Genomic DNA, 72,089 nt, shown 5'->3' with positions numbered 1-72,089 from the left:
TCTTCTTGATATATGCAGGGGTGAACCACCGGGTGCATCCCCAAGCTTAGAGCTTTCACTCTCCTTGATCATGTTGCATCATACTCCTCTCTTGATCCTTGAAAACTTCCTCCACACCAAACTCGAAACAACTCATTAGAGGGTTAGTGCACATTATAAATTGACATATTCAGAGGTGACACAATCATTCTTAACACTTCTGGACATTGCATAATGCTACTGGACATTAGTGGATCAAAGAAATTCATCCAACATAGCGAAAGAGGCAATGCGAAATAAAAGGCAGAATCTGTCAAAACAGAACAGTTCGTATTGACGAATTTTAAAATGGCACCAGACTTGCTCAAATGAAAATGCTCAAATTGAATGAAAGTTGCGTACATATCTGAGGATCATGCACGTAAATTGGCTTAATTTTCTGAGTTACCTACAGGGAGGTGGACCCAGATTCGTGACAGCAAAGAAATCTGGAACTGTGCAGTAATCCAAATCTAGTACTTACTTTTCTATCAACGGCTTAACTTGGCACAACAAAACACAAAACTAAGATAAGGAGAGGTTGCTACAGTAGTAAACAACTTCCAAGACACAAAAAAAAATAAAAACAAAGTACTGTAGCAAAATAAACACATGGGTTATCTCCCAAGAAGTTCTTTCTTTATAGCCATTAAGATGGGCTCAGCAGTTTTAATGATGCACTCGCAAGAAATAGTATTTGAAGCAAAAGAGAGCATCAAGAGGCAAATTCAAAACACATTTAAGTCTAAAATGCTTCCTATGCATAGGAATCTTGTAAATAAACAAGTTCATGAAGAGCAAAGTAACAAGCACAGGAAGATAAAACAAGTGTAGCTTCAAAAATTTCAGCACATAGAGAGGTGTTTTAGTAACATGAAAATTTCTACAACCATATTTTCCTCTCTCATAATAATTTTCAGTAGCATCATGAGCAAACTCAACAATGTAACTATCACATAAAGCATTCTTATCATGGGTCTCATGCATAAAATTATTACTCTCCACATAAGCATAATCAATTTTATTAGTTGTAGTGGGAGCAAATTCAACAAAGTGGCTATCATCATATATAGGAGGCATATTGTAATCATAAAAGAAAATTTTCTCCTCAATGCTTGGGGGACTAAAAAGATCATGCTCATCAGAGCCAGCCTCCCCAAGCTTAGAATTTTCCATAGCATTAGCAACAATGGTGTTCAAAGCATTCATAGTAATAACATTCCCATTAGCATGCATATAAAGTTCCATGGGTTTTTTAATTCTCTCTTCAAACACATCATGTCCTAATTCAAGATAAAGTTCATAAAGATCTCTCATATTTTTGTTGTTTTCCATTATGCTTAACTAGTGAAATAAAAACATGCATGATATTAAGTAAAGTAAAACAAGTAACTAATTTTTTTGTGTTTTCGATATAGCAAACAAGATAGCAAGTAAAGTAAAACTAGCAACTAATTTTTTTGTATTTTGATTTAGTGCAGCAAACAAAGTAGTAAATAAAACTAAGCAAGACAAAAACAAAGTAAAGAGATTGAGAAGTGGAGACTCCCCTTGCAGCGTGTCTTGATCTCCCCGGCAACGGCGCCAGAAAATATGCTTGATGGCGTGTATTTCACACGTTCGTTGGGCAACCCCAAGAGGAAGGTATGATGCGCACAGCAGCAAGTTTTCCCTCAGAAAGAAACCAAGGTTTATCGAACCAGGAGGAGCCAAGAAGCACGTTGAAGGTTGATGGCGGCGGGATGTAGTGCGGCGCAACACCAGAGATTCCGGCGCCAACGTGGAACCTGCACAACACAACCAAAGTACTTTGCCCCAACGAAACAGTGAGGTTGTCAATCTCACCGGCTTGCTGTAACAAAGGATTAACCGTATTGTGTGGAAGATGATTGTTTGCGTAAAACAGTAGAACAAGATTGCGAGAGATTGTATTTCAGTAAAGAGAATTGGACCGGGGTCCACAGTTCACTAGAGGTGTCTCTCCCATAAGACGAACAGCATGTTGGGTGAACAAATTACAGTTGGGCAATTGACAAATAAAGAGAGCATGACCATGCACATACATATCATGATGAGTATAGTGAGATTTAATTGGGCATTACGACAAAGTACATAGACCGTCATCCAACTGCATCTATGCCTAAAAAGTCCACCTTCAAAGTTATCATCCGAACCCCCTCCGTATTAAGTTGCTAACAACGAGACAATTGCATTAAGTATTGCGCGTAATGTAACTAGTGACTACATCCTTGAACATAGCACTAATGTTTTATCCCTAGTGGCAACAGCACATCCATAACCTTAGTGGTTCTTGTCACTCCTCCGTATTCACGTAGGCATGAACCCACTATCGAGCATAAATACTCCCTCTTGGAGTTACTAGCATCAACTTGGCCAGAGCATCTACTAATAACGGAGAGCATGCAAGATCATAAACAACACATAAGCATAGCTTTGATAATCAACATAACAAGTATTCTCTATTCATCGGATCCCAACAAACGCAACATATAGAATTACAGATAGATGATCTTGATCATGTTAGGCAGCTCACAAGATCCGACAATGATAGCACAATGGGGAGAAGACAACCATCTAGCTACTGCTATGGACCCATAGTCCAGGGGTAGACTACTCACACATCACACCGGAGGCGACCATGGCGGCGTAGAGTCCTCCGGGAGATGATTCCCCTCTCCGGCAGGGTGCCGGAGGCGATCTCCTGGATCCCCCGAGATGGGATCGGCGGCGGCGGCGTCTCTGGAAGGTTTTCCGTATCGTGGTTCTCGGTACTGGGGTTTTCGTCACGGAGACTTTTTATAGGCGAAAGGGCAGGTCAAGAGGCGGCACGGGGGCCCCACACCACAGGGCCGCGCGGCCAAGGGGGGCCGCGCCGCCTAGGGTGTGGCCCCTCCGTGGCCCCTCTTCGTCTCTCCTTCGGACTTACGGAAGCTTCGTGAGAAAATAGGCCCCCTGGGCTTTGATTTCGTCCAATTCCGAGAATATTTCCTTACTAGGATTTCTGAAACCAAAACAGCAGAAACAAGAATCGGCACTTCGGCATCTTGTTAATAGGTTAGTTCCAGAAAATGCACGAATATGACATAAAGTGTGCATAAAACATGTAGATAACATCAATAATGTGGCATGGAACATAAGAAATTATCGATACGTCGGAGACGTATCACCGGTCCCATTATTCCCATATATTTCAGGGTGGACCCCGACCACGACGTCAATGCAGGGCTCTACCATACATTCCTACGCCGGCAGTTGCAACCCATCATACACCTCATTACCGTTGGGACTTCTACGGGTTCCCACCCCTGCATCATGTCTCGCAAGATCATGTGCACCCAGTAATGAGCATCCGTTGATGAACGAGAGGTGGAAACACTTTTGACTACTCCGTCCCACTGCGGATCTTATGGTTAACACGGGTATTACGGCACAAGAATCACTGGACGACATTTGTTGTTTAATCCTAGATGGATATAACACTTGCAATGGAACCTCCACCATATCAACACAATCCATGGTTCCATTGCCCACCACATAGTCATATTCATAGTTATGAAAATAGTGGTTTTGGTTTTTTTTATGCAATAGTGATAAACATAGTACTTTGCAAGTAATTTGATAAAGATACTCAAATGGTATGAGCAAGCGATGAACTTGCCTTTCTTGACTGCAGGATTATGCAGGCAAGGTCTTCGATACGCAATAACTCCAAATTCTGAAATAGCATCATCATCCGGTAAGGACGATGTTTAAAAGATTGGCAAGGATGCAATACTGCATAAGTATGAGATGCAATCGCTCTAAGCGTGACCTAACCCCGACGATTTAGGATCAATGAGTTGTAATGATTGGTTCAGGTTGTGTTGCACTTTTAGAGTGATTCACAAACAAGGTTCTTATTCAGGTTTGTGTTGTATTAGAATTATAAGCAGGTGGCAAAATGAATAGTAACAATCATACACAATCAGGAATAGTAGTTGTATAATAAGTAAAGAGCAGTTGTCAATTTTATGTCCTATAATGCATGGTTGATGATTACTTATTATATAATTCAAAAGAATAACTTTTGAAGAATGATACGTCTCCGACGTATCGATAATTTCTTATGTTCCATGCCACATTATTGATGATATCTACATGTTTTATGCACACTTTATGCCATTTTTATGCGTTTTCCGGAACTAACCTATTGACGAGATGCCGAAGGGCCAGTTCCTATTTTGTGCTGTTTTTGGTTTCAGAAATCCTAGTAAGGAAATATTCTCGGAATCGGACGAAATCAACGCCAAAGATCTTAGAATCCCCGGAAGCATCCAGAACACCCGAGAGTCGCCAGAGGGGGGCCACAGGGGCCCCGGATGATAGGCCGGCGCGGCCCAGGCCCTGGCCACGCCGCCTTATGGTGTCGTCGCCTCGTTGACCTTCTGACGCCGCCTCTTCGCCTATTTAAGCCCCCTCGACCTAAAACCTCGATACGAAAAAGCCACGGTACGAGAAACCTTCCAGAGCCGCCGCCATCGCGAAGCCAAGATCTGGGGGACAGGAGTCTCTATTCCGGCATGCCGCCGGGACGGGGAAGTGCCCCCGGAAGGCTCCTCCATCGACACCACCGCCATCTTCATCACCGCTGCTGTCTCCCATGAGGAGGGAGTAGTTCTCCATCGAGGCTCGGGGCTGTACCGGTAGCTATGTGGTTCATCTCTCTCCTATGTACTTCAATACAATAATCTCATGAGTTGCCTTACATGATTGAGATTCATATGATGATGCTTGTAATCTAGATGTCATTATGCTAGTCAAGTGAATTTTACTTATGTGATCTCCGGAGACTCCTTGTCCCACGTGTGTAAAGGTGACAGTGTGTGCACCGTGTGGGTCTCTTAGGCTATATTTCACAGAATACTTATTCACTGTTATGAATGGCATAGTGAAGTGCTTATTTATATCTCTTTATGATTGCAATGTGTTTTGTATCACAATTTATCTGTGTGCTACTCTAGTGATGTTATTAAAGTAGTTTATTCCTCCTGCACGGTGTAATGGTGACAGTGTGTGCATCCGTGTTAGTACTTGGCGTAGACTATGATTATGATCTCTTGTAGATTATGAAGTTAACTATTGCTATGATGGTATTGATGTGATCTATTCCTCCTACATAGTGTGAAGGTGACAGTGTGCATGCTATGTTAGTACTTGGTTTAGTCGTGTTGATCTTTCATGCACTCTAAGGTTATTTAAATATGAACATTGAATTGTGGAGCTTGTTAACTCCGGCATTGAGGGTTCGTGTAATCCTACGCAATGGTGTTCATCATCCAACAAGAGAGTGTAGAGTATGCATTTATCTATTCTGTTATGTGATCAAAGTTGAGAGTGTCCACTAGTGAAAGTCTAATCCCTAGCCTTGTTCCTAAATACTGCTATCGCTGCTTGTTTACTGTTTTACTGCGTTACTACTGCTGCGTTACTACTGCTTGTTTACTGTCCTGGGCAAAGCACTTTTCTGGTGCCGTTGCTACTGCTTATATATATATTCATACCACCTGTATTTCACTATCTCTTCGCCGAACTAGTGCACCTATTAGGTGTGTTGGGGACACAAGAGACTTCTTGCTTTGTGGTTGCAGGGTTGCATGAGAGGGATATCTTTGACCTCTTCCTCCCTGAGTTCGATAAACCTTGGGTGATCCACTTAAGGGAAACTTGCTGCTGTTCTACAAACCTCTGCTCTTGGAGGCACAACACTGTCTACAGGAAAAGGAGGGGGCGTAGACATCAAGCTATTTTCTGGCGCCGTTGCCGGGGAGGAAAGGTAAAAGGCACTCATACTCCGGTTCCAGGTAACAGTACTTCTGGTGCCATTGTGTTTGTGCTCGAAGCTATTTCCTTTAGATCCTGCAATTGTATCTTTTTGTTTCTTGTTTACACTAGTTAGGCGTAATGGAAAACAACAAAAATATGAGAGATCTTTATGAACTTTATCTCGAATTAGGACATGATGTGTTTGAAGAGAGAATTAAAAAACCCATGGAACTTTATATGCATGCTAATGGGAATGTTATTAATATGAATGCTTTGAACACTATTGTTGCTAATGCTATGGAAAATTCTAAACTTGGGGAAGCTGGCTTTGATGAGCATGATATTTTTAGTCCCCCGGGCAATGAGGAGGAAATTTACTTTGATGATACTTTGCCTCCTACTTATGATGATTATAATGATAGTAGTCTTTTGGTACCACCTGTTATGGAGGATAAATTTGATTATGATTACAATATGCCTCCTATATTTGATGATGAGAATAATAATGATAGCTACTTTGTTGAATTTGCTCCCACTACTACCAATAAAATTGACTATGCTTATGTTGGGAGTAGTAATAATTTTATGCATGAGACTCATGATAAGAATGTTTCATTTGATAGTTATATTGTTGAATTTGCTCATGATGCTACTGAAAGTTATTATGAGAGAGGAAAATATGGTTGTAAAATTTTTCATGTTACTAAAATGCCTCTCTATGTGCTGAAATTTTTGAAGCTATACTTATTTTATCTTCCTATGCTTGTCACTTTGCTATTCATGAATTCGTTTATTTACAAGATTCCTTTTCATAGGAAGCATGTTAGACTTAAATGTGTTTTGAATTTGCTTCTTGATGCTCTCTTTTGCTTCAAATACTATTTCTTGCGAGTGCATCATTAAAACTGCTGAGCCCATCTTAATGGCTATAAAGAAAGAACTTCTTGGGAGATAACCCATGTGTTTATTTTGCTACAGTAACTTTGTTCTATATTTGAGTCTTGGAAGTTGTTACTACTGTAGCAACCTCTCCTTATCTTAGTTTTGTGTTTTGTTGTGCCAAGTAAAGTCGTTGATAGTAAGGTTCATACTAGATTTGGATTACTGCGCAGAAACAGATTTCTTTGCTGTCACGAATCTGGGCAAAAATCTCTGTAGGTAACTCATAAAATTATGCCAATTTACGTGAGTGATCCTCAGATATGTACGCAACTTTCATTCAATTTGAGCATTTTCATTTGAGCAAGTCTGGTGCCTCAATAAAATTCTTCTTTACGAACTGTTCTGTTTTGACAGATTCTGCCTTTTATTTCGCATTGCCTGTTTTGATATGTTCGATGGATATTTCGATTCCGTTGACTTTCAGTAGCTTTGAGCAATGTCCAGAAGTGTTAAGAATGATTGTGTCACCTCTGAATATGTGAGTTTTTGATTATGCACTAACCCTCTAATGAGTTTGCTTTGAGTTTGGTGTGGAGGAAGTTTTCAAGGGTCAAGAGAGGAGGATGATACAATATGATCAAGGAGAGTGAAAGCTCTAAGCTTGGGGATGCCCCGGTGGTTCATCCCTGCATATTTCAAGAAGACTCAAGCATCTAAGCTTGGGGATGCCCAAGGCATCCCCTTCTTCATCGACAAATTATCAGGTTCCTTCTCTTGAAACTATATTTTTATTCGGTCACATCTTATGTACTTTACTTGGAGCGTCTGTGTGCTTTTGTTTTTGTTTTTGTTTGAATAAATGCTTGTGTGGGAGAGAGACACGCTCCGCTGGTTCATATGAACACATATGTTCTTAGCTTTTAATTTTCATGGCGAAGGTTGAAACTGCTTCGTTAAACTGTTATATGGTTGGAATTGGAAAATGATACATGTAGTAATTGCTATAATGTCTTGGATAATGTGATACTTGGCAATTGTTGTGCTCATGTTTAAGCTCTTGCATCATATACTTTGCACCTATTAATGAAGAAATACATAGAGCATGCTAAAAATTGGTTTGCATAATTGGTCTCTCTAAAGTCTAGATAATTTCTAGTATTGAGTTTGAAAAACAAGGAAGACGGTGTAGAGTCTTATAATGTTTACAATATGTCTTTTATGTGAGTTTTGCTGCACCACTTCATCCTTGTGTTTGTTTCAAATAGCCTTGCTAGCCTAAACCTTGTATCGAGAGGGAATACTTCTCATGCATCCAAAATACTTGAGCCACAAACTATGCCATTTGTGTCCACCATACCTACCTACTACATGGTATTTCTCCGCCATTCCAAAGTAAATTGCTTGAGTGCTACCTTTAAAATTTCCACTCTTTATCTTTGCAATATATAGCTCATGGGACAAATAGCCTAAAAACTATTGTGGTATTGAATATGTACTTATGCACTTTATCTCTTATTAAGTTGCTCGTTGTGCGATAACCATGTTCCTGGGGACGCCATCAACTACCCTTTGTTGAATATCATGTGAGTTGCTATGCATGTTCGTCTTGTCTGAAGTAAGGGCGATTTACCACCTTATGGTTAGAGCGTGCATATTGTTAGAGAAGAACATTGGGCCGCTAACTAAAGCCATGATCCATGGTGGAAGTTTCAGTATTGGACATATATCCTCAATCTCATATGAGAAAATTAATTGTTGCTACATGCTTATGCATAAAAGAGGAGTCCATTATCTGTTGTCTATGTTGTCCCGGTATGGATGTCTAAGTTGAGAATAATCAATAGCGAGAAATCCAATGCGAGCTTTCTCCTTAGACCTTTGTACAGGCGGCATAGAGGTACCCCTTTGTGACACTTGGTTAAAACATGTGCATTGCGATAATCCCGGTAGTCCAAGCTAATTAGGACAAGGTGCGGGCACTATTAGTATACTATGCATGAGGCTTGCAACTTGTAAGATATAATTTACATGATACATATGCTTTATTACTACCGTTGACAAAATTGTTTCTTGTTTTCAAAATCAAAGCTCTAGCACAAATATAGCAATCGATGCTTTCCTCTTTGAAGGACCATTCTTTTACTTTTATTGTTGAGTCAGTTCACCTATTTCTCTCCACCTCAAGAAGCAAACACTTGTGTGAACTGTGCATTGATTCCTACATACTTGCATATTGCACTTGTTATATTGCTTTGCATTGACAACTATCCATGAGATATACATGTTATAAGTTGAAAGCAACCGCTGAAACTTAATCTTCCTTTGTGTTGCTTCAATACCTCTACTTTAAATTATTGCTTTATGAGTTAACTCTTATGCAAGACTTATTGATGTTTGTCTTGAAAGTACTATTCATGAAAAGTCTTTGCTTTATGATTCAGTTGTTTACTCATGTCATTACCATTGTTTTGGATTGCTGCATTCATTACATGTGTTTACAATATTATGATCAAGTTTATGATGGCATGTCACTCCAGAAATTATCTTTGTTATCGTTTACCTGCTCGGGACGAGCAGAAACTAAGCTTGGGGATGCTGATACGTCTCCGACGTATCGATAATTTCTTATGTTCCATGCCACATTATTGATGATATCTACATGTTTTATGCACACTTTATGCCATTTTTATGCGTTTTCCGGAACTAACCTATTGACGAGATGCCGAAGGGCCAGTTCCTGTTTTCTGCTGTTTTTGGTTTCAGAAATCCTAGTAAGGAAATATTCTCGGAATCGGACGAAATCAACGCCAAAGATCTTAGAATCCCCGGAAGCATCCAGAACACCCGAGAGTCGCCAGAGGGGGGCCACAGGGGCCCCAGATGATAGGCCGGCGCGGCCCAGGCCCTGGCCGCGCCGCCTTATGGTGTCGTCGCCTCGTTGACCTTCTGACGCCGCCTCTTCGCCTATTTAAGCCCCCTCGACCTAAAACCTCGACACGAAAAAGCCACGGTACGAGAAACCTTCCAGAGCCGCCGCCATCGCGAAGCCAAGATCTGGGGGACAGGAGTCTCTGTTCCGGCACGCCGCCGGGACGGGGAAGTGCCCCCGGAAGGCTCCTCCATCGACACCACCGCCATCTTCATCACCGCTGCTGTCTCCCATGAGGAGGGAGTAGTTCTCCATCGAGGCTCGGGGCTGTACCGGTAGCTATGTGGTTCATCTCTCTCCTATGTACTTCAATACAATAATCTCATGAGCTGCCTTACATGATTGAGATTCATATGATGATGCTTGTAATCTAGATGTCATTATGCTAGTCAAGTGAATTTTACTTATGTGATCTCCGGAGACTCCTTGTCCCACGTGTGTAAAGGTGACAGTGTGTGCACCGTGTGGGTCTCTTAGGCTATATTTCACAGAATACTTATTCACTGTTATGAATGGCATAGTGAAGTGCTTATTTATATCTCTTTATGATTGCAATGTGTTTTGTATCACAATTTATCTGTGTGCTACTCTAGTGATGTTATTAAAGTAGTTTATTCTTCCTGCACGGTGTAATGGTGATAGTGTGTGCATCCGTGTTAGTACTTGGCGTAGACTATGATTATGGTCTCTTGTAGATTATGAAGTTAACTATTGCTATGATGGTATTGATGTGATCTATTCCTCCTACATAGTGTGAAGGTGACAGTGTGCATGCTATGTTAGTACTTGGTTTAGTCGTGTTGATCTTTCTTGCACTCTAAGGTTATTTAAATATGAACATTGAATTGTGGAGCTTGTTAACTCCGGCATTGAGGGTTCGTGTAATCCTATGCAATGGTGTTCATCATCCAACAAGAGAGTGTAGAGTATGCATTTATCTATTCTGTTATGTGATCAAAGTTGAGAGTGTCCACTAGTGAAAGTCTAATCCCTAGGCCATGTTCCTAAATACTGCTATCATTTGCTTGTTTCTTGTTTTCTTTGCGTTACTACTTTGCTGCGTTACTACCGCTTGTTTCTTGTCACGGGCAAAGCACTTTTCTGGTGCCGTTGCTACTGCTTATATATATATTCATACCACCTGTATTTCACTATCTCTTCGCCGAACTAGTGCACCTATTAGGTGTGTTGGGGACACAAGAGACTTCTTGCTTTGTGGTTGCAGGGTTGCATGAGAGGGATATCTTTGACCTCTTCCTCCCTGAGTTCGATAAACCTTGGGTGATCCACTTAAGGGAAACTTGCTGCTGTTCTACAAACCTCTGCTCTTGGAGGCCCAACACTGTCTACAGGAAAAGGAGGGGGCGTAGACATCAAAGAACATGTTCTTTAATGAAGAACAAGTATGGTAATTAGGTTTGTGGGGTTCTATGGTTTTCTATGGTTCTAATTGGTTTCTGGAGTAAGTATTAAATGGATCACAACAATGTTGGATTCATCGACACCTAGGTTTTGTAAGGTTGAGTTAAGCCTAGGCATCCTAAGAAATTATTCATACAAGGTTGCTATCAAGGTTGGTTCATCTTATTGTTGATAGCTAGCTAGGGTTTATAGGTTCTTATAAGCAGGGTTGATGATGATTCTTTCTTTTCTTCAAAAGAATAACTTTTGAAGAACATACTTCTTAAATAATAAGAAGTATAACAATTAAGGTTGAGGTTGTCTTGTTTTAGCTATTGGATTTCTAAGTAGAGAATGGTTGGTTCCTAAATAGGATGGTTCATAAGTATCTCACACTAGTAGGGTTTAGTGGAACAGGGTTATGTAATGTGAAATAGTAGGTATGGTTGCTATTAGGGTTCATCACAATGGTGTGATGCTAAATAGGGATAAACAAGGATGATGGCTTTGGTAATAGGATCTAGGGTTTTCACTTGGTTGACCCCACTTGATTAGTTAGGTCTGATGAGGATGAACACATGGGATACCCATATATTAGTGATAGGTCTTCTACATTTTATGTGTACAAGACAAGTATTTAATTGCTACTATGGTTCTATGATTTGGAAAGAAGGTACCATGATCACATGTTCTAACCTAGGGTTTAGGTTAGAAGCAATTTAGGGTTCACATGTAATAATGGAACTAGGGTTCCTAATTAATTTAGGGTTTTAGGAGTCACATGAAATGATAGGGTTGTAATATCATTCCATGTGGAATTTAGGGTTTGCTATTTACAATTTAATTCTATGATTAATAACTTCATGTTAAAGTTGAAGTTATTAATAACTTTGAAATAAAATTAATATTGCATTTGATATCTTATTATTTTTTGAACAATTAATAATGAAGATAATTATTAATCAGGGTTTAATTCCTATTAATAAAGATTTAATAAGTTCCAAATAAAGAAGATTAGTTTTAATGTTTTCTAGATTTACTTTACTGGTTTTTATTTATTTTATACCTTTTTTCTAATTATAGGATTTTAATTGAATTTAGAATTAATAAATGGGGCTTAAATAACCAGTATTAAATAATTGAATTTTTATTAAAAATAAAATTTCATATTATATTTTTATTAGATAGAGTTTTCTATTCTAAGAATTTTAATATCTTATTTTAATTTTTTGAGTTAGTATGAATTTTATATGAATTTGCAAAGTTGCAGCAATTATGGAATTGAATTAAAACAGAAAATACTAAACACACCCGGGCTAGAAACTACCCAAGGACACTGACATGTGGGCCAGTGCCACGCTGGCTGCCATGGTGGCGTCGAGGTGGCAACCATGGCCACCACCGGCGACTAGCCGTGGACGACGCCGGCGCTAGGCTACTCCCGCGGGCGCGCGCGTGGGTTGGCTTGACGCAGGGTGATGCGCTGAGCCATATGGTGGCGGCGCCCCCTCGGAAAGGTCACCGGAGGAACTCCGGCGAGCTCCGATTGCAGCGGCGTACGACAGTAAACGACGCGGGAAGGCTGCAGAGGATGCTAAGCCAAGATAAGTGGCTCTAGAGAAGCATAAGCTCACCGTGATGCTCACAGAAGGCTCGACGGCTGTGATTATCGACGGTGGCGACGCCAATTTCCGATTTGCTGTGAGATACCGGCGGAAGGGAACGGCAGTTCGTCGGCGATTGAGAGCTCCCTGGCTCAATTCCTCTTGCACGGTGGGCTTGTCGACCATGGCGATGACGATGGCGTACTCGGCGGGGCCTGGGGAGGTCCCCATCGTCGGCGATGGTCGGAGGCAGGGCTGGTTAGGGTTTCGGGCATGGGGCAATTTTAGGGGCGGAGAAAGAATCTGACGCTCATTTTCGTTCTGGAGCTTTTATACTGCGTTGGAGGCTGCCTCGTCACGACGCCGATCACTGGGAGCTCGCCAGCGAGAGAAGAAGCTGGCCACGGCATCGAGGTGGCCTCCATGAGCGAGGAAGAGATGAGGACGACCTCCTCTCCAGATCTTTTGACGAAAGGGTACGGTGGGCTGGGCCAGGCTGCTATGGAGGTGATGCTGGGCCTGTTTGCTAGGCTGCTGCTGGGCTGCTACGTGGGTTGTCCGGCCAGGTGAGGCAGGTAAGCCTCCTCTTCTATATTTTTTTCTCTTTTCTTTTCTGTTTTATAATTCTATTTTATATTTATTATTTGGATTCATATTTGAATTCAATACTGTTTGTAAATAATTTGTAATGATGCTCATTCATTCAAGATTTAGTATACTGACTATTGTTTCCTTGTTCTATTTTGAATTCATATTTTATATTGAATTACTTGCATATTTGTGAATGTAATTAAAATAACATTTGGACCTAATCTTATATTTTTACTTTAATTCTCTTTTTATTATGCAATAAATTCTGTTTAGAATGATGAGAGTTGATACTTTCATCTCAAAGTATTTCAGAGATTGTTACTATGTATTGGTTTCCATTTGAGGAATTAGTCACTGGCATTTCATGTGAGCAACATTTTCTTAGGATTTTGTAGGTTTGATAATAACCCAAATTCAAGGTTAGTATTAGTACTATATTTTAAATATAACTTAAAATCCTAAAGTATGCATTACTCTCCTCAAGGTTGGGCTTTATTTACAGAGATAAGTGGTTGATCACCACCCATGGATTTAATTATGAGTTTAAGCACTAGATGTTTCTTAGGGTTAATTAGTGAAGCATAGAATTTAGCTAATGAGCAATTCTTAGGGTTATAATGATATTTACCTAATGTCAATTGGTTTGAATCTCAATTATGGCCTAGGTTCATATTATGATCACCATAGTGATGCATAAACTAGGGTTGAGATAAAATTCTAGTTTATAGAATTGGGATGACATCATATTGCATTTGCTAAGGTTTAATCTCCCCTAACCAAGGTAATATGGTTACTTGCTTAATTGTTGTTGTTCTCCTTTAATTACTAAGGACTTGAGAATTGGTTTTATATTTCACTAATAGATTTCTATTATATCCTTATTCTATTGTTAAAGTAACTAAAGTTGTTATAGTTCTTTTTATAGTTAACTTTGGTCATATGGATGGATGGTTTCTCACTATATTAAATATGGAGTTTAACTCTAAGGTTTTCTTAGGCTCTTTAGAATGAAATATAGATGTGATAGGATTCTACTTATGATCACCATGTGGTTCACAAGTAAAGGTTGGGATATAAGCCTAGGTTTTCATACTAGTTACCTCCCTATGTTTTCATGTGGTGAATGATATCTACTTATCCTATTAGGTTTTAACTTATCCTCACATAGCTCAAGGGCATGATCATGGATTAGGCATAATCAACTTGTTCTTAATCTCTCTACCTCAAGTTCTTAGGGTTTATGATCATCACTCAATTTATAATGATCAAGGTTTGGCTTCCTAAGGTATCTCTCATTAATTAGGTTTCTCAGTTCCATGATCAAGCATTGTCTTGATCAACTAGGGTATAGTACTTCTAATTTACCTTCTTGAATGGGACTACTATGATTGCCTCTAAAGTTTATATCCCAGGAGAATGCCTGAGATATTATGTTAGGGTTCTACTCAACAATGATGATATGATCATCTGGTTATAAGAATAGTTCTCTCCCTCAAATCCAGGTGTTGCCTCAACTATCTTGAGTGTAACACCAGATCTTGAGCTCTCTTATATAGGAATGGATTATTCTAGGGTTTATGGTGTACTCACAAGATCTCAACAGGTATTTAGTCTAAAACTCCACTTGGCTATCTTGGTTATCTCACCACTCCAAGATGAAATGGTTTACCTAATACTTTAGTTGAAAGTTTATCCTTGATTCTTAAATAGGTAAAGCTAGAATTAGCATGATTGGTCTCTCACATTTGGGAAGGTCTTTAATACTAACCTAGGGTTAGGCTCCATAGAGGTTGATGTAATCATCAATGTCTATGTTTAACACAAATGGTTTCTCTCTCTAAGGAATGTCTTGAATAATATTCTAAGGTTCCTCTTAAAGATGATGATTTGAATACTTGGATGTATATCCAAAATTTAGCTCAAGGTTTGGTATTGATTCTCTAATAATTATTATAGAACTCTCACCTCTCTAGGTTTGATGTATAATAATATGGAATGGAGAAGGACATATACTTCTTGAGTGGATCTCCTTGTTATAATTCCAATGTTGAAGTGGAATGAATACCATGAGGTTTCATGGTAGGATCATGGATTAGTTTTAAGACAAGGAGAAGATAGTCAAGAATGCTTTCTCCATTTTATTGTTACTTGATTTGCAATTGAATTGGTGTTCATATGTTATGACAAGGATTACTGATACGTCTCCAACGTATCTATAATTTCTGATGTTCCATGCTTGTTTTATGACAATACCGACATGTTTTGTTCACATTTTATGTCATATTTATGCGTTTTCCGGAACTAACCTATTGACGAGATGCCGAAAGGCCAGTTGCTGTTTTCTGCTGTTTTTGGTTTCAGAAATCCTAGTAAGGAAATATTTTCGGAATCGGACGAAATCAACACCGAAAGTCTTAGAATTCCCGGAAGCTTCCGGAACACCGAAGGAGAGTCGGAGGCGGGCAGCAGGGGGCCCACACCATAAGGCGGCGCGGGTGGCCCCCTGGCCACGCCAGCCTATGGTGTGGGGGCCCCAGCCGCCTCCTTGCGCCGCCCTATAGTGTCGGCGCCCCTTCGACCTTCTGACGCCGCCTCTCCGCCTATATATTCGTCCCTGACCTAAAAACATCGACCAGTTCGACGGAAACAGAGAAAACCATCCAGAGCCGCCGCCATCGCGAAAGTCCAATTCGGGGGACAGAAGTCGTTGTTCCGGCACCCTGCCGGGACGGGGAATTGCCCCCGGAGCCATCTCCACCGCCGTCTTCACCGCCATCTTCACCGCCATCGCTGCCTCCATGATGAGGAGGGAGTAATCCACCCCCGAGGTTGAGGGCTCCGCTGTAGCTATGTGGTTCATCTCTCTCCCATGTACCTCAATACAATAATCTCATGAGCTGCTTTACATGATTGAGATTCATATGAGTTTTGTATCACTATTCATCTATGTGCTACTCTAGTGATGTTATTAAAGTAGTTTTATTCCTCCTGCACGGTGTAATGGTGACAGTGTGTGCATCCGTGTTAGTACTTGGCGTAGGCTATGATTATGATCTCTTGTAGATTATGAAGTTAACTATTGCTATGATAGTATTGATATTATCTATGCCTCCTTTCTTAGCATGAAGGTGACAGTGTGCATGCTACGTTAGTACTTGGTTTAGTTGTGTTGATCTATCTTACACTCTAAGGTTATTTAAATATGAATATTGAATTGTGGAGCTTGTTAACTCCGGCATTGAGGGTTCATGTAATCCTACGCAATGTGTTCATCATCCAACAAGAGAGTGTAGAGTATGCATTTATCTATTCTGTTATGTGATCAATGTTGAGAATGTACACTAGTGAAAGTATGATCCCTAGGCCTTGTTCCTAAATACTTCTATCGCTGCTTGTTTACTGTTTTACTGTGTTACTACTGCTGCGTTACTACTGCTTGTTTACTGTCCTGGGCAAAGCACTTTTCTGGTGCCGTTGCTACTGCTCATACTTATTCATACCACCTGTATTTCACTATCTCTTCGCCGAACTAGTGCACCTATTAGGTGTGTTGGGGACACAAGAGACTTCTTGCTTTGTGGTTGCAGGGTTGCATGAGAGGGATATCTTTGACCTCTTCCTCCCTGAGTTCGATAAACCTTGGGTGATCCACTTAAGGGAAAACTTGCTGCTGTTCTACAAACCTCTGCTCTTGGAGGCCCAACACTGTCTACAGGAAAAGGAGGGGGCGTAGACATCAAGCTATTTTCTGGCGCCGTTGCCGGGGAACAAAAAGCTACAATACAGGGATTTCCTCCCTCGTCAACCACGCGCCAGTTGTAGGCAGTCAAGCTATTTTCTGGCGCCGTTGCCGGGGAGGAAAGGTAAAAGGTACTCACACTCCGGATCTCGGCTACTAAGCTATTTTCCGGCGCCGTAAGTACTCAAAGCTATTTCCTTTAGATCCTGCAATTGCATCTTTTTGTTTCTTGTTTACACTAGTTTGGCATAATGGACAAGAATGAGCTTCTTATTCTATTTCCTAATTTAAAACATGGATTGTTCGATGCGAAAATTAAAAAACCTATGGAATCTTATTTGCATGCTGGTAGTAATATTAGTATGAACGCTTTGAACACCATTGTTGATAATAATATAGAAAGTTCTAAGCTTGGGGAAGCTGGTTTTCATGATCTTTTTAGTCCCCCAAGCATTGAGGAGAAAATTTTCTTTGATGATACTTTGCCTCCTATTTATGATGATTATAATGATAGTGGTCTTTTGGTGCCACCTACTATGGAGAGGTAATTTTATTGTGATTATACTATGCCTCCAACACTTGATGAGAATAATAATGATAGCTACTTTGTTGAATTTGCACCCACTACAACTAATAAAATTGATTATGCTTATGTGGAGAGTAATAATTTTATGCATGAGACTCATGATAAGAATGCTTTATGTGATAGTTATATTGTTGAGTTTGCTCATGACACTACTGAAAGTTATTATGAGAGAGGAAAATATGGTTGTAGAAATTTTCATGTTACTAAAATGCCTCTCTATGTGCTAAAATTTTTGAAGCTACACTTGTTCTATCTTTCTATGCTTGTTGCATTATGCTTCTTGAATTCATTTGTGTACAAGATTCCTCTGCATAGGAAGCATGTTAGACTTAAATGTGTTTTGAATTTGCCTCTTGATGCTCTCTTTTGCTTCAACTACTATTTCTTGCGAGTGCATCATTAAAACTGCTGAGCCCATCTTAATGGCTATAAAGAAAGAACTTCTTGGGAGATAACCCATGTGTTTATTTTGCTACAGTACTTTGTTTTTATTTTGTGTCTTGGAAGTTGTTTACTACTGTAGCAACCTCTCCTTATCTTAGTTTTGTGTTTTGTTGTGCCAAGTGAAGCCTCTAATCGAAGGTTGATACTAGATTTGGATTTCTGCGCAGAAACAGATTTCTATCTGTCACGAATCTGGGCTGTTTTCTCTGTAGGTAACTCAGAAAAATACGCCAATTTACGTGCGCGTTCCTCAGATATGTACGCAACTTTCATTAGTTTGGAGTTTTCTGATCTGAGCAACGGAAGTATTTATTAAAAATTAGTCTTTACGGACTGTTCTGTTTTGACAGATTCTGCCTTTTATTTCGCATTGCTTCTTTCGCTGTGTTGGGTGGATTTCTTTGTTCCATTATCTTCCAGTAGCTTTGAGCAATGTCCAGAAGTGTTAAGAATAATTGTGTCACCTCTGAACATGTGAGTTTTTGATTATGTACTAACCCCTCTAATGAAGTTTATGAGAAGTTTGGTGTGAAGGAAGTTTTCAAGGGTCAAGAGAGGAGGATGATATACTACGATCAAGAAGAGTGAAAAGTCTAAGCTTGGGGATGCCCAAGGCATCCCCTTCTTCATCGACAACATTATCAGGTTCCTCCCCTGAAACTATATTTTTATTCCATCACATCTTATGTGCTTTACTTGGAGCGTCGGTTTGTTTTTGTTTTTGTTTGAATAAATGGATCCTAGCATTCATTGTGTGGGAGAGAGACACGCTCCGCTGTTGCATATGGACAAGTATGTCCTTAGGCTTTACTCATAGCATTCATGGCGAAGTTTCTTCTTCGTTAAATTGTTATATGGTTGGAATTGGAAAATGATACATGTAGTAATTGCTATAATGTCTTGGATAATGTGATACTTGGCAATTGTTGTGCTCATGTTTAAGCTCTTGCATCATGTACTTTGCACCTATTAATGAAGAAATACATAGAGCATGCTAAAATTTGGTTTGCATATTTGGTCTCTCTAAGGTCTAGATAATTTCTAGTATTGAGTTTAAACAACAAGGAAGACGGTGTAGAGTCTTATAATGTTTTCAATATGTCTTTTATGTGAGCTTTGCTGCACCGGTTCATCCTTGTGTTTGTTTCAAATAACCTTGCTAGCCTAAAACTTGTATCGAGAGGGAATACTTCTCATGCATCCAAAATACTTGAGCCAACCACTATGCCATTCGAGTCCACCATATCTACCTACTACATGGTATTTCTCCGCCATTCCAAAGTAAATTGCTTGAGGTGCTACCTTTAAATTTATATCCTCTACCTTTACAATATATAGCTCATGGGACAAATAGCTTAAAAACTATTGTGGTATTGAATATGTACTTATGCACTTTATCTCTTATTAAGTTGCTTGTTCTGCGATAACCATGTTCACTGGGGACGCCATCAACTACTCTTTGTTGAATATCATGTGAGTTGCTATGCATGTTCGTCTTGTCTGAAGTAAGAGCGATCTACCACCTTATGGTTAGAGCATGCATATTGTTAGAGAAGAACATTGGGCCGCTAACTAAAGCCATGATCCATGGTGGAAGTTTCAGTTTTGGACATATATCCTCAATCTCATATGAGAAAAATAATTGTTGCCACATGCTTATGCATAAAAGAGGAGTCCATTATCTGTTGTCTATGTTGTCCCGGTATGGATGTCTAAGTTGAGAATAATCAATAGCGAGAAATCCAATGCGAGCTTTCTCCTTAGACCTTTGTACAGGCGGCATAGAGGTACCCCATTGTGACACTTGGTTAAAACATGTGCATTGCGATGATCTGGTAGTCCAAGCTAATTAGGACAAGGTGCGGGCACTATTAGTATACTTTGCATGAGGCTTGCAACTTGTAAGATATAATTTACATGATACATATGCTTTATTACTACCGTTGACAAAATTGTTTCTTGTTTTCAAAATCAAAGCTCTAGCACAAATATAGCAATCGATGCTTTCCTCTTTGAAGGACCTTTCTTTTACTTTTATGTTGAGTCAGTTCACCTATTTCTCTCCATCTCAAGAAGCGAACACTTGTGTTAACTGTGCATTGATTCTTACATACTTGCTTATTGCACTTGTTATATTTCTTTGCATTGAAAACTATCCATAAGATATACATGTTACAAGTTGAAAGCAACCGCTGAAACTTAATCTTCCATTGTGTTGCTTCAATGTCTCTACTATGAATTTATTGCTTTATGAGTTAACCCTTATGCAAGACTTATTGATGCTTGTCTTGAAAGTACTATTCATGAAAAGTCTTGGCTATATGATTCAATTGTTTACTCATTGCATTTACATTGTTTCGAATCGCTGCATTCATCTCATATGCTTTACAATAGTATGATTAAGATTATGTTGGTAGCATGTCACCTCAGAAATTATCTTTTATCGTTTACCTACTCGAGGACGAGTAGGAACTAAGCTTGGGGATGCTGATACGTCTCCAACGTATCTATAATTTCTGATGTTCCATGCTTGTTTTATGACAATACCGACATGTTTTGTTCACATTTTATGTCATATTTATGCGTTTTCCGGAACTAACCTATTGACGAGATGCCGAAAGGCCAGTTGCTGTTTTCTGCTATTTTTGGTTTCAGAAATCCTAGTAAGGAAATATTTTCGGAATCGGACGAAATCAACACCGAAAGTCTTAGAATTCCCGGAAGCTTCCGGAACACCGAAGGAGAGTCGGAGGCGGGCAGCAGGGGGCCCACACCATAAGGCGGCGCGGGTGGCCCCCTGGCCGCGCCAGCCTATGGTGTGGGGGCCCCAGCCACCTCCTTGCGCTGCCCTATAGTGTCGGCGCCCCTTCGACCTTCTGACGCCGCCTCTCCGCCTATATATTCGTCCCTGACCTAAAAACATCGACCAGTTCGACGGAAACAGAGAAAACCATCCAGAGCCGCCGCCATCGCGAAAGTCCAATTCGGAGGACAGAAGTCGCTGTTCCGGCACCCTGCCGGGATGGGCAATTGCCCCCGGAGCCATCTCCACCGCCGTCTTCACCGCCATCTTCACCGCCATCGCTGCCTCCATGATGAGGAGGGAGTAATCCACCCCCGAGGTTGAGGGCTCCGCTGTAGCTATGTGGTTCATCTCTCTCCCATGTACCTCAATACAATAATCTCATGAGCTGCTTTACATGATTGAGATTCATATGAGTTTTGTATCACTATTCATCTATGTGCTACTCTAGTGATGTTATTAAAGTAGTTTTATTCCTCCTGCACGGTGTAATGGTGACAGTGTGTGCATCCGTGTTAGTACTTGGCGTAGGCTATGATTATGATCTCTTGTAGATTATGAAGTTAACTATTGCTATGATAGTATTGATATTATCTATGCCTCCTTTCTTAGCATGAAGGTGACAGTGTGCATGCTACGTTAGTACTTGGTTTAGTTGTGTTGATCTATCTTACACTCTAAGGTTATTTAAATATGAACATTGAATTGTGGAGCTTGTTAACTCCGGCATTGAGGGTTCATGTAATCCTACGCAATGTGTTCATCATCCAACAAGAGAGTGTAGAGTATGCATTTATCTATTCTGTTATGTGATCAATGTTGAGAATGTACACTAGTGAAAGTATGATCCCTAGGCCTTGTTCCTAAATACTGCTATCACTGCTTGTTTACTGTTTTACTGTGTTACTACTGCTGCGTTACTACTGCTTGTTTACTGTCCTGGGCAAAGCACTTTTCTGGTGCCGTTGCTACTGCTCATACTTATTCATACCACCTATATTTCACTATCTCTTCGCCGAACTAGTGCACCTATTAGGTGTGTTGGGGACACAAGAGACTTCTTGCTTTGTGGTTGTAGGGTTGCATGAGAGGGATATCTTTGACCTCTTCCTCCCTGAGTTCGATAAACCTTGGGTGATCCACTTAAGGGAAAACTTGCTGCTGTTCTACAAACCTCAGCTCTTGGAGGCCCAACACTGTCTACAGGAAAAGGAGGGGGCGTAGACATCAAGCTATTTTCTGGCGCCGTTGCCGGGGAACAAAAAGCTACAATACAGGGATTTCCTCCCTCGTCAACCACGCGCCAGTTGTAGGCAGTCAAGCTATTTTCTGGCGCCGTTGCCGGGGAGGAAAGGTAAAAGGTACTCACACTCCGGATCTCGGCTAATAAGCTATTTTCCGGCGCCGTAAGTACTCAAAGCTATTTCCTTTAGATCCTGCAATTGCATCTTTTTGTTTCTTGTTTACACTAGTTTGGCATAATGGACAAGAATGAGCTTCTTATTCTATTTCCTGATTTAAAACATGGATTGTTCGATGCGAAAATTAAAAAACCTATGGAATCTTATTTGCATGCTGGTAGTAATATTAGTATGAACGCTTTGAACACCATTGTTGATAATAATATAGAAAGTTCTATGCTTGGGGAAGCTGGTTTTCATGATCTTTTTAGTCCCCCAAGCATTGAGGAGAAAATTTTCTTTGATGATACTTTGCCTCCTATTTATGATGATTATAATGATAGTGGTCTTTTGGTGCCACCTACTATGGAGAGTAAATTTTGTTGTGATTATACTATGCCTCCAACACTTGATGAGAATAATAATGATAGCTACTTTGTTGAATTTGCACCCACTACAACTAATAAAATTGATTATGCTTATGTGGAGAGTAATAATTTTATGCATGAGACTCATGATAAGAATGCTTTATGTGATAGTTATATTGTTGAGTTTTCTCATGACACTACTGAAAGTTATTATGAGAGAGGAAAATATGGTTGTAGAAATTTTCATGTTACTAAAATGCCTCTCTATGTGCTGAAATTTTTGAAGCTACACTTGTTCTATCTTTCTATGCTTGTTGCATTATGCTTCTTGAATTCATTTGTGTACAAGATTCCTCTGCATAGGAAGCATGTTAGACTTAAATGTGTTTTGAATTTGCCTCTTGATGCTCTCTTTTGCTTCAACTACTATTTCTTGCGAGTGCATCATTAAAACTGCTGAGCCCATCTTAATGGCTATAAAGAAAGAACTTCTTGGGAGATAACCCATGTGTTTATTTTGCTACAGTACTTTGTTTTTATTTTGTGTCTTGGAAGTTGTTTACTACTGTAGCAACCTCTCCTTATCTTAGTTTTGTGTTTTGTTGTGCCAAGTGAAGCCTCTAATCGAAGGTTGATACTAGATTTGGATTTCTGCGCAGAAACAGATTTCTATCTGTCACGAATCTGCGCTGTTTTCTCTGTAGGTAACTCAGAAAAATACGCCAATTTACGTGCGCGTTCCTCAGATATGTACGCAACTTTCATTAGTTTGGAGTTTTCTGATCTGAGCAATGGAAGTATTTATTAAAAATTAGTCTTTACGGATTGTTCTATTTTGATAGATTCTGCCTTTTATTTCGCATTGCTTCTTTCGCTGTGTTGGGTGGATTTCTTTGTTCCATTATCTTCCAGTAGCTTTGAGCAATGTCCAGAAGTGTTAAGAATAATTGTGTCACCTCTGAACATGTGAGTTTTTGATTATGTACTAACCCCTCTAATGAAGTTTATGAGAAGTTTGGTGTGAAGGAAGTTTTCAAGGGTCAAGAGAGGAGGATGATATACTACGATCAAGAAGAGTGAAAAGTCTAAGCTTGGGGATGCCCAAGGCATCCCCTTCTTCATCGACAACATTATCAGGTTCCTCCCCTGAAACTATATTTTTATTCCATCACATCTTATGTGCTTTACTTGGAGCGTCGGTTTGTTTTTGTTTTTGTTTGAATAAATGGATCCTAGCATTCATTGTGTGGGAGAGAGACACGCTCCGCTGTTGCATATGGACAAGTATATCCTTAGGCTTTACTCATAGTATTCATGGCGAAGTTTCTTCTTCGTTAAATTGTTATATGGTTGGAATTGGAAAATGATACATGTAGTAATTGCTATAATGTCTTGGATAATGTGATACTTGGCAATTGTTGTGCTCATGTTTAAGCTCTTGCATCATGTACTTTGCACCTATTAATGAAGAAATACATAGAGCATGCTAAAATTTGGTTTGCATATTTGGTCTCTCTAAGGTCTAGATAATTTCTAGTATTGAGTTTGAACAACAAGGAAGACGGTGTAGAGTCTTATAATGTTTTCAATATGTCTTTTATGTGAGCTTTGCTGCACCGGTTCATCCTTGTGTTTGTTTCAAATAACCTTGCTAGCCTAAAACTTGTATCGAGAGGGAATACTTCTCATGCATCCAAAATACTTGAGCCAACCACTATGCCATTCGAGTCCACCATATCTACCTACTACATGGTATTTCTCCGCCATTCCAAAGTAAATTGCTTGAGGTGCTACCTTTAAATTTATATCCTCTACCTTTGCAATATATAGCTCATGGGACAAATAGCTTAAAAACTATTGTGGTATTGAATATGTACTTATGCACTTTATCTCTTATTAAGTTGCTTGTTCTGCGATAACCATGTTCACTGGGGACGCCATCAACTACTCTTTGTTGAATATCATGTGAGTTGCTATGCATGTTCGTCTTGTCTGAAGTAAGAGCGATCTACCACCTTATGGTTAGAGCATGCATATTGTTAGAGAAGAACATTGGGCCGCTAACTAAAGCCATGATCCATGGTGGAAGTTTCAGTTTTGGACATATATCCTCAATCTCATATGAGAAAAATAATTGTTGCCACATGCTTATGCATAAAAGAGGAGTCCATTATCTGTTGTCTATGTTGTCCCGGTATGGATGTCTAAGTTGAGAATAATCAATAGCGAGAAATCCAATGCGAGCTTTCTCCTTAGACCTTTGTACAGGCGGCATAGAGGTACCCCATTGTGACACTTGGTTAAAACATGTGCATTGCGATGATCCGGTAGTCCAAGCTAATTAGGACAAGGTGCGGGCACTATTAGTATACTTTGCATGAGGCTTGCAACTTGTAAGATATAATTTACATGATACATATGCTTTATTACTACCGTTGACAAAATTGTTTCTTGTTTTCAAAATCAAAGCTCTAGCACAAATATAGCAATCGATGCTTTCCTCTTTGAAGGACCTTTCTTTTACTTTTATGTTGAGTCAGTTCACCTATTTCTCTCCATCTCAAGAAGCGAACACTTGTGTTAACTGTGCATTGATTCTTACATACTTGCTTATTGCACTTGTTATATTTCTTTGCATTGACAACTATCCACAAGATATACATGTTACAAGTTGAAAGCAACCGCTGGAACTTAATCTTCCATTGTGTTGCTTCAATGTCTCTACTATGAATTTATTGCTTTATGAGTTAACCCTTATGCAAGACTTATTGATGCTTGTCTTGAAAGTACTATTCATGAAAAGTCTTTGATATATGATTCAATTGTTTACTCATTGCATTTACATTGTTTCGAATCGCTGCATTCATCTCATATGCTTTACAATAGTATGATTAAGATTATGTTGGTAGCATGTCACCTCAGAAATTATCTTTTATCGTTTACCTACTCGAGGACGAGTAGGAACTAAGCTTGGGGATGTTGATACGTCTCCAACGTATCTATAATTTCTGATGTTCCATGCTTGTTTTATGACAATACCGACATGTTTTGTTCACATTTTATGTCATATTTATGCATTTTCCGGAACTAACCTATTGACGAGATGCCGAAAGGCCGATTCTTTGTTTTTCTGCTGTTTTTGGTTTCAGAAATCCTAGTAAGGAAATATTTTCGGAATCGGACGAAATCAACACCGAAAGTCTTAGAATTCCCGGAAGCTTCCGGAACACCGAAGGAGAGTCGGAGGCGGGCAGCAGGGGGCCCACACCATAAGGCGGCGCGGGTGGCCCCCTGGCCGCGCCAGCCTATGGTGTGGGGGCCCCAGCCGCCTCCTTGCGCCGCCCTATAGTGTCGGCGCCCCTTCGACCTTCTGACGCCGCCTCTCCGCCTATATATTCGTCCCTGACCTAAAAACATCGACCAGTTCGACGGAAACAGAGAAAACCATCCAGAGCCGCCGCCATCGCGAAAGTCCAATTCGGGGACGAAGTCGCTGTTAAGGCACCCTGCCGGGACGGGGAATTGCCCCCGGAGCCATCTCCACCGCCGTCTTCACCGCCATCTTCACCGCCATCGCCGCCTCCATGATGAGGAGGGAGTAATCCACCCCCGAGGCTGAGGGCTCCGCTGTAGCTATGTGGTTCATCTCTCTCCCATGTACCTCAATACAATAATCTCATGAGCTGCTTTACATGATTGAGATTCATATGAGTTTTGTATCACTATTCATCTATGTGCTACTCTAGTGATGTTATTAAAGTAGTTTTATTCCTCCTGCACGGTGTAATGGTGACAGTGTGTGCATCCGTGTTAGTACTTGGCGTAGGCTATGATTATGATCTCTTGTAGATTATGAAGTTAACTATTGCTATGATAGTATTGATATTATCTATGCCTCCTTTCTTAGCATGAAGGTGACAGTGTGCATGCTACGTTAGTACTTGGTTTAGTTGTGTTGATCTATCTTACACTCTAAGGTTATTTAAATATGAACATTGAATTGTGGAGCTTGTTAACTCCGGCATTGAGGGTTCGTGTAATCCTACGCAATGTGTTCATCATCCAACAAGAGAGTGTAGAGTATGCATTTATCTATTCTGTTATGTGATCAATGTTGAGAATGTCCACTAGTGAAAGTATGATCCCTAGGCCTTGTTCCTAAATACTGCTATCGCTGCTTGTTTCTTTGTTTACCGTGTTACTACCGCTGCGTTACTACCGCTTGTTTCTTGTCCGGGCAAAGCACTTTTCTGGTGCCGTTGCTACTGCTCATACTTATTCATACCACCTGTATTTCACTATCTCTTCGCCGAACTAGTGCACCTATTAGGTGTGTTGGGGACACAAGAGACTTCTTGCTTTGTGGTTGCAGGGTTGCATGAGAGGGATATCTTTGACCTCTTCCTCCCTGAGTTCGATAAACCTTGGGTGATCCACTTAAGGGAAAACTTGCTGCTGTTCTACAAACCTCTGCTCTTGGAGGCCCAACACTGTCTACAGGAAAAGGAGGGGGCGTAGACATCAATTACCATATTATAATCTTTTATAAGATCAAGTAATTGATCATTGAGTAAAGTGTTGTTGTGTTGATTATTAGTTCCATTTGATCTAACCCCTTAGATCAAATCATCTCTACCCAAAACAAAGTTTTTGCAAAGTCACATTGAGGTTTATAGCGCTTGACTTGATGAGCTACTTCAATTCCACCAAGGTCAAGTGAAACTTCGATTCTTTGTGGACTTTTACTTTAAAGCGCGAAAATTCCCCAGATTTTCTATGCATGAATGCAATGCACACATTTGTTTCCTCTATTTTTGTAATCCCAATACCTAGGATATTACAGTCTCTACCCCTTAAACTAAACTTCGCCCTCGAAGTTTGAACTCTCTCACGTTTCCGGAGTGTGGATCTGACTTGTGCAGACTACGACTTTTCTCGATCTCCGTATTGATCTTACTGGATATAATTGAATATATCCCTTGTCCAGATTCTTCCTGGAATCCATTATGGTTTGTCTCTGAACATTAGTTTATTACTCCAGTTCTATGATTTTCTTCCTGGAATCTAATAATACATGTCTCTGAGCCATGGCTTCTAACTTTAATTATTTGATTTCTTTTAACTCTATAATCTTGTTTCCTTTCTCATTGAAGATTCAATGATTGAGACTTCTTCTGATGCTGCTAGTCTTAACTGAAGACTAATTTGATATCAGACTCCTAATTTGGTAAACAGGTCTTTGTTTTCCCTTTCTACCAAAAGTGCAATAATGGTACTTAGTAAGGTACTTACCATGGAAATGATTTTTACGGTTTCTTTTACTAAGAAGGTTAGACTCATTTAGCCTATCCAATCATGGTTTATAGTTGATATCTTTAACTATTTTGGTTCTTTTAGGTTCCATGAAAGGAATCTTTCAAATGGACTTTAGTTTTGGTATAGTCAATCTCCTTCGGACTTTGGCCTTCTTGAGCTTTATTTGGTCTCCTATATTTCCTTCTTCCAACTTCATTAAGCTTAACTTACTTGAGCTTTCGTACTTCTAAGTAAATATTTCTCCCTTTCTCAAGTTATAGTCCAATTCTTACTTCCTCGAGGTATAAACCTTGGCTTCTGGTCTGACATCCTTCTGAAAGTAGTGCTCGATAATCTTATGGAATATGATCGAACTTCCTCTTAGTTCAGACCTTCATCATCTATCTTGCTCACAATATTGAGTTTTTGTACTTCCAACTCAATCTTTACTCTACCCCTTAGAGTTTTCTTATGTTCTTCAACTCCTTTTCTTTCAACTATTGGACTTATGGTTAGAATATTGGTCTAGGTCTAGCACTAGTAGGAAAACCCTTATAGGCGGAGCTTAGTTCTGTGGCGCACCACTAAAAATGCGCCACAGAATATTATTTTTTGGCGCACCATTCTGGGTGCGCCACAGAAATAGCTTAATTTTGTGGCGCATGCTTCGATGGTGCGCCACAGAAACTATGTGGGGCCCACATCCTGCCACCACCAATTATTACTGTACGTATTTCTGTGGCGCACATGGCGTGCTGCGCCACAGAAATAACTCTTTCTGTGGCGCACGTGCTTCGGTGCGCCACAGAAGTAGTTGATTCTGTGGCGCACCTGCTCGGGTGCGCCACAGAATTAAGGTAACTTATATCATCTCGCCCGTGCCCTCCCCCGCCTGTTCACCTCTCCCCTCTCCCCTCTCCCCTCCCCTCTCCCCTCTCCCCTCTCCTCCGTCGCCGCGATTCTGTTCGCCTGGATCCACCGTGCGCCGCCATGGTCGTCGCCATCGCCGTCGCCGCCGCCTTCTTCCGCGAGGGGCGCATGCCGCCACGGTCCTCCATTCCTGCCACCTGCAGCACAAGCTGCCCCTACGGTGAGGAGGGGCCGCCGCGAGGAGGGGCCGCCGTCGCGGCAAGGTGGAGGAGCCGCCGCCTCCTCCTCCTCCTCCACCCCTGCCGTCATCTTCAACCTCCTCCTCCACCCCTGTCATCGGTGATCTCTCTCCCCTCCCCTCCTCTCCCTCTTAATTCCTCTCCCGCGCGCGCACAAGGTGTTCGACGAAATGGTGTTGTCGGTGTGTTGTGCTGCTGCTGTTGTTGTTGTTGCTCTGGATGCATTGCTATTGTTGCTCTGGATGCATTGCCCCTAATCGTTTTGCTTCATATGGTGTTCATATGAACACCAGCTACTAGCAGTGACATGCTATATTGGCTCTATCTGCTCCAAAGGTTCCATTTGGAGCCTGGATTGCTACTGGTTAGTATATTGTTATGCTGCTAATCCTTGTTGTTGCTTGTCTTAAGCAATAGAAATTGTCTATGCCTCTCTGTACTTGCTTACCATTAACTGGTGAGCTAGTGATGCTTATTGGAGTGTTCTATATCAGTGACACTTTTATGCTGCTACTACATATTGGTGTTGGTTATTGTCAACTTATATCACTTGCTATGCCTGTGTGGCTTACTGGATCATATGTACCTGTTGTTTGTGGAGGTTTACTGCCACTTGTTATTGATGAACCATGTGATGGTAATGATTCAATTTAATTCAATGATGTTAATTTGATTTCCATCCTTTGTTGGAAATAAATCCATGTCTGAACCTGTACAAGGTAATGAAGACTTGCTCACTTGGTATGCTACTATGCTACTGTGGTATCCTTGTGAAGATTTACTTGATGGATTCTTGTGAGCTTATGGTATGCTACTATGCTTATAATGCTCTGATTAGTGGGGATGCTTACTGGATCATGTGCATATAGTTCATATAGGTCCCTAAAAAGAAAGAATGCTCCCTGGCCAGATGCTTGATGTCTTGGCTCAGCCAATGATGCAAAGGCTGAGGCAAAAACTTGGATAAGAACAGATACTAAAATGTGTGATTTAAATGGAATGCTTATGATGGTATACTAAAATAGAGATATCCACAGTAGGGGATCATGTAAATGAATGCCACTGTGCTATCCTTTGAAGAAAATGGGAAGTTTCTGATGGTTTAAAAGACTAGGTGATGCTAGGTTATTAAGTTGGTTGTCAAGGTTGGTTTTATCTGGTTAACTTGGATAGGCTATGTGTTCTTGCTTACTTATGCATATCCATCTCTCTTTGGATTGACTAGCTCGAGGCTTGGCCTCTCTCTTGCCAGCATCACTTGGTTACTACCAAGTGATGAATAATCCCTTATGGTACCCCAGCTTTGTTTTGAACTCAACTAAGTAATGATAAATTTCTATTTCTTGTTGGCTTTGATGAAAATAGAGATATCCACAGTAGGGGATCATGTAAATGAATGCCACTGTGGTATCCTTTGAAGAAAAAGGACTGTTTCTGATGGTTTTAAAAGGCTAGGTGGTGCTAGGTGATTCAGTTGGCTACCAAGACTTGTCTCATCTGGTTAGCTGGGATATGCTATGTGTTGTTGCTTGTTTAGGCATATCTATCACTTACTGGATTTACTGGTTCTTGATTGGCCTCTCTTTTGCCAGCATCAATTGGTCTATATACCAAGTGATGAATAATCCCTTTGGAGCATCTGCTCCATGCATGCTATGTGTGTTTGAGCATCTTGACTTATGTCACCATGGTTGCTGGTTTGTTGGTGTTTTTGTACTTGCCGATGATTAGATGGTTGGTCGATCACTCGTACACTCGGGGGTGGAGCAAGTGAGGCTTGGTGTGATGGCACAAATATCAACTTGTGCATCCTACCTGGCCTCACTTACTCCATCCCTGGATGTTAATATCTGTTTCGACCAACAAAGTATGAGGCATGTGATATCTAGTTGAGATACCACTTGGCTCTTTCTTCCATTTTAGTGCCGATGATTAGAATGTTTGGTCACCTATACGCCGCAATATACTTTGTAGACGAGCCCCCTTTCCACGGCCGCCGTTCGTGAACGAGTCCTTGACGAGACAACAACGCCGACATGCCTCTCCGGTGCAGCACCACTTTTCTTCTCTCGCCGTCCGATGCGTGAACGAGTCCTTAATGCCAAGACGGTGCCAGCCTCCCTAGCATCATGCCGACCCACTGTTGTCACGCTTCGTGCCGTGTCGATCACGCGCCACTGCACTCTTCGCCTTTTTGCCCGGTGAACGAATAGACTAATCGTTGGAATAAGGAAGCCGATGACGGCCGATCGCAATTTAATCTTGCGACCGGCCATCATCGGTTTCCTTATTCCAACGATCAGCCAATTGGTTCACCGGGCAAGAAGGCGAATAGTGTAGGGCGCGGGACACACGGCTTGAAGCGCGGCAACACGGCCCGGCATAATGCTGGGCAGGCCAGCACGGTCTTTGCATCAAGGACTCGTTCACTGGACAGCGAGGGACTGCCGTGGTTCTGCGCCAGAGATGCAGATCGGTGTTGTTGTGTCGTCAAGCACCCGTTGACGGAACGCCGACCGGGGAAAGGGGGCCCTCTCGCAAAGTATACGGCGGTATATCTGCAACTATGGTTTCGACCATAGTATTTGTGTTGACCAACAATGTATGAGGCACTTATTCCATTTTGTCATTCCATTTGCTTTGAGATTTTCAAAATACCGATGATTAAAATGTTTGGTCACCGTACACTCGGGGTGGCGTAAGTGAGCACAGTAAGATAGCACAAATATCAATCTCTTGTGCATCCTACCTGGCCTCACTTACACCATCCCTGAATGTTAATATTTGTGTTGACCAACAATGTATGAGGCACTTATTCCATTTTGTCATTCCATTTGCTTTGAGATTTTCAAAATGCCGATGATTAAAATGTTTGGTCACCGTACACTTGGGGGTGGCGTAAGTGAGCCTGGTAAGATAGCACAAATATCAGTATCTTGTGCATCGGACTTGGTCTCACTTACGCCATCCCTGAATGTTAATATTTGTGTTGACCAACAATGTATGAGGCACTTATTCCATTTTGTCATTCCATTTGCTTTGAGATTTTCAAAATGCCGATGATTAAAATGTTTGGTCACCGTACACTCGGGGGCGGCGTAAGTGAGCCTGGTAAGATAGCACAAATATCAATCTCTTGTGCATCGGACTTGGTCTCACTTACACCGTCCCTGAATGTTAATATTTGTGTTGACCAACAATGTATGAGGCATTTATTCCATTTCTCTTGTGCATCGGACTTGTTGGTCTCACTTTCTTCCATTTTCATCATAGTAGGAACTGGATGAAGGACCCCGATGCAAGCGAGCCTGGTGGGTAGAGATGAGGGAGCAAAGGAGGAACCGGATGAAGACTACTTTGTAGGATGAAGACTACTTTGTATCTCGAAATTGTGAATTTTGTATGAATTAAGAGTTGTATGCAAAACATTTGACACTTGCCACTATATATGTATCTCGATCGGGATCTAAGTAATGTGATGATGATGTCTATGTTATATCTGTGCAATGTACATGATATTTATATTATATCTGAATGTTGCTGTATATAACCTGTATATCTGTATATTGCTGTCTATAAACTGCATGTGTACAGCAGGCAGCACAAAATCGTGTATAATAGAAGCAAATTCTGTGGCGCACTGCAAACCAATTCTGTGGCGCACTCTTTTCTGTGGCGCACCTAAGAGCACGTGCGCCACAGATACGTTAATTCTGTGGCGCATGGGGTGGTGCGCCACAGAAAGCTTATTTTTGTGGCGAAGTTTCTGTGGCGCACCTCCCATGCGCCATAGAATCCATTTTTGGTGCGCCACTGATGAGGCTTTTCCTACTAGTGTAGCTTATGGTTTATATTCTTCTAAGGTCTTGTGAAGAATCATTGTGGTGTATCCACTCACTTGTGGACATCCAATGTGAATCCTTCGACTAAATGATTATAGGTTATTGTTATTTGGCTGGCAAAGTTTTATTTATTTACAACTTCTTGGTACAATTAATCCAATGATGGACTACTTGATACCAATTATGGCTATTTGTTATCTAAAACTGGATCTTATTATAGGTTCTGATCAACTGGACGACACATCTTCTACTTTATCTCGCAGTTTTGATCCTATACCACAACAGTGGTCTTCTGATACCCACTATGATCTTCTTATCTCTGCTATGGTTTCATAGGTCATCTTCCTTCTGTCAGGGTTTATTTTGCAAGAGAACCACTATCTGACACTATGAATATAGTATCTGAAGTGATTTCCCATGCATTCCTCTTCTATATTAACTATGGAACTGCTTCAACTTCACCATAATCACTATATTTCTCACCTTCATGCTTCTTTCGTACTAAAGTACTCCTCTGTTGAGGCTAAGCATGAGTTTCTGATTGTACTTCCTTCAGAGTATTGTGGTTACTTCCCACAACTTTTCTTCCTTCTTCTGATAAACCTTCATCTTGTCTTCGGAATCTTCACAATTCGTCACTTCCTCACACGAATACCATTACCCTCTAGATCTATAGCATCAAGTAAGGACTTGATCTTGCAACATGCATTTGCATATCAATGTCAAACTTCATGTATGGATCTAGTCAAACAGTGAAAATCCAATAAAATCCAAGAAGATTCAGCTTTGTGTTTATAGTACACACCATCATAAGCCTGAATATACTAGTTGAGTAAGACATCTCGAAACATCAGGCTGAGATGTGTAGTATATAACACCACATAAGATAGGTTGATATCGTGATATTTAGCACGAGTATATGGGATTCTACTATTTGTCTTAACATTTACCTTAATTGCACAATTTCAATGAGATAAACTTGACACAAAGTGGGATGGTTAAGGTTAACCTAATTTTCTTTGGAAGTACCACTTAACTTTCATTTTATTGAGGACTATCTCACATGATATGTCTAGGTTTTAACATTGCTACTCTAAACACATAACTATGGAAGTATAGCTCATATTCTTCCATATGTTCTTACCATATAACTAGGGTTCTGATGTACTTGACCCAGTTCCCATGGTTTTGGAACACAAATCTTACTCTATTGTTGAACAAATGGCTTCTATTATTCTCCTCCTAACTGTTTATGATATTCTAGTCCATCACATAATGATTCTCAGGTGAATTATATATGATTTCTATCTCTACCATGTAAGTAGGCATATTTTATTCCTATCTCTCTTCCTTACCTCCCATCATTGACTCATCATGGTCTATACTACCTCACATAACTCAGAGTTATTACTTACTATCAATTGTTTCACATGTCTAGATAATTTTACTTACTCATTACTTATCTGGGTCTACATCTTCTATTAGGATATCTTGATTATCTTCATCACTTGATATTACTTCTATTACAGGTCTGAGTAATTCTTATTTAATCATAACATATGTTGGTACACATCTTCCAATAGGATAGCTTCCTTATGGTTGTATCCTCTCTTTGGACTACCATGTATTGTATACCAACTGTGATCTACTCATCTATTGTTTAGGAACTTAATTGTGTACTACATGTTTGGGATTGCCTGACTAACTTTACTTTATCTTGGTAAGTTAGGTAAGAAATGTTGACTCAAGTGTGTCAGGATTATTCTCAAGTGAATATCCATCTCAAGTCATAAGAATTATTTGGTTTACCTAGGACAACTTCCTATAGACACTACCAATCCTATAGGTCTCCTTTAAAGGGTTTTAATCCTAGGGTCAAAGCATTCGCTCTGATACCAACTGTGGTGACCCGGCATACCACTGCATGGTGTAGTATGCAAGTCTGATATAACACCAATGAAACACCGTTCCACTAGTATTATATCGCTCAGAGTGGTACAACAGAAACATATGCGGGTCCAAGGCATGTCTATAGAATTACAACAATGACTCTGTTACATAAGATCATCACAGCCTCCTATTTTACAATGAGGTAAATCTGCAATTAAACTCCAGAAGAATGACTCGTAGTCTAATCCTATCACGAACTCTATTTGTAGAGTATTTGTCTAGCTATAGGGCTAAGAATAGATTCTAGCTAAGTAGGAGCTAGGTTTAGGAAGCTAGTTCCCTTCTATGGCTAAACTAGGTTTTCTCCTTGTTGGATGTGGTATCTGACTCCTCTGACAGGGTCCTGTCTCTTGAAGTAGTTGTTGACTCCTCGGCCTTCGAGTTGCACTGTAGATCCTCCTTTGATGCCTCCATATCTAAGCAGGGGATTTAAGAGTGGGATGAGTACGAGCGTACTCAACAAGTTCATTATAGGAAAGAGGTGTTTAATGCACTAGCTACGGCATTAGACCAGAAAGTCTAATACCAATGCAGGTTTTCATAATCATTTCTTCAAAAGGTTGCTTTTATTCAGAAGAACTATGTCCGTCAGCCTTCACCGGTTTACTAGAACTTCATGGAGCTCCTTTCCGGCTGCGTTCGCAGTTCCATATCCCGGAACAGGGAGTGACAGGTCACGGTTCTTTACACTCTGCAGAGGTGTGTTGCTTTACCCATAAAAGATCTTAACCTTGGTGCCAACCGAGTTGCAGGCTCGTCCACACTTCCTTTGGTGTGAGGCCCGGTATAAGGTCTAGCCAATCATGTTCCTCCGCTACCTCGAACACCCACCCGTTGCTGCAAACTCCGACCCTGGGTCCATGCCGGTCCCATTATTCCCATATATTTCAGGGTGGACCCCGACCACGACGTCAATGCAGGGCTCTACCATACATTCCTACGCCGGCAGTTGCAACCCATCATAGACCTCATTACCGTTGGGACTTCTACGGGTTCTCACCCCTGCATCATGTCTCGCAAGATCATGTGCACCCAGTAATGAGCATCCGTTGATAAACGAGAGGTGGAAACACTTTTGACTACTCCGTCCCACTCCGGATATTATGGTTAACACGGGTATTACGGCACAAGAATCACTGGACGACATTTGTTGTTTAATCCTAGATGGATATAACCCTTGCAATGGAACCTCCACCATATCAACACAATCCATGGTTCCATTGCCCACCACATAGTCATATTCATAGTTTTGAAAATAGTGGTTTTGGTTTTTTATGCAATAGTGATAAACATAGTACTTTGCAAGTAATTTGATAAAGATACTCAAATGGTATGAGCAAGCGATGAACTTGCCTTTCTTGACTGCAAGATTATGCAGGCAAGGTCTTCGATACGCAATAACTCCAAATTCTGAAATAGCATCATCGTCCGGTAAGGACGATGTTTAAAAGATTGGCAAGGATGCAATAATGCATAAGTATGAGATGCAATCGCTCTAAGCGTGACCTAACCCCAACGATTTAGGATCAATGAGTTGTAATGATTGGTTCAGGTTGTGTTGCACTTTTAGAGTGATTCACAAACAAGGTTCTTATTCAGGTTTGTGTTGTTTTAGAATTATAAGCAGGTGGCAAAATGAATAGTAATAATCATACACAATCAGGAATAGTAGTTGTATAATAAGTAAAGAGCAGTTGTCAATTTTAAGTCCTATAATGCATGGTTGATGATTACTTATTATATAATTCAAAAGAATAACTTTTGAAGAACATGTTCTTTAATGAAGAACAAGTATGGTAATTAGGTTTGTGGGGTTCTATGGTTTTCTATGGTTCTAATTGGTTTCTGGAGTAAGTATTAGATGGATCACAACAATGTTGGATTCATCGACACCTAGGTTTTGTAAGGTTGAGTTAAGCCTAGGCATCCTAAGAAATTATTCATACAAGGTTGCTATCAAGGTTGGTTCATCTTATTGGTGATAGCTAGCTAGGGTTTATAGGTTCTTATAAGCAGGGTTGATGATGATTCTTTCTTTTCTTCAAAAGAATAACTTTTGAAGAACATACTTCTTAAATAATAAGAAGTATAACAATTAAGGTTGAGGTTGTCTTGTTTTAGCTATTGGATTTCTAAGTAGAGAATGGTTGGTTCCTAAATAGGATGGTCCATAAGTATCTCACACTAGTAGGGTTTAGTGGAACAGGGTTATGTAATGTGAAATAGTAGGTATATTTGCTATTAGGGTTCATCACAATGGTGTGATGCTAAATAGGGATAAACAAGGATGATGGCTTTGGTAATAGGATCTAGGGTTTTCACTTTGTTGACCCCACTTGATTAGTTAGGTCTGATGAGGATGAACACATGGGATACCCATATATTAGTGATAGGTCTTCTACATTTTATGTGTACAAGACAAGTATTTAGTTGCTACTATGGTTCTATGATTTGGAAAGAAGGTACCATGATCACATGTTCTAACCTAGGGTTTAGGTTAGAAGCAATTTAGGGTTCACATGTAATAATGGAACTAGGGTTCCTAATTAATTTAGGGTTTTAGGAGTCACATGAAATGATAGGGTTGTAATATCATTCCATGTGGAATTTAGGGTTTGCTATTTACAATTTAATTCTATGATTAATAACTTCATGTTAAAGTTGAAGTTATTAATAACTTTGAAATAAAATTAATATTGCATTTGATATCTTATTATTTTTTGAACAATTAATAATGAAGATAATTATTAATCAGGGTTTAATTCCTATTAATAAAGATTTAATAAGTTCCAAATAAAGAAGATTAGTTTTAATGTTTTCTAGATTTACTTTACTGGTTTTTATTTATTTTATACTTTTTTTCTAATTATAGGATTTTAATTGAATTTAGAATTAATAAATGGGGCTTAAATAACCAGTATTAAATAATTGAATTTTTATTAAAAATAAAATTTCATATTATATTTTTATTAGATAGAGTTTTCTATTCTAAGAATTTTAATATCTTATTTTAATTTTTTTGAGTTAGTATGAATTTTATATGAATTTGCAAAGTTGCAGCAATTATGGAATTGAATTAAAACAGAAAATACTAAACACACCCGGGCTAGAAACTACCCAAGGACACTGACATGTGGGCCAGTGCCACGCTGGCTGCCACGGTGGCGTCGAGGTGGCAACCATGGCCACCACTGGCGACTAGCCGTGGACGACGCCGGCGCTAGGCTACTCCCGCGGGCGCGTGCGTGGGTTGCCTCGACGCAGGGTGATGCGCTGAGCCATATGGTGGCGGCGCCCCCTCGGAAAGGTCACCGGAGGAACTCCGGCGAGCTCCGATTGCGGCGGCGTACGACGGTAAACGACGCGGGCAGGCTACAGAGGATGCTAAGCCAAGATAAGTGGCTCTAGAGAAGCATAAGCTCACCGTGATGCTCACGGAAGGCTCGACGGCGGCGATTATCGACGGTGGCGACGCCAATTTCCGATTTGCTGTGAGATACCGGCGGAAGGGAACGACGGTTCGTCGGCGATTGAGAGCTCCTTGGCTCAATTCCTCTTGCACGGTGGGCTTGTCGACCATGGCGATGACGATGGCGTACTCGGCGGGGCCTGGGGAGGTCCCCATCGTCGGCGATGGTCGGAGGCAGGGCCGGTTAGGGTTTTGGGCATGGGGAAATTTTAGGGGAGGAGAAAGAATCCGACGCTCATTTTCGTTCTGGAGCTTTTATACTGCGTTGGAGGCTGCCTCGTCACGATGCCGATCACTGGGAGCTCGCCAGCGAGAGAAGAAGCTGGCCACGGCATCGAGGTGGCCTCCATGCGCGAGGAAGAGATGAGGACGACCTCCTCTCCAGATCTTTTGACGAAAGGGTACGGTGGGCTGGGCCAGGCTGCTATGGAGGTGATGCTGGGCCTGTTTGCTAGGCTGCTGCTGGGCTGCTGCGTGGGTTGTCCGGCCAGGTGAGGCAGGTAAGCCTCCTCTTCTATATTGTTTTCTCTTTTCTTTTCTGTTTTATAATTCTATTTTATATTTATTATTTGGATTCATATTTGAATTCAATACTGTTTGTAAATAATTTGTAATGATGCTCATTCATTCAAGATTTAGTATATTGACTATTGTTTCCTTATTCTATTTTGAATTCATATTTTATATTGAATTACTTGCATATTTGTGAATGTAATTAAAATAACATTTGGACCTAATCTTATATTTTTACTTTAATTCTCTTTTTATTATGCAATCAATTCTGTTTAGAATGATGAGAGTTGATACTTTCATCTCAAAGTATTTCAGAGATTGTTACTATGTCTTGGTTTCCATTTGAGGAATTAGTCACTGGCATTTCATGTGAGCAACATTTTCTTAGGATTTTGTAGGTTTGATAATAACCCAAATTCAAGGTTAGTATTAGTACTATATTTTAAATATAACTTAAAATCCTAGAGTATGCATTACTCTCCTCAAGGTTGGGCTTTATTTACAGAGATAAGTGGTTGATCACCACCCATGGATTTAATTATGAGTTTAAGCACTAGATGTTTCTTAGGGTTAATTAGTGAAGCATAGAATTTAGCTAATGAGCAATTCTTAGGGTTATAATGATATTTACCTAATGGCAATTGGTTTTTATCTCAATTATGGCCTAGGTTCATATTATGATCACCATAGTGATGCATAAACTAGGGTTGAGATAAAATTCTAGTTTATAGAATTGGGATGACATCATATTGCATTTGCTAAGGTTTAATCTCCCCTAACCAAGGTAATATGGTTACTTGCTTAATTGTTGCTGTTCTCCTTTAATTACTAAGGACTTGAGAATTGGTTTTATATTTCACTAATAGATTTCTATTATATCCTTATTCTATTGTTAAAGTAACTAAAGTTTTTATAGTTCTTTTTATAGTTAACTTTCGTCATATGGATGGATGGTTTCTCACTATATTAAATATGGAGTTTAACTCTAAGGTTTTCTTAGGCTCTTTAGAATGAAATATAGATGTGATAGGATTCTACTTATGATCACCATGTGGTTCACAAGTAAAGGTTGGGATATAAGCCTAGGTTTTCATACTAGTTACCTCCCTATGATTTCATGTGGTGAATGATATCTACTTATCCTATTAGGTTTTAACTTATCCTCACATAGCTCAAGGGCATGATCATGGATTAGGCATAATCAACTTGTTCTTAATCTCTCTACCTCAAGTTCTTAGGGTTTATGATCATCACTCAATTTATAATGATCAAGGTTTGGCTTCCTAAGGTATCTCTCATTAATTAGGTTTCTCAGTTCCATGATCAAGCATTGTCTTGATCAACTAGGGTATAGTACTTCTAATTTACCTTCTTGAATGGGACTACTATGATTGCCTCTAAAGTTTATATCCCAGGAGAATGCCTGAGATATTATGTTAGGGTTCTACTCAACAATGATGATATGATGATCTGGTTATAAGAATAGTTCTCTCCCTCAAATCCAGGTGTTGCCTCAACTATCTTGAGTGTAACACCAGATCTTGAGCTCTCTGATGTCTACGGGTGCTTCTATTCTTGTAGACAGTGTTGGGCCTCCAAGAGCAGAGGTTTGTAGAACAGCAGCAAGTTTCCCTTAAGTGGATCACCCAAGGTTTATCGAACTCAGGGAGGAAGAGGTCAAAGATATCCCTCTCAAGCAACCCTGCAACCACATAGCAAGAAGTCTCTTGTGTCCCCAATACACCTAATACACTTGTCAGATGTATAGGTGCACTAGTTCGGCGAAGAGATAGTGAAATACAAGTGGTATGAATGAATATGAGCAGTAGTAACGGCACCAGAAAATAGCTTGATGCTACAACTGGCGTGTGGTTGATGGTGGAAATATTGCAGGCAGTACAGATGCAGTAGAACAGTAAACAAGCAGTGATAGCACTATTTGGAAACAAGGCCTAGGGATTATACTTTCGCTAGTGGACACTCTCAACATTGATCTCATAATAAAACCACTCTACACTCTGTTGTTGGATGATGAAGACCACTAATTGTGTAGGATTACACGAACCCTCAATGCCGGAGTTAACAAGCTCCACAATATTCGATATTCATATTTAAATAACCTTAGAGTGCATGATAGATCATTGCAATTACACCAAGTACTAACATAGCATGCACGCTGTCACCATCACACTATGAAGGAGGCATAGATCACATCAATACTATCATAGCAATAATTAACTTCATAATCTACAAGAGATTACAATCATAACCTACGCCAAGTACTACACGATGCACACACTGTCACCATTACACCGTGCAGGAGGAATAGACTACTTTAATAACATCACTAGAGTAGCACAAGGATGAATTGTGATACAGAACACATTGCAATCATAAAGGGATATAAATAAGCACTTCACTATGCTATCCATAACAGTGAATAAGTATTCTGTGAAATATAGCCCAAGAGACCCACACGGTGCACACACTGTCACCTTTACACACGTGGGACAAGGAGTCTCCAGAGATCACATAAGTAAAATCCACTTGACTAGCATAATGACATCTAGATTACAAGCATCATCATATGAATCTCAATCATGTAAGGCAGCTCATGAGATTATTGTATTGTAGTACATAGGAGATTGATTAACCACATAGCTACCGGTACAGCCCTTAGCCTCGATGGAGAACTACTCCCTCCTCATGGGAGACAGCAGCGTTGATGAAGATGGCGGTGGAGATGGCAGCGGTGTCGATGGAGAAGCCTTCCGTGGGCACTTCCCCGTCCCGGCGGCGTGCCGGAACAGAGACTCCTATCCCCCAGATCTTGGCTTCGCGATGGCGGCGGCTCTGGAAGGTTTCACGTACCGTGGCTTTTCCGTATCGAAGATTTAGGTCAGGGACCTTTATATAGGCGAAGAGGCGGAGTCGGAAGGTCGACGAGGCGGCGACACAGTAGGGTGGCGCGGCCAAGGCCTGGGCCGCGCCAGCCTATCATCTGGTGGGCCTGTGGCCCCCCTCTGGTGGCTCTCGGGTGTTCTGGAAGCTTCGTCCAATTCTAAGACTCTGGGCATTGATTTCGTCCAATTCCGAGAATATTTCCTTACTAGGATTTCTGAAACCAAAAACAGCAGAAAACAGGAACTGGCACTTCGGCATCTCGTTAATAGGTTAGTGCCGGAAAATGCATAAATATGACATAAAGTATGAATAAAACATGTAGGTATCATCAATAAAGTGGCATGGAACATAAGAAATTAACGATATGTTGGAGACGTATCACTCTCTTATATAGGAATGGATTATTCTAGGGTTTATGGTGTACTCACAAGATCTCAACAGGTATTTAGTCTAAAACTCCACTTGGCTATCTTGGTTATCTCACCACTCCAAGATGAAATGGTTTACCTAATACTTTAGTTCAAAGTTTATCCTTGATTCTTAAATAGGTAAAGCTAGAATTAGTATGATTGGTCTCTCTCATTTGGGAAGGTCTTTAATACTAACCTAGGGTTAGGCTCCATAGAGGTTGATGTAATCATCAATGTCTATGTTTAACACAAATGGTTTCTCTCTCTAAGGAATGTCTTGAATAATACTCTAAGGTTCCTCTTAAAGATGATGATTTGAATACTTGGATGTATATCCAAAGTTTAGCTCAAGGTTTGGTATTGATTCTCTAATAATTATTATAGAACTCTCACCTCTCTAGGTTTGATGTATAATAATATGGAATGGAGAAGAATATATACTTCTTGAGTGGATCTCCTTGTTATAATTCCAATGTTGAAGTGGAATGAATACCATGAGGTTTCATGGTAGGATCATGGATTAGTTTTAAGACATGGAGAAGATAGTCAAGAATGGTTTCTCCATTTTATTGTTACTTGATTTGCAATTGAATTGGTGTTCATATGTTATGACAAGGATTACCATATTATAATCTTTTATAAGATCAAGTAATTGATCATTGAGTAAAGTGTTGTTGTGTTGATTATTAGTTCCATTTGATCTAACCCCTTAGATCAAATCATCTCTACCCAAAACAAAGTTTTTGCAAAGTCACATTGAGGTTTATAGCGCTTGACTTGATGAGCTACTTCAGTTCCACCAAGGTCAAGTGAAACTTCAGTTACTGTGACTGTTTTACTTTAAAGCGCGAAAATTCCCCAGATTTTCTATGCATGAATGCAATGCACGCATCTGTTTCCTCTATTTTTGTAACCCCAATACCTGGGATATTACAATACTCATGATCCACTAAAATAAAACTAGGTACAATTCACAGGAGACTATCATCTCATGTGTTTATTTTTAGTTAACACTTGTATGATCCACTAGTACCACTTAATTACAAACCCTAGCTTGCTAACCTCACATTGATACCATTGATCACCACTCCATTATACCACACCATTAGGATAAACCTCAATCATTAAACCCTAGTAGAACCATAATTATGAACCCTAGTATCAACCTTATGTAATAATTCACAACACATGTTCCTATTCAACTAAACCCTACTTAGGAAATGATAAGCCACTTAGCTTGGAAACCAGTAGTGATTTCTTAGTGAAACCAATAGGAAGTTATAGTAAACCTAACCCATAGTAAACCCTAATAGCTAATTATAGAACCATCTTGATAACCATCATTTGATATAATACCATAATCAACCATAGTAATAAACCTGCCAATACTTGTTGTATATAGAACCAATTCAACTTAAGAACCCAACTAGTTCCTATTAGTGAAACTAAATGAACCCAATAGTAAACCCTAGAGTTACATAGCTCCTATGTATAGTAGTTCATAATTCTTATTTTATCTGTTCTTCAAAAGTTATTCTTTTGAAGTACAAATATCAATCAAACCTTAGAAGCCCTAATCCTTCTGTGAAATACTTATTATTTCTTAATTAACATGTTCTTCAAAAGTTATTCTTTTGAAGTATAGTATAAATAATCATCAACCATGTTCTGTAGAACTTAAAATTAACAGTTGATCTTTACATATTATTCCACCACTATTCTTTATGTGTATGATTGTTATGATGTCTTATATCACTTGCTTATGATCTTAATATCACCAACCTTAATAAGAACCTTGTTTGAGAACCATCCTAAAAGTGCAACACACCCTAAAGAAATATTTACAACTTATCAAACTTAAATCATCGAGATTAGATTACGCTCGGGACGATTGCATCTCATACTATACATTATAGCATCTTTGCCAGTTCTTTAAACATTGTCCTTACCGGACAATGATGGTATTTCAGAATTTGGAGTTCTCATGTGTCGAAGCTTTTGCCTGCATAACCTTGCAGTCAAGAAAGGCAAGTTCATCGCTTGCTCATGTCATTTGATTATTTGTATCAAACTATATGCAAAGTACTATACTTATCACTCATGCATTGAAAAGCAAAGTATTATTTTACAATTATGAATATGACTATGTGGTGGGCAATGGAACCATGGTATGTGTTGATATGGTGGAGGTTCCATTGCATGGGTACTACTCATCTAGGACTAAGTACCAATGCCGTCCAGTGATTCTAGCGCCGTACAAATCGCGTTAACCATAAGATCTACAATGGCTCTGGGGAAGTCAGCTGTATCTTTTCCCTTCTGCACGCCAACGGACTGGTAGAGCTGCGGGGTGTTGGAGGCACTGCCGTAGGTTGGGATAGCCTTTTAAATCCCCATCCATATGTGATGTTGAGCTCTACGGTCTATGATGGATTGTCCAAAGTACACCGTGAGTAAAGCCGTATTATCGGGAGAAGTCTACTGGGGGTGTGCGGTTGGACAAAAGGGTGGGTTTGCAGGGTCGCGGAGAAGGAAGTGATTGGCTTGGATCTTACACCTGGCCCCACACCAAGGAAGTGTGGACGAGCATGCATCTCGGATACGTATCAAGGATAAGGTCTCTTATAGGAAAAGTAACGCACCTCTGCAGAGGATACTGAATTGTGACTGTCACTCCCTGTTCCGGGAAGGGAACTGCGAACGCGGCAGGAAAGGAACTCCACGAAGTTCTGGTCAACCTGTGAAGACTGACGGGCATAGTTTTCAGAATAAAATAAACATTTTGAAGAAATGTTTATGAAAACTTGCATTGGCCTATGACTTTATGGTCTATGGCTGTAGCTAGTGCATGATACACCTATTTCCTATTATGAACTTGCTGAGTACGCTCGTACTCATTCCCTCCCATTTGAACCCCCTTCTTAGATCAAGGCACCGAAGGAGAAACTACCGTGGAACCCGAAGACAAAGGAGTCAACTTCAACAAGATGAAGAATCCAGTTAAAGGAGTCAATGGAGTCAACTTCTGCACCAACTATAATGGAAACCTAGACTAGTAATAGAAGGGAACCTTTCCCTAATCCTAGCACCTAAGTAGCTAGAATTCTATAGCAAGCCAAGTAGCTCTTAAACTTGAGTTAGCAATAAGATAGACTACGAGTCGTTCTTCTGGAGCTTTATTTGAAATTTTACCTCACTGTAAAGTAGGAGGTTGTGTTGATCTTATGTAAACAGTTCGTGTGTACTTCTATAGACATACCTTGGACTCGCATATGTTTCTGTTGTACCACTCTGAGAGATGTAATATGAGTGGAACGGTGTTTCACTTGTGTTATGTCAACGACTTGTGTACTACACCATGCAGTGGTACGCTGGGTCAGCACACTTTACTTGTTGCACTTATCTAGGATCATACTAGGATCATCTTGAGCATCAAAGCTATCACCTTTACTTCCGTTGCACTAAAAATTGAAAAAGGCTAAAACTTTGCGTAGCGTCCATTCACCCCCCCCCCCCCCTCCCTCTTGTTCGCTACGATCCATTCACCGGAATCCCACCAAATCTTGCATGTGGACATATGATATGTGTGAAAGTGTGGTGGAAGGTGTAATGGTGCAAAAGTAGCTCCCCTAAACCCTAAACTGGGGAGGCTTTGAGCCCTAAACCCCTAGACCCTAAACCATTAACTACACGTGCTGACACCGGAGGTGCAAAACCCTGCATAATAAACCCTAACCCTAACCCTAAACCCTAAACCTATACCTAAACATAAATCCTTACCTTGAACCTAAACCCTAACCCTACCGCCTATACCCTAGCCCTAACCCTACACCTAACCCTAACCACTAGATCAGGCACACCCTCGATCATGTGATAATGACTCTAGCTGCGGGTATATGTGCCAAAGGGTCCCAATCTTGGTTCTCCATGTGTATATGTCCTAAACAAACCTAAAAGAATGAAAAAGTATATTGGTGCACCCTCGCGCGGAGAAATCTAGCTGTTTTTTTGGGAGGAGGGGGAGAACGACCGCCGGAGCACCGAAACCCCACCAAATCTTGCATGTGGACCTATGATATGTCTGAAAGTGTGGTGCAAGGTGTAATGGTGGAAAAGTAGCTCCCCGGTGTGACCTTCCTCACATTTGGGCGATAACACTTAGCAGATTTTCCGAAGCGCGTATTAATTGCTCTGAAACCCTGATATATGTGGGGGATGAACATGGAGAGTAATTTTGTATTGCATATTGTCTTAAGTAACACTAATAAATAGTCATCAAAAAGTAAAAATAATTAAAAAGAAAATATAAGTATTAGATGAAATAAAATAAAAATAAAAATAAATAAAATGAATGACGGCGCACGGCAAAGAAAGAACCGCACGACAAAGGAGCCTTTGCTGTGCACCTTGTCTGGCCGCACGGCAAAGGGGGCTCCACGGCAACATCCAGACCCTTTGCCGTGCTGTATTTCTTTGCCGTGCGGCGTTTATGGTCTTTGCCGTCGTAGCTTCTTTGTCGTGCGATTTTGTTGGTCTTTGCCGTGCGCAGTACCTTTGCCGTGCGCCACGGCTGACTTTGCCGTGCGCCGCTCTGAGACATTGCCGTGCATTTTGTTGTTGCCGTGCGTGCTACTGGCTGCGCACGGCAAAAATGTCTTTGCCGTGCAGCAGCTCACGGCAAAGAAAGGCTGCACGGCGACGCCTATTTTTCCCGTAGTGGTGGACTCTTGACACTTCGTCGTGACGACCCCGATATTCCAGTCGTTAGAGAAGTTTTACTAGCCACATTTCAACGTGTGTGGTGCAAATAAGTTGTATGTACCGTGTGCGGTGTGTACAAGGACGAATCAACATGGCCAGTAGTTATCGTCCCCGAGAGACTCCAAGCTCTATCCATGTCCGCTGATGCAGTAGCTGACAGGGGGTTGCGTAGCATCAGGCGCACATCACGTACAGCTGCGCCGTCGTTTTGCCGGCCGCGAGCTTCCTGGAACACACACAACAACACACGTACCACCAGAGGCTGTGGAAATATTGAACCCCTTGTGCCTTGCGACGACTTGCTTGCCCACGCCTACCATGCATGGCGGTCTCTGAACCATGAAACCGTCGCTAGGTATTTACACTCGATTTTTGTCTGCAAGGCTCGTCAACCGCTAGGTCGTTGCTAGGGGTTAATCTGGCGCAGTATATATATGTACACCATCCCGTGCAAGTTGTATCTTCTCACGCACAGCACAGACACCTCTAGTTCAGTTGGCGGAGCCTGATCCGATTATCTGATTTATCGATGGGCCTTCATCACTGCATCCAGCTCTGCACAGGCTCTGTCCCTGCCGCGTCTGAACCCAGCGACGATGGCATGATGAGCACCCAGCTCTATCTTGCAGTGTGCGAGGGTAGAAACGACCAAGCCCTGGCACTGCTGGCTGCTGCTGATCAAGTCGCTGGTAATATTTTTGTTGGCAATGATTAACTAACTGTTGCTCGATCTCCGGTCATCAGTAGCCAGTACACTCATTTCATATGCAACTTTTGGTTGCAATTGCAACCACATGTGCAAATATGATGTACACAGAATCACGATAGAAATCCAAAGGTCGGCCAGGAGTCGATCGAGCTCTAACTTAACTCTGGATCAACCTAGAAGTAGAGAACAGCCTAAGTTACTACTGCCTCATCTCAGTGTCGTCGTGTATGTTTTATTTGTTTCAGACATAGTCAGCGGGGAGAGAAACAACGTCCTTCATTTAGCCGCGGAGCAAGGGCACACGGAGCTGATCCAAGAGCTCTACAAGAGCTTCGGCGGGGACGTCGTCAGGAGCCTGCTTTCTTCCAGGAACTCGGTTATGGAGACGCCGGTGCACTGCGCGGCGAGGGCGGGGCATGACATGGTCGTGACTCTCCTCATCCAGTTCGCACGGGGCTGTGGTGAGGACACCATCTCGTCGTGCAAGAATAAGGCTGGGGATACGGCCCTGCATCTGGCAGCGAGGCTCGGCCATGACAAGGCGGTTGAGGCACTGGTCAACACCACGCCGGAGCTAGCCTCTGAGGTTAACTCCTCTGTACCTGGCGGTGATGAGCAGGTCAGAGGCCGCCGTGAGAGCGATAACCAGCAGCTGCATCGACGCGTCGGCTGACGGGCCGAGCTCCCAGAACGCTCTGCACGCCGCCGTCTTCGAGGGCAAACGTGAGTCCTTGATCCGTGGACTCTTAAATTAGCATGCATGCATAGTTAGTCTGATACGATTTGAATGTCTGTCAGGAATGGTTGAGGTGCTACTGGCTTGGAAGCCATCCCTGGCCGGCGAAGCAGACGGCGGTGGCAGTACTCCGCTCCACTTTGCTTCGTCTGACGGCGACCTTTCCGTCGTAGGTGCCATCCTGCTCGCCGCGCCGTCCACGGTCCGGACGCGGGATTCGGGCGGCCTCTCCGCTCTCCACATCGCGGCGGGCATGGGCCACGCGCGCGTCGCCAGGGCGCTGATTGAAGCATGCCCAGACACGGCGGAGCTCCTGGACGAGCGCGGCGAAACCTTCTTGCACGCTGCAGCCAGGGGAGGGCACTCCAAGGTTGTACAGCTTGCCATTGCCACCGAGAAGCCGACGCTGCGCCGCCTCCTGAACATGCAGGACGGGGACGGCAACACGCCTCTGCATCTCGCGGTGGCCGCGCGCGCGCCTGACATCGCGGATGTCCTGCTGAGGAATGGTAAAGTGCGAGCGGACGTAATGAACACCGACGGGCACACTCCGTTTGATCTCGCCGCGGGATCCACCAGTGTCTTCTCCGTGGTAAGTAGGAGTATACGCAATGCAGTGGCGTTTCCAATTACATACACGTTCGTTAAAACAAATTTTACATGTAATCAATTCCATTGTCAGACTATTCACAGTGCTAATAACATAGGTAAACATCGCATATTTTCAAAACGTTTTAGTGATGTATCATGGTAATAAATGAAAAAAGTAAGGTGATAACTACTAGCTATGTTATCATAACATCACGCCCCATAAGATAAAATGAATCTTGAACATAATAAATAATACAATACATGAAACCACATATAAGTTAATACCCATTATGAAGGTAGTAGCATGTGCATGTTACTAGTCTAAGTTACTCCCCACTATGACCAGCCTCATTAGATTACTAGAACTTTTCTGTTTTTGATGATGCGATGCAGCTGGGCCTTGTATTGACATTGGCTGCGTTCGGGGGACAGTCTCGCCCTCAGAGGCGGGATCATGTGGAGAAATGGAGCGGCCACGACATAGCTAAACGGATCGAGAAGACGTCGGATAGCCTGGCGATGGTCGCCGTCCTCATCGCCACCGTAGCCTTCACGGCCGCCTACAGCTTGCCCGGGTCTTACGAGCAAGCTGACGACCAGGCAAAGAGGGTCGTCAAGGGCATGGCTGTGCTCCAGCAGAAGATCGTCTTCAAATTTTTCCTGGTCCTCGACAGCTTCGCCCTGGTGTCCTCGGTGGCCGCGGTGGTGCTCCTAGTCTTCGGGAAGGCCTCACGCTCCGACGGCTCTTGGAAGAGCTTCGTCGTGGCGCTGCAATGCATATGGGCATCACTAGTCAGCATAATCCTCGCCTTCTCGCGGCTCTGTCTGTCGTGACAACCACGAGGGCAGTCAGCACCATCGTCTACTATATCATAACCGCTGCCTTCTTCCTGCTCTTTGCGGGGGTCACCACCCTGATTAGCCCCCCGGTGCCGATGCGCACCATGTTGAGGTTCCTATGGCAATGTGGCTTGAAAGGAAGGCACGGTGTCGTCCGCAGGCGTATCAAGCAGCAATATCAGGTTATTGGTGCTTTCGTGCCCAACCTGTTTCTCTACACCCTTACAATTTACAAATAACCTAGCAGGTGTCGGTCTCGCAATGATCGCGATCTATGCGCGGACAGCGCGGTAAGGGAGGCCAACCATTCTGTGTGACACTATTTTAAATAATTAAATACTCCATGTAATTTATACAAAGTACTCGGCTTTCCGAATAAAAGAGAAGACAAATGCAAACAGAGCTTGGCTCTAGTGGTTAGGTCCTTGTGGTGGAACCAGCCCACCCAGGTTCAAGTCCTAGAATTGGCATGGGTGTTTGCGTTTACCTGGATTTATATGCTGGCTCAGTCCCTCGGAGGTGCTCATAGGGGTAGGGTGTGCGTGCGTGCCTTCATAGGGGTTGTTTGTACGTGCGTGTTTGTGAGCGTCTGCGTTGTACTGTGTTCTAAAAAAAAAAGACAAATGATATGGGCTGTTTTTTTCTTCTTGAAGTTAGTGTATATAAAAATGCAATAGTAGGTTCTCCTCCAAGCTTGGGAAGAATTAATCCTTGACTATCACCTTTCTTTTCCAATTGGGTCTCCATATGGCTTACCCTATCCGACAGATCATTTATTTCAGTTTTTATAGTGACAACTAGTTTAGATAGTTGTCCTCAAATAGCCTCGTGGTTCTCGGTCAATTCAACAACAACATTGTTATGCTTAGTTCGAGATTGCATAAAAGTTTTGAGATAATCTTGAAGTGAACCTTCCTTGTTGAACTTATTGGTATTCCTGCTTGGTTAGGATAAGGCTTTTGATAATTCGAGCCATAGCTTTGATCTTCTAAATAGGGTTAATATTACGTGCTATAAAATCTTTTCCTTCAACGTTAGCATTGTTGGAGGCATTATCTTGTATTTCTTCTTTACCTTTAATGATATCATGTAAGTTCATCTACATTTGTGGTGGGGTCTTCTTTTTTTTTCCTTCGGTGACGGAGTTCATCTTCTTGTGGATGATCTTTCTATATGCCATTGGGAATGATTGTCTTGCATATCATTGAGTAGCATCTTGACTATCTCTATTTCCTTTCCCATGAATGTGCCTCGAGCTGCAGTGTCAAACATAGGCTTAGACATAGGGTTAAGTACATGATAAAAGAAATGTAAAATTAGTCATTCTTCCATCTCATGGTTGGGACAATTCTTTACAGCCTCCTTCCATTCCTATGCAAGCACTAGCGGCTCGTGGTCTTCTTGTCTAAACCTTGTAATGTTAGATCATAGTTTCATAGTTTTTGCAAGTGGGAAAAACTTAGTCATAAAAATATCGCAACAATTATCCCATGAAGTAATACTTTCTCTAGGTAGTGTTAGCAACCGGTCCTTAGCTTTCCCTCTAAGTGAAACATGAAAACAAGCGTAATTTTACCGCATTAGGATTAACATGTTTCATGCGCATCATCTTGCATACCTCAGTGAATGTGTTTAAATGCATACATGCATCTTCCGAAGTAGAACCACACCAAATTGGTTTAGTTGTACCAAACTTAAAAATTTAGGCTTTATTTCATACTTCTCCGTAGTGACAATAGGTTGAGTTATACGTGCAATGAGATAATCATCAATGGGGCTAGCAAATTCTCCAAGCTTCTTCGCTGCCATACTTCTAAGTTTTTGTGTGTTTTCAAGTAGAAATACATAAATAACAAAAAGGTAAACTAATGTTTTTGAATTTTTTGATTAAGGACAATAAAAAATTAGTAACAAGTAATAATATGAAACTAAGACTAGACTAATGAACCAAAATGTCTAGTGACCTCACGAGGGATAGCGATTAGAAATTGCTTCCTCGACAACTGCGCCAGGAAAAAGGTTGATACCTTCGATTTTGACTATCGGATTGTACTAGTCTTGTTTTTCCCTAAGAGACACGTACTAGGTTTATCGAATCCACGCTCCACAGGAAGAATGCTAATGATGTAATATCACTACAAAAGAGACTTCGATACTTTGTTTATTCGTTGCTTCACCAGACCAAATGTTTTTTTTTGTTTTTTATTTTATCAATAGATGGAAACTCTCCAATGCGTCGCCACCGCCTCTCTCACTTTCGTCTCCTCCAACAGACAACACCGGTGCCAAGGAGAAGTGAAAGGGCAACATGAGCGTACAGAGGGGGGGTGAATAGGCGCTACACGATTTTTAGGTTTTTCAGTTTTTATGGAGGAAGTGGGAAATAAAAGGTGATAACTTGAAATGAAAAGTGATCCTACATGATGTGATGCAAACAAGGAAATGGAAACAAAGTAAAAGAGAGCGAGGAAGAGGAAGCGGTATAACCGGGAGCAAGCGGACATGAGGCGTGATATATTTCCCGCAGTTCCTTCGACAAGTGGAAATACGTCTAAGTTGAGGAGGTGTGGCGCCACAAAGGTGCCAACCGACACAAAGGCTTCACACTATTCCTCGTGAACACACCACAAAGACGTACTCACCTCTCCACTAAGCAAGGTCGGTCGAGGCGGCTAACCTTCACACAAGGTTGGGGCATAACTCCACAAAGGACACGGAGGCTCCCAGCGACATCACGAACTAGTTACAATGAGATTTAAGATATATATGCCTTCAACAAAAAGGATCCCCACAAAGGATATCTAGGGTTTCCACTCCACAAAGGTAAAATAAGGGAATCACAAAATTTCTTGGGTAGATAAGTAGATCTAGCCATCCTGCTTCGATTTCCAAAGTTTGGTGTGATTTGATTAGATAGGGAGGGAGATCCATGCGATTGAATCTCAAGAACTGCGGAGGAGAGAGAGTGGTCTTCGTGCTGGTCAGATTTGATTTGAGGAGGAAGAAGGCTCCCCTTTTTATAGTCCGTACACGTGATGTAGCCGTTATAGCATCGGGGGGGGGGGGGGTAGGGAAACTTATCCCCCCTCCCGCCCACATCTAGGAGCTGGCCATTTCCCTATTCCCAACTGCATGAAAAACTATCCGGGAGACGGATGCAAAATGCATCGCCCCCTCCACCTCCCATCTAGAAGATGACCATTGCCATTGATCTTTTGGGGGCCGGACAAAAGGGGCGGAAGTTTGAGTTCCAACAATCCGGATGATCCTCCCTGAAAAAATTCCTAGAATTCCTTTGCGTTTGGTGGTCGGCTACCTAGATAAGGGGGGTGGATGATCCGGCAAGTGGAGGGCCATATTATTCGTCCTGCATATTTCTGCATTCCTTCTTCTTTTCTCCTCATCTTTCTTCACATCTCCTCAGCATGTTCTCATCCACCATTTTCATAGATCAAACATCCAATAGGAAAAAGGTGGGTCATGATCTGTAGTGCTAAAATTGAATCCTACACACTTGAGTAGACACGGTAAAATACATCTGTGTGTTGTTAACAAACATACAAAACAATAGAGATAGAGATAGAGCTAGCTCTTTCAACCCCCCTTTTGGTGTCTCATAACAACACACGAATTTGTAATACATAATAGATATTATAAGAAGAGCAAAGGCTTGCAAAAATGAGATAGAGCTTCCCCTCAAAGTGTGCACATTTGACAATTGCATTTGAATACACGTACACATCAAATTTAGAGAAGCTCCCCCTCATGTTTACAAACAAAGATAGGCAAAATAGAATATATATGAGTTTAGGAATAGATTTCATACGTTTTGCCTTCAAAAAAATCATCCATTAAACTCAAATATGCCTCCGATAGATGGTAATAGAGAGATAGATAAATAGAATTCAACCATCACATGGACATGGATAAAAATATGGGGTTAATAATTCTATGCCCCTCGTTCGTTAACACAACTCACTTTTCCCCACTTGCTCATTTTGCTTTCGAAGTGAGCAACTATTCGGGGCAAAAGTGAGGAAAATGTGAAACTAAAAGTTTAGACGCTTGGGGAAAAGTGAGCAAAAAGTTATCGAATGGGGAAAAGTGAGCACAACTAAGAAACCAGGGGCATAGAATTAAATACCCGTAAAAATATCCATAGTTCGCCATCACCGCCTACTTAAGTTTATTACATGCTAAAGTTCACGAATAGATTGAATGAGGTTCAAATAAGATAATTGGGGCATCATTGCTAAAGAGGCAAAATGGAACACACAAGCAAATCATGCCCAGCCCATGCAAATTCCCAACGGAGATCATACTAAAACAACTTACCCCCCTTTGGCATCGAGACACCAAAAAGAGAAAAGAGCATACTAAGGGTCCCAAAGAGATCACTCGTTGGTGTCATTGGAGTCCTCTTCTTCCTCTCTCTCCTCCATGACATCCTTGCCCTTGGCCTTCATCTTTGAAGAGGCATCATCAAAGTTCGACCAATGCACTCTAGAGGTGTTGTACTCGGTATAGGGAATGATGGAGTTGGACCGACTTGCGGAAGGAGAAGGAATCAACTCCTCACTGGCACGATGGCAAACATCATTGGCGAAGTCACGTTGGTTCGATCTTTATGATTTGCTTGTTTTGCTTTTGCACCTTGCGAGTGTAGAGATATTGGGAATAGTTCTCTTTGTGGATCTCCAGATTCATGCATAACATCATCTTTTGGAACCATGAGAGATTCTTCACTTGTTTGTGCACCATCTCCCGGAGAGAGAAGAAGCGGAGAAGGATGTCATATAGGGGTAGGAGATTCTTCGCAAGACCGGGAACACCAATTTCATTGAAGAGAGGAGCAAGCTTGTTCTTGCCGGGCTCAATTTCGGGTCACATGCATCTTGTGGACATCATCATCACTACTCCATTAAAGGGATACCCAAGGACAATAGCAAACCTCCGGAAGGTGGACTTGTAGCGACCATTGCCGGTCATCCAATAGATATCACCATGATCGGAGTTGCCGAATTAGACGGTGGCAAAGAATTGTTGAATGAGTTGGACATTGTAGTCTCAGTGAGCTCCATCAAGGGATGAAGCGCAAGCTTCTCGGTCACCCATAGCATTCCATTGAAATATGCCTTCTTGCCCAACTTCTCCACTTGAGGATCTCGTAGATTTGCGACATGATAAGTTCTTGCTCCTGGGTCCAAAAGCAATCATCATTTGAGGTCTTGGCCTTAATATAAACAAACTTATTTCTCAAGTCCTTGTAATCCATGATGGGAATAGTGTACATAGTTGAGTTCTTGGTTTTCTTCCTCTTTCTTGCATTTTCCTCCCTTTCTTTGGTGGCCTCTCGAGCAGCCATCTTCTATTGTTGCACTAGATTGCTTCTAGTGGTGTAGGAGCCATCCTCTCGCTCAACTATGGGATCTTTGTGGACTCTTTCATGGTGAGTGGTAGGTTGCTTGGCAACCCCGCGACGAACACTTCTTCCTCTTTGAGATGGATCGAACATGCAAGTTGTCTTGTGGAATTTGAAATCATGTTGAGTTGTGTTGAGCTCAACATTGGACCGAGGTAGACATTTTTATCGTAAGTGTTTAACAGCTGAGCTTTATTAATTATGTTTTACTCATTTTTATAAGTAGCGGAGATGGAGATTTTGTGCTTGTTATATATGTCATTGTTTCCTTTGACAAAAAAACTGCTTCATCCCTCAGTCTTTTCTTCAAAATATGGAGGAAACAATTTAGTCAAATTAAAATAGCTGTGATCTCTGTTGTACTCTCTCCATTCCAATTTCTATTTTTATTCGAAATAAAACTTTGTACTGTAGTAAATTTGATTAAATCTGTAGAAATATATGGAACGAATATCTGCAATGTCAAATCAAATGAAGCAGAGCGAGTCTTTTTCCTCCCCAGCCTCCCTCGCACGTGCATCCCTCCCGCGTCGTCGTTCGTCGCCGTCGAGCCGGTCGGCACCCTCACTCCCGGTCACACTCTTAAACCTCTCCAGTCTCCACCTCCTCCTCGGCCGCGCCGTCGCCGCCGACGATGCCGCGCAAGGCCTCCTCTACGCCAGGTTCGTGCGTCGAAATCCTCCCGGAACACCCCGATTCTTTGACCTGGTGGTGCGAAGTCTGACGATCTTGCACTCTCCGATTCCGAATCCTGACTCCCAGATTCGCGCCTCAAATGGCGGAAGCGGAAGCGCAACCCCGACGCCTCCCCAACGCCGTCGGCCGCGGGCGACCACTCGGACGACTCCGACTCCGCCGCCGCCAACGACGAGGACGACACGGCCGTCCCGTCGGCTGCGGCTGACGACGAAATCCTTGCCGGTGCCGCGGCCAGGGACCTCCGTGAGGCGGAGGTGCTCTCCCCGGCCGAGGCCATCTCCGCCTTCCCTGCCGCCACCCGCCGCAAAGTCAACCGGCCGCACCCGTCCGTCCTGGCCGTCGTTGCAGCCGAGCGATCTGCGTGCGCGGGAGATGTCTCTGCCTTGGTTCCACCGGCATTGGAGAACATCTCGCACGGGCAGCTCCAGGTGCTCTCCGGGGCCCTGCCCGACCACCCGTCCCTTTCGACGGATCCTGACATGCCGTCTTCTTATGTGTGCACGCCACCGCCCCTCATGGAGGGGCACGGCGTGCCCAAGCAGTTCCAGGGTCGCCTCCATGTCGTGCCCAAGCACTCAGGTTCGCTAGCTGCGGCCAAACTCTGAATTATTTAGCTGTAAACATGTGCTGGTTTATTAAGTTCAGTTGCAGCATGAATTATTAGTTTACAATTTGTAGATTGGTTCTCTCCTGGGACGGTGCACAGGCTGGAAAGGCAGGTAGTGCCACACTTTTTTACAGGGAAATCTCCGGGGAACACGCCGGGGAAGTTCATCACGTTGCGGAATAAAGTTATTGCCAAGTATTTGGAGAATCCAGGCAAGAGGCTTGCTTTTGCAGACTGCCAGGGGTTTGTTGTTAACACAGGTGAATTATACGATCTGAGTAGGATTGTTCGGTTCTTGGATGCATGGGGGATCATCAATTACCTCGCGGTTGGGTTGGTGCACCGGGGTCTGAGGGCGGCAGCATCACTTCTAAGGGAGGAACCAGCAGGGGGGTTGCAGCTGTTGACTGCACCGCTGAAATCAATTGATGGTTTAATTACGTTTGATCGGCCAAAATGTAGTCTCCGAGTTGAAGACATTGCCTTGCTGGCATCGTCTTTATCAAATTCAGAGGTGTTGGATTTTGATGCTGGTGCTGAGTTTGCGGAATTGGAAGGAAAGATTAGAGAACGGTTATCAGAGAGCTCTTGCAGTTACTGCTCACAATCTTTAAGCAGTTTGCACTATCAGTCACAAAAGGAGGTGATCATCTTCATATTTGCATATACATGTTCTATTTTCATTTTTTTTTGTGTGAATCTAGGATTGTTGTAAAGACTATGAATTTCGCACGTACTCAAAAGGCATATTTTTCAACGATTGTGAAACCCAATCACAGTAAGCTCAATAGTCTCATAGATGAGCTGACTAATTTACTGACAAAGTTTTGGTTGGGATCAGAAAGACTAGCGTTTGTTATTTGATTATAAACCCTGCTTTATCTTCATTGTTGATTTCCTGACCCAGCAGATAATAGTGCTTATGTGGTTGTCTTAAATCTTGCTTATGCATCATAATGCTGGAAGCTCATATTAATATTTCCACCACCAAAAACATTTTAGAACAAAATTCCTTATTTTTAGTGCCATATATATGTGATGTGGAACAACCTGCATCTAGGTGCAACATAACTTATCTGAGTTGGTTAACTTGTGATATGTGGTGGCTTGGACCAGATGTGTTCTGTTTGAAATTCCAGTATCTGCTATTGCATGAATGATGTATAAGTGAACTACAATGTAGTTTTCATATTTGATGTGAGGAGTAGGGGAAAGTTTCCAAGGCTGAACCATTCTTTCAAGTTAATTAATTAGTCAGCTTCCTGTTTTTCTTTTCTTATTTTATGGGTAAGAAGCTAGCAGTAACAAGCTTGTTTTTCAACTGGTTGAGCAGGTAGATATTGCTCTTTGCTCAAATTGCTTCCATGATTCACGATATATTACTGGGCATTCAAGCTTAGATTTTCAGAGAGTCAATGGAGATAGAGATGGATCAGAAAATGATGGGGATAACTGGACTGATCGAGAAACGTTATTGTTGTTGGAGGGCATAGAGAAGCACAATGACAACTGGAATAACATCGCAGACCATGTTGGAACAAAGTCAAAGGCACAGTGTATTTACCATTTTATTCGTCTTCCAGTGGAGGATAGTTTGTTAGAGACCATTGAGGTACCAGATGCATCCATGCCAGTGCAAACCAATGGACATCCACATTCAGATTCAAATGGTACGTCAGGTCTTCTACATCATTTAATTATAATTTACACTACCATCAAATTTTTGAATGTTTAGTTTATTTTTTCACATTTCTAAATTGTGGCGTGATTTCTTCCTTTAACATTGAAAATTCTATTTTATTCCCTATCCAGGAAATCTGCCTCAAAGTGTTCAACATGGAAACCAACTCCCGTTCATCAGTTCTTCTAATCCAGTCATGTCGTTGGTAAGTAATTGTTCAACACGTTCTGTTAAGACTACTGATGCACTGAGTTACCCCATTCCATATAGTCAGAGGCCTAGAGGGTCTCCAGATGCCAATAATGCATAGCCCTATATTACATGCTATGATGTTTATTGGCAATTAATTTTATATCAAATGTGTTAGTAATGTTAGGGTTAGCATACATACTTAAAAGTTTCACTAAACATGGTTTTGTGTTCTACTACAGGGAATATCAGAAATGGAAGCCTATACTTTTACTTGCCACTTCAACTATATATATAATAAATGCCAATTATGAATTCTGAACTGGGTGCTAGTAGTACCTGACCTTAATCCTTTAATCTTGAAGGGAACGCCTAAACTCGAATATTTAGAACACAGCGTTGAAGTGCACAGCTTCTAAGTTTTGGCCGATTGACTAAGCAGGAAATAAGTACATTTGAGGTCCCAATTAATTGCCAGCTCACATTGTCAAACATTGCATACACTTAAATAGCTGACAATAGACTAATAGAGCACTGGAAGCACACCCTGCTTTAGGCAGTTTACATTTGATATGACCAGCTGGAGGTTTAGCTTGCTGCGTTGGAAATGCTGGGAATGTTTTGGAGAAGACAATCTAGCTTAAACACTCGATCTTGGTCCAGTCCAAGCGTTTGTTATGAAAGTACACTTCACCACACACAACTGTACATGCACATTGAAAGCTGAAACTTTAAATTGAACCCACACCAAAGTCAGAGGACTAAGAAGGACGTCTCCCGATGAACTAAGAAGCGAATTCTATGTAAATTGGTCCAAGATTAACCTTTATGCTAGCATGCACTCTTTGATGATAAAATAGCATCACTTCTATTAGAGAATACTGTACTTATTGAAATGTTTCATCCAATGCTGCTTGTCATCAAGCAGTGTCAAGGGAACCCAACCTTTTCACTGTTCGAAGCAGTGTCTCAACTTTTCCTTAATAATACAAAGTTAAGCTGTTTTTTTCATTATATATCAGTATCATACAATTTGTAGGTAATCTGCTTCCTTCATGTCCGAACTCCAATTTAACATGTCTACGTACCATTTGTAGTGTATTACTTTTTCTTAAGGAAGCATCAAATCTTTTTTTTCCTAGACTGTTTTAACACCAGAATAGTCCGTTTCGAATTGAAAGGTGTCCAGTTTACTTCCAAACGGCCAGGTTTAAGTAAATTCATATTGCATTTTGCGAGTACGCTTTCAAGGGCTGGCTATGTAATGCATAACTGCACATCCATGCTATCCTCATGAACAAAAATAGACCATTAAGGTTTGCAATGCATGGGCGCACTGGTTGTAGGGTGCTGCGCTTTATACTTCCTCATGACCAAAACATTTGTATGTTTATGGTGTCTTCTGTATATTTGGCCTCACTGTTCATAAATATTGTGTAGGTTGCGTTCTTGGCCTCTGCAATAGGACCAAGAATTGCAGCATCATGCGCAAGTGCAGCATTATCTGCTTTAACACGAGAGGATGATCCTAGGTTAGCCATCTTTCCTGTATGAGTGGTTTTATTAACATTATCAAAGCTAAAGGGTTGGGTACTTTGAACATTTACATCCTTGACATGGGGTAAAAAAGAAACATTTCTGTTTGGTGGTGATATTTCAACCTTTGGTTTTGCTTCCAGTTCTCTTGACATGTTCTGCTATAGTTTGGTTTTGACTTGCCTCTTGCTGAAGGGTGATTTCTGAAAGCATGCATGCTGATGATAGGACCCATGGTGCACATCAAAACTTTAGTGACCATAATGGTAGCCTTTCAAATTTATTATAATTTTTTTCTGTGAAATCTCATTTGTTCGTTCATTCAAGAGTTTCCACTGAATTGCTATCCTATCCTACAACAGGTGCTCCATCATCGTCCATTTCTCCAGAAAATGTGAAGCATGCTGCGTTGTGTGGTTTGTCGGCAGCAGCAATGAAGTCTAAACTCTTTGCGGATCAAGAGGAACGTGAAATCCAAAGACTAGCTGCTATCGTGATAAATCATCAGGTTAGTCTGCATGCTGCCATTTTATTGCACTCTTAATTTGGATTCATTGTGAAGTGATACTGCTGATTTCTGCCGTATAGATTTTTACTTGTCAGGTCCCATAAAATTTTGAGTTTCCTTTTAGCGATAAGTGGAAGCATCATAAGGGCATGTATAGTGGTTGATAACTTATTTTATGTATTGCTTGTTGTTTAGAGAAGACAAAAGGCATGTAAGCATGTTATACATTTGGGTTATCACACTTAATGTTTGGTTGCTCCTAAAATTTTATTGCATGATCAAAATTAAACTGAAAATTTTGTGACTATGAGAAGGTGTTATGTGGCTGCTAGGGTTTGGGAGGGGGAGGGAGGGCTGCGAGGGCGCGAGAGGGCCGGCCGGGGACCTTGCCCACGGCCGGTGGCAAGAGAGAAGGGATTTCCTTCTTAATTCTTGCTTGATTAGATTGATACATCTCCTCTCCATATATAGAGAGGTTTACTTGACTCCCAAGCAAGGCTTACTTTACCCCTAAGCAAACCATAAGACTAACGGGCCCAGGCCCATGACGTACTCTAACACTACACCCCACCTGGACATGCAGCTCGTCCTCGAGGTGCAACCTAAACAAACCATGACTCGACGCAACACAACCCTAACACCTAAAAACGAGCCTTTTACATCTCGGATTGTTTTATTACTCTCAACCTGAAATAGACTGGGACGCTTTATTGTGACCCCTGAACATAAAGTGGACACCATCCGCCCATCGGACGTGCACCTGTACAACCACCTGAATCCCATTGAAACCAGCGGGACAAAAGGAGCCCGCGCGACGGCCGGCGGCGGAATGCAGTGGTGCTACGCGGTGCGCTCCTGTCGGTGACACCATGCCTTCTCCCCCGCCGGATGATTGTCGATGGCACAGACTTTGAGGTCGTTGCCCGCGGGAAAAATAGCATGTCTGTCGCCCGTGGGGCCGCACGCCCAAGGTCCCCAACGCAGCGGACGAGATCGAGGTCCGTTGCGCAACGAAGCGCAACTTGGAGGAGCTGCAGCTGCATATCACGCATCTCCCGCACACATCGACGCACTAGGAGGCCGCGCGCAGCAGCCTGCAGCCTCACCGCCGCCGACTCGTGGCGTATAGCGATCCAAGCCGGAAGCTGTGATGGCGACGGAGGGAAATGGACCTGGTGGAAGGGCATCCCGGGCGGTGTCGAGTAGAGCCCGGGGCCAAGGTCGCTCCCATACCGCCGAAAGACAGGGACGGCGTCGGTGGCGGCAACAGCCGCTGCTGCGGTGGTTGGTGGCGACGGCAGCAGCTGCTGCTGTTGCAGCTGCCCACCGAACGGCGGGGATAGCGTCGGTGAGGACAGCAGCTGCAGCGGCGGCAGCTGCTGTTGCTGCTGCAGCGTCCCGGTGGGGAAGAAGGCGGTCGGCTGCTGGAGAAGAGGGACCCCCGGCGCCGAGGTAGGGCCCGGCCCGGAGATGGTGGACAGAGGCAGCGGGGACTTCAGCAGCCCGGCATCGGGTGGCGGCGACGACAGCAGCAGTGTCGGCTGGAGCGGCCCGGCGATCGCGGCGGAGGCCGCCTGGTGCGTCGGGTCGCCACGGCAGCAGACCGCCGGCGGCGGCGGCCCGTAGGGGCCAGCCAAGTAGAGGTGGATCTCCTGGACCGCGGTGGCGAGATCGCGGAGGGCTGCGGTGATCTCCGCCGGGGAGAGAACGGCGGGGACGTCGGAGTGCGGCGGCGGGTGGGAAGAACTCGGTGGAGGGCTGGACATGATCGAACCGGATGGCCGTCGAGAGCTCCCGCTGCGAGAGGAGGGGAGCGGCGTCGGCGGCCTCCGCCATGGACGTCGCGCCGCCCGTGGAGGGCGGCGGCGAGCGCGGCGGCAAGTGCGCGGCGGCGGTGGAGGCCGGCAGCGTCTCGGAGGTGGCGGCGATGGTGGCGGTGGGCTGGCCCGAAGACATGATCGCAACTGAGGTCTCTGATACCAAATTGGTAGAGTCAGCTAGTCTACCTGGTCTAGGGCGTAGATTGTAGGGGTGGAAGTGTGCTGGACGAGGGAGAGGAAGGCGGCGCCGGCGGCTGGCCGCCGTCGCGAGGTTGGAGGAAGGCGGCCCAAGGGGAAGAAGCGGCGGCTAGGGCAGGGAAGACCGACTCCTCAAGGAGTCGGCAGTAACGATCTATAAGATCAGTTTATTGCCTGGTTTCTCACGTAGCAGTATAAATAAGCTAATGAAAAGGATAAATGGGCTAAGCCCCTAATTTAGGCCCACTAATGGGCTTCCTCCTGCTACAGGCCAAACCGGTCATAACAGAAGGCATCTTGTAAAATGGAGAAAATGCCTTATCTTTCTTACTAAGAGATCTAAGAGAATACAAACCTCTTTTTTTCATTTCTCTCCTTCGACTCAGCAATTATCCATTGTACATGCCCTGTCATTTCCTTTACTATAGCCTTATTTAATGGTAGAAATCGTGTGACTTAGGGGGCGGGGAGTGACTAGCTAAATAGTGATAGCCAGAGAACTGGGAATCAACTGTATAATGATTAACTGCTATTGTGAAATTAAGATACATTTTCTAGTTGCTATCCAGGATCATTAAACCTGTTGATTTTGCATAAAGGTCATTATACTACATTGCCTCTGGTTTACCCAATACAGTTCTGTTCCTCTACAAAAATCATTTAGCTGTATTAATAGTCTAGAAGTTGCTCGATGGTGAAATCTAAAGAATTATTTTAGGCTTTGCCCTTATGCCTTTTTTAAATTTTTTTCTTATGCCTAGATTTTAATATCTGAAACTAGGGTGGAAAGTTAAGCTAACGATCTTTTGATGCTTAGGCTGTTATAGTTTGACACTATCTGCAATTGCTGAACTTGCAGCTGAAGAGGTTGGAGTCAAAGCTGAAGCAGTTTGCTGAAGTTGAGACCTTGCTTTTGAAGGAATGCGAGCAAGTGGAGAGAGCGAGGCAGAGGATTTCGGCTGGCCGCATACAGGTGATGTCAGGCCGCTTGAATCACACTGGAACTAGGCTGCCCAAGCCCAACGGTGGCAGTAGCACCGTGGCATCTAATCCAGTGAACATAAGCCCTAGACCGGTGGGCAAACCAGGCTCCACGGCTGAAGCCACCAGACCAGCCTCATCCACCAATATCATGCATGGGCAGGGGCACCCTCAGATGCCATTCTTGCAGAGGCAGCCACAGATGCTCTCGTTTGGTCCTCGCTCGCCACTTTCGGCTAACCAGACTCAGCCATCTGCACAGGCGTCGAACATTATGTTCAGCTCTGCTGCCATGCCCAATTCAATAACTCCTAGTCACAATCATCAGCTGTTGAGGTCGTCTTCAGGAAACAATTCAAGTCTAGGATAGACACTAGTTCATAAGATTCCACTCAGCATAGTGTTGTTAGCTTTTCTCTTTTGAACAAGACCTTTATATGATTTTAACAAGCATCCCATTGTAATTTAATTGTTCAATATTTTCTGGTGGCAGTGAAGATTATCTATGGTTAGGGCTCTGTTTTTTTTTAATATTCTGGATACGCAGAAGAGCTTGGAGTGGGAGCAAGTGGATACCCTATGTTTTTTTAACAGCCAAGGTGTCGGTTATCGGTCATACTAGAAAATGTATCTGAGAATGATGAGCAGTGCTTATTTATTTTCTCAGTGGAAACTATCTAAAAGTGACCCAAATCCACTTTTACAGTATCTCTTGAACTGATTGTAGTATAAAACAGAACTGACGCGAGTGTTTGACAAAATATCATTCCAAATTTACTTACCCCCGTGGAACCAACTCTCACTTGAACAAGAACAGAGATATGCCTCAACATGGTAAATTCATTCAGGCCAAAGAAAAGCAATGAAACCAGTCAGTCGAGAATTTTACATCTATGCCACTCTGGTATCTACCTAACCTCTTAATCCCGTGACTAATTTGTAGCAACAGCGGCTGTACTCATCAGTCTTTTCCTTGATTCTGCTCAGTCGGAAGATTTTCCAGAGAAATCACGCATATACCTCGAGCGTAACCACGACCCAAACAACCAACCCTCGGGCAGTCGGAAGATTTGCCTCCATGCAAATACACATATCACATATGTGTCAATGTGTGTAAACTACTTAACTAGACACACAACCTATATGAACGTTTTGTAAGCACGAAAATAAACACTTACGATATATCAGCATCTCATTCACACTCATATAAAGGAGAAATCAGGAATATATGCAATATCTAAATCTTTTTCACTGGAGGATCAAGACCGTATAAATATGAATCACAATAGGCAAAAGACCCACCACCGATTTGACCGATGGGAATGGTGAAAGTTATATGTTGGAACATCAACTTCTGACACGTACGCAACCGAATGGTCATCCTAAATTGGTCTATCTAAGAGGACACACACAAGGTGTGCTCTATGTAAGAAGAAATAAGGCTTTCTACATCCACCGCTAGTGGGTAGTGAAGCCCACACTAACTCAGTCGATCAGATAGAGGAACTGCCAAAAAAGTATGAGCAAACGTGGCAATCTTTGGCGACTGTGTATGAGTGATATTGGTTCGTAGATTTCCTCGCATGTCATATCCTTGAATTACCTCCCTTGATATGTTCCCCTTGATGCTCGAAAATGAAATCTCGAATTGTCTTCCTTGGCATGTTCCTCGATTGCCCCTTGAGCCCAATTTTTTTTTTATTTAGAGAACATTTTCTGAAGAGTTACTCCCTTCCCTTGTCCCACAATATAACATGTTTGACAAGCTGGTGTGAGTACATCTGAAAGAAAAAAGGTGATGTAGGATAGAAAAGAGAAGGTAGAAACAAACACCAAGCTACCATAGCAGGAAAACACAATCTGCAAATGTTGATTTATTTTTACCTTCGATGTAGCAAACAAGTGTCCCTAGAGAAACATGATGATTCCTGTTGGATAACTGTCAGTGTATCTATTAGGCTGTCTTTTTGTTCTCTGTTGTGGCCCATCTGGCCCAGCTCAGTCCTGACCTATATAAGGTGCTTCTATCTCTGTAACCCTAAGCTGAGAGAGTTCCTCCCTGCAGCCTCCTTCTACCTCAGGTTAGGCCCTCACCTCTGTCCACATGGTATCAGAGCAAGGGGCAGTGAGGGCAAGGACGGGAAGGACTGCCGATCTGGAAGCCTAGTCTGTTGTGGCAGCTAGGAGGAAGAGGAAGAGGAAGGAGGGGAAGGCAGTGACGAGTAAGGAGGCGAAGAGGGCATCATGCGGGTAAGCCCTTTGGTGTTCCTGAGAGGTTAGTTTGGTGTCAAGCATGGGGGACAACGGGGATTTGGCCAAGGCTCTGGAGAAGCTGGCAGAACTTATCACTACCAAAGGAGATGGAGGAGGAGGATCTGCTGGAGGGGGAGCAATCGTTTCCCATACCAACATCGGTCAGAAACTTGAGCTGCCGGCGAATGAAATCAAGTTGGAAGGAGTGGCCAACTATCTCCGGTGGTCAAGGAGGGCGCTGCTGATTCTGAACTCGAAAGGGCTGGATGAACGTGTGAGTGGTGAAGCTGCAGAACCAGCAGACAAGACCAGTCCGGAATGGAAACAGTGGAATGCCATAAATTCTCTTATTGTGGCATGGTTACTTAACTCTTTGGTTCCTAACATTGCTGCTTCTGTAGAGGCACTCACAAAAGGTTCAGAGGTATGTGACACCCTATCAGGATAAAGTGCATGACTTGCAACAAGGAAACAAAACTGTGATGGCATATGTGGCTGAGTTGCAGCATCTTTGGGGAGATTTAGATCATGTTGATCCTCTTGAACTTGCCCATGGGGAATGTGTGAGTGCTGCTGCAAGCTGGATTGAATGTCGGTGAGTCATGAAGTTCTTGAAAGGTCTTAATCAAGATTTTGAGGGGAGAAGGGCCGCTTTACTGCATCAAACCACTACTCCTTCTCTCAAAGAAGCCATTGCAGCTATGTCCAGAGAGGAAGTGCGTCTGAATATGAAAAAGGGAAGCGATTCTGTCCCTCATCCAACTTTCTACACTACCGAGAGACAAGAGATGAGAGACTGTTATACTTGTGGATAGAAGGGACACTTGAAGCATCAGTGTACCTCCTTTGCTACACCCAATAGGGGGAGAGGAGGATACACACATGGCAGAGGAAGCTACATAGGAAGATGTGATGGCAGAGGTGGTGGACAGTCATATGGACAGCAGTATGGAAGAGGTGGTGGACATCAGTATGACAGAGGTGGTGGACAACCATATGGACATCAGTATGGCAGAGGTGGTGGACAACCATATGGACAACAGTATGTCAGGGGTGGTGGACAGCAACACGCTATATCACCGAAGGCACATATGACAGCAGCTTCAGAGCCAACTACCAGTACCTCTCAGGGACAATCAAAGGAAGAAGGACAAAATGAAGCAACCTTTGGGAACTTTGCTCACTATGTCTACAAAGATGAAGGTAATATTGATCGAGTTTCTATAGCCACTCATAATGCTAATTCAGATTGGATTCTTGATTCTGGAGCATCCAAACATGTTACTCGGAATATTAGTGAGTTTGACTCTTATACTTAGTATCCTCCCACACATAGAGGCACTATCCAAACAGCAGATGGCACAGCACAATCTATAAAAGGGGAGGGGTCGGTGCAATGTACACCCAACATAAAATTGTCATCAGTTCTACATGTTCCTGCTTTTTCAGTAAATCTGCTATCTCTAAGTGTAGGGATTCGTTGCATAGAAAACAAAAAAATTCCTACCGCGAACACGCAATCCAAGCCAAGATGCAATCTAGAAGACGGTAGCAACGAGGGGATGATCGAGACTCACCCTTGAAGATTTCCAAAGCCTACAAGATGAGGCTCTTGTTGCTGCGGTAGACGTTCACTTGCCGCTTGCAAAAGCGCGTAGAAGATCTTGATCACGGCGCCACGAACGGGCAGCACCTCCGTACTCGGTCACACGTTCGGTGTTGATGAAGTCGACGTCCACCTCCCCGTTCCAGCGGGCAGCGGAAGTAGTAGCTCCTCTTGAATCCGACAGCACGACGGCGTGGTGTCGGTGGTGGTGGAGAATCCCGGCGGAGCTTCGCTAAGCGTGCGGGGAAGAAGTAGGAGTGGGGCGGCTAGGGTTTGGGGAGAGGGGGGCACCGACCACTTGAGGGGTGCGGCCACCTTGTGGTGTTGGGGTGGCCGGCCCCCTCCCCTTGGCCCTCATTATATAGGTGGAACACCCAAGAGTTGGTCTACAAGTCTTCGAATAAGACCCTAAACCAAAACCTTCCATATCACATGAAACCTACCCAAGCTAGGACTCCCACTAGAGGTGGGATTCCCACCTTCCCTTGGGAGGGGGTGGCCGGCCACCTTGGTGGAGCCCAAGGTGGACTCCCCCCTCCTAGGGTTGGCCGGCCATGGGAAGTGGAGTCCCTCCGGGACTCCGCCTTCCTTAGTGATTTCTTCCGGACTTTTCTAGAACCTTCTAGAACCTTCTGTAGAACCTTCCGGATCATTTTAAATCTTATAAAATGACTTCCTATATATGAATCTTATTCTCCGGACCATTCCGGAACTCCTCGTGATGTCCGGGATCTCATCCAGGACTTCGAACAAATCTTCGAATTCCATTCCATATTCAAGTTCTACCATTTCAACATCAAACCTTAAGTGTGTCACCCTACGGTTCGTGAACTATGCGGACATGGTTGAGTACTCTCTCCGACCAATAACCAATAGTGGGATCTGGAGATCCATAATGGCTCCCACATATTCAATGATGACTTTAGTGATCGAATGAACCATTCACATACGATACCAATTCCCTTTGTCACGCGATATTTTACTTGTCCGAGGTTTGATCATCGGTATCACTCTATACCTTGTTCAACCTCGTCTCCTGACAAGTACTCTTTACTCGTACCGTGGTATGTGGTCTCTTATGAACTTATTCATATGCTTGCAAGACATTAGACGACATTCCACCGAGAGGGCCCAGAGTATATCTATCCGTCATCGGGATGGACAAATCCCACTGTTGATCCATATACCTCAACTCATACTTTCCGGATACTTAATCCCACCTTTATAACCACCCATTTACGCAGTGGCGTTTGATGTAATCAAAGTACCTTTCCGATATAAGTGATTTACATGATCTCATGGTCATAAGGACTAGGTAACTATGTATCGAAAGCTTATAGCAAATAACTTAATGACGTGATCTTATGCTACGCTTAATTGGGTGTGTCCATTACATCATTCATATAATGATATAACCTTGTTATTAATAACATCCAATGTTCATGATTATGAAACTAATCATCTATTAATCAACAAGCTAGTTAAGAGGCATACTAGGGACTCTTTGTTGTTTACATATCACACATGTATCAATGTTTCAGTTAATACAATTATAGCATGGTATATAAACATTTATCATAAACATAAAGATATATAATAACCACTTTTATTATTGCCTCTTGGGCATATCTCCTTCAGTCTCCCACTTGCACTAGAGTCAATAATCTAGATTACATTGTAAGGTACCTAACACCCATGGCATTCTGGTGTTGGTCATGCTTTGTCCTAGGGAGAGCTTTAGTCAACGGATCTGCTACATTCAGATCAGTGTGTACTTTGCAAATCTTTACTTCTCCATCTTCGATGTACTCGCGAATCGAGTGGTAACGCAGCTCGATATGCTTCAGCCTCTGATGACCCACAAGTATAGGGGGTGTATCGTAGTATCTTCGATAAGTAAGAATGTCGATCCCAACGAGGAGCAGAAGGTGTTGACAAGCAGTTTCGATGAAGGATTCACTGTAAATGCTCACAGACAAGTATTCAGGGGGTTTTGATGTAACAGTTGAATAAAGTACGAGTATGTAAAATGCGAGAGTAACAATTGCAGCGAGTGGCCCAATCCTTTTTAGCACAAAGGACAAGCCGGTTTGTTTACTTATAATGACCAAACGTTCTCGAGGACACACGGGATTTTAGTCTAGTGCTTTCGCTACATACGGCTAAATAATCTTCATTGTTATGATAAGTGTTGTGTGGGTGAACCTATGCTAATGTACCGCCCTTCCTAGGACTAATACATACTTGTGATTATACCCCTTGCAAGCATCCGCAACTACAAGAAAGTAATTAAGAATAAATCTAACCACAGCCTTAAACTCTGAGATCCTGCGATCCCTCCTGCATCGATATACCAACGGGGGTTTAGGTTTCTATCACTCCGGCAACCCCGCAATTAGCAAACGAATACAAGATGCATTCCCCTAGGCCCATAAATGGTGAAGTGTCATGTAGTCGACGTTCACATGACACCACTAGAAGAATAACACCACAACTTAAATATCACACCATTGAATATTACTCAACCATAGTTCACTACTAACATTTAGACTTCACCCATGTCCTCAAGAACTAAACGAACTACTCACAAGACATCATACGGAACATGATCAGAGGTGATATGATGATGAATAACAATCTGAACATAAACTTGGTTCAATGGTTTCACTCAATAGCATCAACAACAAGTAGAGATCGATACCGGGAGAGTTTCCCCTATCAAACAATCAAGATCAAACCCAAATTGCTACGGCGGTGACGGTGTCCAGCGGTGATGACGGCGGTGATGATGGTGATGGCGATGATGTCCAGCTCGATGACGGTGACGATGGCGTCGATTTCCCCCTCCCGGAGGGAATTTCCCCGGCGGATTCCTGCCCGCCGGAGAGCTCTTTTCTCTCTGGTGTTCTCCGCCCCGCAGAGGCGGCTGTAACTCTTCGCGAGGTACCCTCTCTGGCTTAGGTCTTCGGGACGAAGGGTTTGGCGAAGAAAAGGAGGCGAAAGGGGCTGTGGGCCCTCCACACCACATGGCGGCGCGGCCAGGGCCTGGGCCGCGCCGCCCTAGGGTGTGGGCCCACCCTGGCCCCTCCTGGCTCCTCCTTCTGGCTTTCTTCGTCATCTTGAAAAATAGGATTTTTGGTATAATTTCCTCCCACAGTTGATCTTCCGAAATATTGCGTTCTGACGGTGCTTTTTCCAGCAGAATCCTGGCTCCGGTGCTTGATCCTCCAATAATGATGAAACATGCAAAATAGATGAAATAACATAAGTATTGTGTCCCAATATGAAATATATCAATGAATAACAGCAAATTATGATATAAAATAGTGATGCAAATTGGACGTATCAACTCCCCCCAAGCTTAGACTTCGCTTGTCCCCAAGCGAAACTGAACTCGATAGACATGACCACATATTTATGGAGTGAAGAGTCGATAAATAAAATACGGACAAGAAGCATCATATTCATTCACACAGGACATTATAGTAAACAACCTCTTATAACTCATATTGAAACAAGTATAAGGTAACCACAAGTAAAGGTGCATGAGAAATCATGATTGGTGATGGCAAACTTCGTTCTTGGTCAGAGAACATTTAACAGATTATATTTATCTCATTGAGCAGCGCTCTCATGTTAAAATTTATAAGGCACAACTTGCATACTCAATCATAATGGTCTTCTCATGATCATTGATAACTTGCAAAGCTATATTCATTCAGATAAAACTTGTACTAAACAAGGAAGAATAAAAGACATGATGTAGCAAATCACAATATAATGGTTTGATCACAACTACTCAAATGCTTGCTTGAGATGGAGGGAAATAGGTTTACTGACTCATCATAAAGTAAAAGACAGGCCCTTCGCAGAGGGAAGCAGGGATTAAATCATGTGCTAGAGCTTTTTCAGTTTTGCAATCATATAAAGAGAATAAAAGTAACATTTTGAGAGGTGTTTGTTGTTGTCAACGACTGGTAGCGGGTACTCTAACCCCTTGCCGGACAACCTCCAAAGAGCGGCTCCCATATTATTTTCATTTTGTGTGGCACTCCTTCCAACCTTTCTTTCACAAACCATGGCTAACCGAATCCTCGGGTGCCTGCCAACAATCTCATACCATGAAGGAGTGCCTTTTTATTTTAGCTTTATTATGATGATGACACTCCCCCCAACCTTTGCTTACACAAGCCATGGCTAACCGAATCCTTCGGGTGCCGTCCATCAATCACATACCATGGAGGAGTGTCTAATTAGTTTAATTAATTTGGGACTGGGAATCCCATTGCCAGCTCTTTTTGCAAAATTATTGGATAAGCGGATGAAGCCACTAGTCCATCGGTGGAAGTTGCCCAACAAGATTGAAAGATAAAACACCACATACTTCCTCATGAGCTATGAAACATTAACACAAATAAGAGATACTAAGTTTTGAATTGTTTAAAGGTAGCACATGAAGTATTTACTTGGAATGGCAGAAAATACCATGTAGTAGGTAGGTATGGTGGACACAAATGACATAGGTTTGGGTTAAGGTTTGGATGCACGAGAAGTAATCCCTCTCAGTACAGGTCTTTGGCTAGCAAGGTTAATTAGCAAGCATAAGAGTCGAGGGAAACAAACAAATATACATATGATAGAAACAATCATGCATCTTCCTTGTAAGCACAAACAATCTTAACTTCAGAATAATAAGCTATGAGCTAACAAGAAAGACAATGAAACAACTGCATGTATTTCTCTTTTCTATTTAAACCTCATAGTGTTGTTGCTATTGACCAATGCTAAGTTTGCCAAAACCAAATAGATTTATTCAATGCTCCCAAAGTGATACCAATACTAACAACAAGGTGAATCATATAGTAGAGATTG

At 42.3% G+C, this 72,089-nt stretch overlaps 1 protein-coding gene and 1 pseudogene across 1 annotated transcript; both read left to right on the top strand.

Moving 5' to 3' along the window:
• Window positions 1-47,285: 47,285 nt before the first annotated feature.
• LOC127294794 (uncharacterized) lies at window positions 47,286-50,369 on the top strand (annotated as a pseudogene).
• A 5,253-nt stretch (window positions 50,370-55,622) lies between these two features.
• LOC127294795 (SWI/SNF complex subunit SWI3C homolog) lies at window positions 55,623-63,889 on the top strand. The gene is made up of 9 exons (XM_051324691.1): window positions 55,623-55,801; window positions 55,902-56,417; window positions 56,517-57,088; window positions 57,779-58,115; window positions 58,258-58,331; window positions 59,756-59,847; window positions 60,047-60,117; window positions 60,214-60,359; window positions 63,237-63,889. Exons 1-9 carry the CDS (start codon window positions 55,774-55,776, stop codon window positions 63,726-63,728), a joined length of 2,328 nt encoding a protein of 775 aa, XP_051180651.1. The 5' UTR covers window positions 55,623-55,773; the 3' UTR covers window positions 63,729-63,889.
• Window positions 63,890-72,089: the final 8,200 nt, after the last annotated feature.

The sequence above is a fragment of the Lolium perenne genome, chromosome 4 (assembly GCF_019359855.2).
Source record: "Lolium perenne isolate Kyuss_39 chromosome 4, Kyuss_2.0, whole genome shotgun sequence".
NCBI lineage: Eukaryota > Viridiplantae > Streptophyta > Magnoliopsida > Poales > Poaceae > Lolium > Lolium perenne.
Note: the sequence above shows the minus strand (reverse complement) of the source record. Positions and strands in the feature narration are given on the sequence as shown.

Excerpts from the sequence above, each read along its gene's own strand:
- LOC127294795 (XM_051324691.1), top strand. The coding sequence starts at position 55,774 with ATGCCGCGCAAGGCCTCCTCTACGCCAG. Across the intron at positions 55,802-55,901 it reads CAAGGCCTCCTCTACGCCAG|ATTCGCGCCTCAAATGGCGG; the intron begins GTTCGTGCGTCG and ends CCTGACTCCCAG. Across the intron at positions 58,332-59,755 it reads CTAATCCAGTCATGTCGTTG|GTTGCGTTCTTGGCCTCTGC; the intron begins GTAAGTAATTGT and ends AATATTGTGTAG.